Source organism: Engraulis encrasicolus, chromosome 17, assembly GCF_034702125.1.
Source record: "Engraulis encrasicolus isolate BLACKSEA-1 chromosome 17, IST_EnEncr_1.0, whole genome shotgun sequence".
Classification (NCBI taxonomy): Eukaryota; Metazoa; Chordata; class Actinopteri; order Clupeiformes; family Engraulidae; genus Engraulis; species Engraulis encrasicolus.
Window position 1 is genome coordinate 17,852,143 of NC_085873.1, and position 72,089 is coordinate 17,924,231.

The window sequence follows — 72,089 nt, forward strand, 5'->3', positions numbered from 1 at the left end:
ACTTTGACATAATAACCTTCATAAATGTCGCTCTTTCCCTTTAAGGCATCCCAACCGGCGCTCTATCAAGCTTGCCATGATTAATCAATTCCTACTGACCGAAAGCATTTGAACGCGTGTGGAGAATATGTCCGCGTAACAATAGTTCTTCTGTTAGGAAATGAAGCAGATGCTTCCCTCTGATAATACATGCTGCCAATCGCTACAAAAAATTGCAACATCGCACTGACAGTCCCAAATCTACGATTGCAAAGCCAGCATTACACTCGCCTCTTACTCTACACGACTATTTATTTAGTGTTTCAACTGCCCGCCGCAATATTGTATTAACTAGGCTACATCACGTACATCAACCGAGCAAACGGCGCTACGAGAGCGAGGGCTTTTGATCTATCTTGTCTTTCGTAATTTCCGCACAATTGTAGCCTACTTAACACAGACATAAAACAAGATAGACTAATGTGACAACTTCGCATTACCACATCCGTCACCAGCAATAGTCACACCATGTTCAAAGATATGATTACACAGAGCCCCACCAAACAAACAGCCGGCAAATTAATCAAAGGCGTGCTTAACAGCTCACATAACCAGCGAAGAATAAAACCACGTTATTCATTTCCTTATGCTCATATGATTGCATGTAAGAGGAACTATGACCAGTGGCTTAAATGATAGGAAATCATGCTACGTCCGAGCTGTATCGGACCAAACAGCGGACTGTTGAAAGCAACATATAGGTCATATTTCATCGATAGCAGTTTAATTGTGGATAAACGCGGCTGCAGTCAGGCGAAAACAGTACACAGCAGGGCAAACAATATGAACAAATACAAAATTAATCACCTCTCCGTGGCTGACAGTCCTTCCCTGGGGAGTATCTTCTGGTAGAAAATAAAGTTTGGAGCTGGATAAAAGTTGCTTGCTTGTTCTTTCTTCCCATAACAACTGGAGCTCCGCTATGCAAATCGGATCCCCTGGCTTACATCTTACGAAGAAAAAGTCGCCGAGAGATAATATTCTTGGTTTGCCTTCAAGGTGAAATCGAAATGCCTTGTAGAAAATGTAAGGTCCATGCAAGCCACAAGGTGAGCCGACCCACTGCGGAAACAGCAATAAGTAATTAATTTCATACATTACACGATCACAGTCAACAACCGCATAAACCAAAAGTAGACTAAATATGGTTCAAGTCAGCCACAACATCAGCGTAAACAACATATTGCGCCGCGAATCTACGTGGATAATGTAGACTCGGCTAAAAGCCATGATACATTACACAGCCTAACCTATGTAAATGATAAAATATCAAGTTTTGTTATCTCAAGTTTCCCATACAGATAGGAATATATGTCACGTTACGACGACATTTCCGCTTGTATAACCTTTGTCATTTAAATTACAGCCAAATGAAACATTAAGCAGAATAGCTTATAATACCATGAGTGAGTTGGGCTCCATCTCGACGTTCTGAATTGATTAAACTCAACATTCTCTCCAAACTTGTTGGCTTGAATGGATTGCAAACGGTCCTGGAAGGGTACAATATTTGAGCGCACAGTGTTATGCCAACCGTCAATATGAAATTGATATAGAAAGTAACATCCGAACAAAAAATGAATGGAAATGAGATGTAATATTTGTACAGCACCTCTACTTATATATTTCAACATTTATTATGCGTTAGTTGTTCATTAAAATCATATTAAATTCTAAATGGTAACGTGACCGAGACCGTCGCGGTGCCATACGCATGTTCGATGCGGTTTTAATAATTACGCACGGCAATTTTAAAGGATTTCTTGTTAAAATCATAATATATACCACAGTAGTATGTCGAAATTATATAAGTGAATTTTTAAGTGACGAAATGTGTACGTATTCACGGAATTTGCCTTCATAATGCTCTACTTACCAACAAGGACCTGCCTGCGAGGACGTTTGTATGTGTAATAGAAAGAACATTTCCTGCAGACCTGCAGAGATTCAGGGGCGCTCTTCCTCCTATTTCTAGAATGCATGTAGGCTACTGTAACTTCGCTCTGAAATTCACACAATATTTAACCTCTACTCATGTTGATGAAAAGGAGATATTTTGTCTGTAACCCGAAGATTTAGCTTGTGTGGTATTATGGCACACCTCGCTACAATGTTACAAATGCATGCTACGTATTGTTTCACTGAAAGGAAAGAGGGGCAGTCACGAGCAATGGAAACCGTATGCTTTGAATTGCTGCCATCATGTTTATGAATATGACTCGTGTAACGAGGGTGGATAACCATTTTAAGGAACTCGATCTCGCACAATCGCTTTATGTAATGAAGTATGTCTACATTGTTGTAGCGATTTTAATTATTTGCGCGGAAGGGATCGGACAATGAACTCGGGATCAGTCGCAAAAGCACGCGCTGCTCTTTTCACACAAGCGGACGTTAGATGAATGACTTAAGTATAACCTTTATTCATATTTCGATTAAAGCCATACAGTCCTAATCGCTCAGATTGTCAGTTCCTTCTCGTTTGAGATAATTTCATAACAATAATGGGTAGAATAGCATGACAGGTTTTTACCTAAGCTCAATAACATCTTTTTTTAAACGGATATCGTTTTTGAAGATAAGCGATTAAAGTAATTTCGCAAATGTAAGAGGAAGTTGCAGGGGACACATGCTCGTCAGTCACCTCAACCGAGACCAAGCCTACTGCGGTGACAGATAAAGTTGGATCACGTTGTGCCTATAGCCCAAATTACAGGATGCAACATTAACGTCCGCTATTTTTGTACCTTATGCAATGTTTTATCTCAAGTCACGAGGGGGGACGGGACTTGCTCGCAAATAGGTGCAGCACTAAACAGTAGACAATGTTCCCACTGCAACGCACACTGAAACGTGATAATGTACACCACCATGTCATCGTGTGATATGGAAAATGAACTTGCGCATTTGATTATATTAACATTATGGAAATAGAGTGCGCGGAGGGTGGGCGTAGAACGGGTGGGGGGGTGGGGGGGGGTAGACAAGCCGAGGCACGCTGAAAATAGACTCGAGTTGACAAGGGCTAAAAGCAAATCAATTCGCAAGTAATATGAACGAGCCACTGGCCCGATAATGCTACGCTGCGCATTTGACTACTTTAAAACGGTTTTATGCCATGCAGGGCTGCGCTCTCCGCACAGCAACGCACGGAAAAGTGGGCATCATGTCACCACAACAAGAGTCAAACAATTAGTGTGTGTAGGCCTATACTCTGTAGGCTATCTGGAAGTGAACTGAGTGTTCTAATATGAGAGCTTACTGGCAAAGTAGTGCACAAGCCCATGTGCAGCGCCAGTTGATCCAAACCACTAGTGATATTATAGGGCGACATTAAAAGTCAAAGTCATGTTTCAAATCGGCGCTGCTTTCAAGTTTGAATAATATGCCATCATTAATATCCGCCAGTGTAATTTGTCGGGAGAGCATTTGGGTCGTCAAGTCACGGCGTGATTAAGCTCTTTTATTTAAGACACTGAGCGGTAATAGCAAGTGCATTCAACGCCACCATCAATCATCCCTCGGGCGTGAGATATTATACTAACGCATTGACAAGGAGGGGAGGGGGCAGTATGCAGCCCCCGTGGTGCATTTCTCGCAGGACTATTAGATATTAGATAAATGTCTGCAGCAACAGGGCTATGGTAGTGTTTCTGACTATGAGGTATTGTGAACACGCGCTTCTAGAAATTAGCATAGGGATGACCAGTGGCGTTCACATGTTTTATTTACAGATTAAATATTAGGCTACAATTAGGCCTATGTCACTTTCATATTCAAAGACTCATGAGCAATCACTAATAGCCTAGTGTAGAGGGATAGGCCTGTGTATTTTGCGCACTAAATCTAAACTACACTATTATTGTCTCGTTACGTTCTGAAAAGTGAATATAGGATCCTCACAGGCTGTACTGATATATTAAGTTCCTTGCTGATTGCTGAAAAGTGTCAGCGCGCGGTAATAAATGACGATGATAACAGTGGCGGGAATAATTTGCCTTAGCCTACAGATTGTGTGTTTTAGTGTCTGCGCGAGCGCCGCCCCGATTCTCTCCTCACCAGTGACAATATGAGTGGAGCAGATTGATAGCCTAATCTTTCCCCTGAGCTGCAAGGAACATTTGCCGTTTGAGAGCTTGTGGGGTGGATTGAACAAGCCCCGCCACCTCCCGTTCTAGGCTATCTCCTCGCTCCTCGCGCTTTCTCTTTATGTGAGCATGTCTGGCCCCACAACCCCCGCCTGTCTCCCCATAACTCACCAGGCGTAGTCTACAAGTGGAGTTTGGCTGGTTGAGAGACTGTGGATTCCTGATTTTTTTAAAAGTTAATTGATCTAACAACTCATTTACAATATAAAAGCTAAATGCATTTTGCTGTGCTGTTAACTAGCAGCCAGGACACTCACTGCACGCAAATTACATTTCAGCGAGGTTATGATTTGCCTATTCGTTGCCCTGCAATAATTATAATTTGTAGCTATCCAGTTTCAGAACCTGTTTTTCAATGAGGAGCGGAGGTGTATGGTGGAGAGTCTGCTCCAGGGCATTCAAATGCTACGTGCTCACCTCACCTTACTCTCGGTAATTCGCTGGGCGGGTTCAAGAATAGAGATGATATAAAACCCGGAGGATCCGGTTGGAGAGCCGGGTAAAGACCTCATCCGAACAGACCGGATGGCTGTCGTGCATTGATCCGCCAAAGGCGGGTCAGACGGCATTTCATTAATATGTCAACAAAATGGCAGTTACAGCGCGATAAATTGTGAAACCGGAATATCCTCTTTAGTTGACTACAACAGCCATTCTCTAATCTCCCTAGTATGCTGTTCAGTCACGAAAACTCACTGAGTAAAACTGAACCAACTCCCGCCTCGTCATTCATCGAGCCTGTTTGATCCGTCCAGCCTGTTGTGGCCAATTGAGTCGCGGATCCCCGCTCCCTATGTGTGTGTGCTTCTGACTCTGTTGAGCTCTAGCCTACATTTCTAAATGTTAACAGTGCTCTGCCAACGCTTTAACATCTCACTCTGTAGGCTACTCTTAGGGAAATTATAGTCTACAGACGTGACTCTATCACTCACTGCGTTACAGTGTAGGCTACAGTCTTTAAAGCCATCTGTCACTCCCCTCGTCCGAGTCACTCAGCAGCGGCGCCCTCGGCGACTCGGTGAGACGAATCCTGACTGAGTTGTTGGTAGCAGCGAATCCCCTACGGATCGGATCAACGCTTAAGTTTCGTTTTTGCCACGAGTGTGCGAGTCGCAAGGTAACTCGGCAGCGGAAGCGAGTGGTCATCTGCTGCTCGCCTCCTGACTATCCCTGCTCAACTAGACTTCTGCTCCCAAATATTTGACTTTTAGTCTTCTTAAATACAAACACACACATTATTTATTGCAAAATCAGGAACATGCCGTTTCACTGCTGCCAAAGGCTGTTCGAGTTGTGGTCGCATGTTTAGTGAGGAGAGGTGGGTCGGATCGCAGCATGAGTTTAGGAACTGTGACATTCATAAAGTGAGTTTTGTTGATCAAACTGTCTTACTCTTTGATTTATCAACATGAATTGATAAATGGAACAACAAAGGCATAGCTATTTAACGGCAGAAACGTTTTAAAAAATACATTATTATTATTTATTTTTATTTAGGCCTATTTTAAATAAGTGATCCGTGTGATCCGAGTGATCCGTCTAATCCGGATACTCTCCTTGGAATGATCCAATCAATCCGGACGCCTCAAAGATTCGAGTTAAGCACCTCTATTCAAGAAACGGTCTGTCAGCAATTTCCTCCCTTTTCGGTCTCTTTAGAGATAACATGTGAATTAATGACAAATCATTATAGTGCTCTACACTGCCGCTGCTGGCTGGAAGAAAGCGTTACAGAGACATTCACAGGCAAAAATGCTATTGCAAGTAATTTTACAAGCCGACAGCAAGTTGACTGAATGCATTCCAGGACAAATAGGCTACACAGCACAGCTATTTGTCCTGTCGTGCCGAAAAGCGAGTGCCTGCCAGAATCTGAGTGCCCTCATTGAAACCAATGACCAATTTTTCAGATATTTTTTACCCATTTTTGCAGATAAATCTGACACAATTTAAGATGGAAAGCCTATCAATAAAGCATCTGCATTCCTTCTGGAAGTATTACAAAGAACTGGTTACAATTTCGGTATTATTTCCATAAAAGAATCGAAGAATTGTCATAACAAATGTTACAGTTTCATTCAAATAGCTCATATTAAGTGGAGGACGAGTAATGTTTCATAAGCATATTTTTAGTTCATAAATTATGTAATTCATTCTGCAAAAATGTGTATAATTTTCTCTCAAAAATTTTCATTGGTTTCAATGAGGGCACTCGTATTCTGGCAGGCACTCGCTTTTCGGCACGACAGTCCCAGGGTTGAGTCATTATTGCAATGCTTGCTGTTACAAACATGGCTGACGACGCCCTGTACATTTATTTCCCGGCAAATAGATATTTTATGGTAATTCTTCACCACTGCATTGAAGCACTGTGTCACTGTGCATAATATTGAGAAAATGGATAACGGCGAGGAACATTTCCATAACTTAATGATATTAGTATTGCACTGCTGATGGCTAGGCTATAGATCTGTCCTGGGGTCAACTAGGCCTAGCCTATATGGATGACTGTTGTGTAACTGCAAATGACAGTCATGTTGTACAAGAGAACATTACAAATTTTAGTGCTCTGTGGTCAGTTCATTCAAGTGGGTAGGCCATTATCTATAAAGGATAATAACAGTGTAGGCCTACTCTACCAAACAATCAGAAATTGTGTTCTTTAACGGTTCAATGAGTGGGCCTTCTACTGGTTACACCGAAGGTTGGCATGAAATGGCATTTAAAATTCCAGAAGACTTGAGGTATTTCTAAGCTAATTAGTGACATCAATAAATCATAACATGAATGTTGTTCAATTGTGCCCCTCCATTAGCCTGGTCCTGACCATCCCATAATACTACCATTTCATTTCGTATTTATGGTCTGGCATTTGTTTGCTCTGAAGCGATTGTAGGAAGCAGGAGGTTTGCACTCAGTTATGGTTTGAAATTATTGGACACCTCTCACCCAATCGCTGGCAGTTGCTCAACAACAACATAGCGCAGACCAATGGCTCTGGCGTCCACACCCCCTTTCGCCCCCACGTGGGGGGCGTATTCGATTATTGGCTGTTTTCTGGGGGGGCGTTGCGATCAAAATTTTACTGCTCCTGTGACGGAGGTCATCTTGCACCTGTTCACCCCCCTCGGGGATCGAACGTGCCACCTCGTCAACTACAACGGTTCGGCAATGGGAGACACAGTACGATACCGCTGGGCCAACGGCACGAGGCTATCGGAGGGAGGTTTACCAACGTTCCACGCCAACTCTGTGCTAGTTAGCCTCCGTTACACTCTCCCCCTTAAACCTCACTCCCATCCGGGTCACGGCACCACTGTGACGGAGGTCATCTTGCACCTGTTCACTCCCCTCGGGGATCGAACGTGCGACCTCGTCAACTACAACGGTTCGGCAATGGGAGACACAGTACGATACCGCTGGGCCAAGAGACTAGTCTCTCGGCCCAACGGCACGAGGCTATCGGAGGGAGGTTTTTCAACGTTCCACGCCAACTCTGTGCTAGTTAGCCTCCGTTACACTCCAGGCACTCCACAGAGAAGCACGGCCAGACTACAGTAGTGGAGCCAATCCTTTGGCGGAAGTACGTAGGATGGCTCGCGAGGCTACCCCTCCATAGACATGCCTGCCTATTTTGGACACCAGATGAAAATGACCCTTTGTGCTATAATCTGGCACATTTACATGTATAATATATATTATGTTCATTAATGTGCAATGTCCTGAAAAATAGTCAAGTCTATGAGCTTTTAAGGTTGGTTTCATATGTTACCCATACCAAAGAGGGACTGGAAGAGTCTCTCCCTTCTGCAGAGAAGAGTCTCTCCCTTCTGCAGACAGATCACATGAAAAGGACAATCAGGAATGTTTATCATTCCCTTTCATTGATGTCATTTGTTCTTGGGCTAAAACACGTAGTGAAACAATGAGGTTAAGAGTGGAACAAATGGGCAATGTTACACAAGTACTATAACAACTATAAGCCAAAGAACAAGTATGCAAAAAATGGGCTTGGTTTTTTACCTACTGTATCTGCAAGTCGCAACAGCAGAACAATGTAGTCTGGCGTTTCATTTTGCAATGCAAATAGGCCCACACATTCCACACAGGACTGCACCTACAGTTAAGAAATGACAATTCCAATCAGAAGTAGATTGAATGAAGGGGGTGACGTTAAGCCTTGCACATATGGGCTTGAATGCCTATGGGGACCCAGGTTTGAATCCGGCCTGGGTCTTCATGTCCCAGCCTTGCCCCATCTCTTTTTTTCCACTAGTTTCCTGCCTTTATATACTCACACTGCACTATCCAAATTAAGGCTAAACGTCCCCAAAACAATTGTTTCAATACAATAAGCAAATAGAATTTGAAATGTGATGGTTCCAATCAAAAGTAGATGAACTACGCTAATGCTTTGCGGCTAATTTGGTGGGTGTTCCACCTGATCACACTGAGGCTTTCACAGCGACATTCATTACATTCTTTAAATGCTGCCATGTACAAGACTTTTATGCTGCATAATCATAAAACGGTCCTGATAGGGATATCGGCAGAAGGAAACATGTTTAATTGAAATGCTCTTTCCACTGATAAGAATAGCTTTGCCAGGATATTGGCGCTTGGAAAATTAATTTACTGCTTTGAATGATACTGTGTTTCTGTTTCACTTCTGCGTTTTTGCGTCTTGCTTAAGGGAGGAGGGCCATTTAATTTCAGTATTTAACATTTGGTCGCAGACTAGTGCACCAGAATTCTACATATGGCTCCTTTAATGACCATTGAAGGACACCTCTGACCTACAGATGGGTGTAGGAGTGTTCTGTTGATCCCTGTTGGCTGCAGCTAAATGGTGCCAAGGAAAAGGGAAAAAAAGCGAAGGGGGAAATTTGTATGCGGACACACAGACGTGCACTCATGCAGAGAGACACTGGGCAAGCTGTGATGACTACTCAATATTTATGCCCTTATAGATGGTTGGTTTAGCAGCTCACAGTCGAGTGGCTTTTATTATTTTGTGTAAAAAGCTGGTGAAATAGCCTTGGCACGTCCATTTAACTAAATCTACCATAGGCAACATACCAGCATATGGCTTTGTCTCTATTAAACATGTTTAAGAGTCAGTAAACAACACGTGCCTCTGCACAGTTAAGTGCCTATTGATAGTAGCTATTAAAATTAAATGACAAAGGTTGTAATGGATATTATATGTCATTTTGACATTTTGCCTGAAAAAGAGGGAAATGTGTAAGAGGACACATAGACATGCACTAATGCAAAAAAAAAAAGTGCAACCTGTGAGTGACCACTCAATATTTACACTTTTGACAATGGTTGGCTTATAAACTTGAGGACAAGAAGCTGTTAAGGAGAACATTTGAGAGAGAGAGAGAGAGAGAGAGAGAGAGAGAGAGAGAGAGAGAGAGAGAGAGAGAGAGAGAGAGAGAGAGAGAGAGAGAGAGAGAGAGATTTGGGTTTTTGGCTTTTAGGGGTAATAGCCATTGTCAAAAGGGATGAAGGGAATTCAGCTGGCAAATTCTAGCCAGCCAGAGCAGTGCAATCCCATCACAATATATACACAGCCTAATGGAGTTCACTTTATCTGGGGGAGCGGTGGGAAAATCACAGTGACCAAGTCAAGTTGAAGAAAGGCTATCATTAACACATGAATGGATGGATTTAATTAGAGGTTAGATATGGAGAAGGGGATTTTTTTCAGCCAAGGACTTTTTTGAACAGGGCCAGGCTCTCTCATTTAGCTATTTACATCAAATATTCACATCATTTCCTGACGTTAATATCCTCAATGGTGTGTGTGTGTGTGTGTGTGTGTGTGTGTGTGTGTGTGTGTGTGTGTGTGTGTGTGTGTGTGTGTGTGTGTGTGTGTGTGTGTGTGTGTGTGTGTGTGTGTGTGTGTGTGTGTGTGTGTGTGTGCATGAATATTAAAGTATATTATTGCATTAGTGAGGGCTCTGTTGGGAGCAGCATGGTTAGGCCTCCAATACAGATTGGCAAAGATGTACGACTGTTCGCAAGTGATGTATTCATTATAGACTCTGAAATAGCCATTAGTGCTGGTTTCTATCAGCGGCCAGGCTAGCCTGAGGATGTGTTATTGCAAAGCAACAGTACAACGAGGAAATACAACAAGCTGTGTGCACCGTCAAGCAAACAAGGACAAATATTGGCCAACAAAAGCATTAAGTCATCACATTCACCGTGTGTATATAGACTCATCTGTTAAGGATGAATGGGCATTACTAGAACACATGATATGTTGCTAAGCTAGCGGGCAGCTTGTGATATCTGATGGGGTGGTATTATCTTAGTGCAGCTGAGGTGGTTACAAATGATTAATACCTTGACAACAGGGTAATCAACCAAGCTGAGAAGAATTATTCTTGACGTGAATGTAACAGCATACTCGGGTTGCATTTCAAGGCCCTAGGCCAGCACACACACACACACACACACACACACACACACACACACACACACACACACACACACACACACACACACACACACACACACACACACACACACACACACACACACACACCTTGTATTTCCTGAAAGCACTCAACTACCCCTCAACCTCCAAGAATATTCTTGTCAGCAAACGGTGTCGATATTTGATGTAAATTAATGTACATGAATGATCCAAGTACTTTCAGTTCCCAAAGTGAAATGTAATCTACCAAACCTAATTATAAGCCCCTGCAGGGAGGGGTGTGGAAAGTCGAAAAAGGGCTGTCAGCTGTCTGCCCATGCAACAGAAGGACCAACAAAGTTAATGTTTGGGATATTTGGTTAAGCAGAAGAGAAGTCAAGCTGGGCAATAAATACAGCATTTTAATTGCTTAATATTATGTATCTACCAGGCTTGTACGAAATTCCGAATGGAAAGAATTTCAATTGAAAATAATGCCATAATACGAACACTAGGTGGTGCCATTACCTTGAATTTCTTTGAATTTAAAGGGGCACTGTGCAGGAAATGGTCAAAAAAGGTACTGCAGCTATGCTGCTCATTGAAACTGGGTTGGCTATCGCCAAACTTGATATTTGCATGAAAGTTTACTAAGTAATAAACATATATTTTCTAGTATGGTCCAAGTAGAGTCATTTTTGCAGCTAAAAATGGCTATTTTTGGAAATTCAAAATGGCAGACCATGGAGAAGATCCCCCTTTTCATGTATGAAAAGTGCAATTTTTCCAGTCATAATGAATACTTAGAATTTGATGGTGGTGTTAAGTATTCATGAAAAAGGTAACATTAGTGAATGGGCAGCATGAATTCTGGAAATAAACAACTAAAAATCTCACACAGTGTCCCTTTAATCTACACCATCCATTGAAAGTACATAGAACACCACCACCTAGTGTTCGTATTATGGCATTATTTTGAATTGAAATTCTTTCCATTGGGAATTTCATATAAGCCTGGTATCTACTGTGGGTTACAGATGAGGACTTGCTACAAAAATAAGAAAAGCACACTGACACATGTCCACCGGCCAAAAATGGTTAAAACTTGGCCGTGGCTAGTAAAAATGTTAGTCTCACTAGCCGTTGGCAGGTAAATTATTCTTGGGCATGACATATCTCACTCTCAGTAGCATACATCCTGTTTTTGAACCTTGTGTTATATTTAGCCTCAAGTAAGAACATTCAGATTCTATTTGTCTTATATACTAGGTGGTTTCATTCAACACACATGTTCGTAGGGTCCTGTTTTATCACTTCATTTTCTGAGCTTAGGTGTATCATGGTCAAGAAAATATTTCTAAAAATACGGCCAACAAAACTGTGGTAGAAAGGCTGAATGTCTACTGATTCTGGAAAACCACTAGACACTGTGGCCGGTAAGCAAAAAGTTAATATCAAGCCCTGGTGCAGTGCTTCTCAAACTTTTCTGAATAAACACCCCCTTGACCTCATCATAAGGTGACCAATGTCCCCCTTAGTATTCAAAAATAAAATGGCCTAATGCCCACCCAGCTGTCTCGTTCTCAAGTCCACCCAAGGGCCCCCCGTTGAGAAACACTGGACTAGCTGTCGTGCTCCGACAAGTGATTTAAAAAAAAATCTAATTACAACCCTTTAGCGAAATGAAATAATACAAATGTTATATCAGTTGCTTCGTATTATGTATCTATTGTATAGTGTATTACAGTATTACAGTATAATATCGTATATCATCTGTAGTGCTCCCACTCATGTGAACCTGACTCCTGACATCCAGCGCATGAGGGCTTTGTCTTCTGACGAGGTCATCAGTCCAGCTCTACAGAGAGCATGACACCAGCTTGATAACAGCAGATCGATATTATCAGCCTGGGATTTTCTCCCCTCCCTCCCCAACATGTTTGCTCTCCTCACAATAGAAGGGCATGTTAGTTTATATAGCTTTTTTTTCTCTGGGTGTATTTTTCTATTGTACCAAGCTGCTGGAAATTGACTTTTTTTTTTCTTCTTCCTTTTTTCTTTTTTTTCTCCCAGAGACACACACACACAAATGCAGACAGAAGAGATGGGAGATGAGCATCTTAATTGGAAACATGCTCTGATAAAAATGGATTTGTGATTAGGTTCACGTCAGGGTCTGCGGATGGAAGGGAGTTGTGATGGCGGTGGTGGTGGTGGTGATGGTTGAGGGGTGGGTGGGTACACAAACCCCATTACTGGAGCCACTGTCAGCATCACGCCGCCACCCAATCTCCTGCATTATTCAAACCAACTCTGCATGTAATAATGCAATTCATTATTGCCTAACCCCTTTAGCTTTAAGGATTCATATTAAAAATGCATAATTCAGTGTTGTTACACAACACACGTCTCAGCTGTCACAAATGTTAAAAAGGGGGTGTGAGTGTAAGAGCAAGGCAGGGAAGGAAAGGGAAGGGAATGGAAGGAAGACTTGGTTGAAGAATTATATAATCATTAATATTTGGACATGAGGCGATATGGATTAAGAGGGACCATATGGGGATGCATGTGAGGAAAAAAAACATTAGCGGCTGGATATCTCTTACGTTTGAGGTCCAGCTGGGTATAAAAAGAGGGGGGTTTCAAACTCCTACCTTCAATTACATTGCAGTCACTCATCATGCTACTGGCCTTTTTTTCGCTGGAGCTACTGCTGTTGATGTGGCGGATGAAAGGAAACATTTCCCTCCAGCTGGAGTCCTAGTTTGTGATATGAACAAACAACCAGTCTCTCCTCTAAATCTTGCCCCCCTCTCTGACACGAACACACACACACACACACACACACACACACACACACACACACACACACACACACACACACACACACACACACACACACAGTCACACACACACACACAAACACAAACGCAACATGCAATCTTCAATAAAATATACACATAAATAAATTGTCTGACACTAATTCCATTTCTGTTCATGGGGAATGGTTTCAAAAGCTATGCAAAGGCGTGTGTGAGTCAGTTCCATGCACGAGCACAAACGAACATGAATAATGAATAACTAATGTGTGCGATAATACCATTTTCAAAGGCTCCAAGTATCCCTTCACAGTGTGCGTCTGTATGCGTCTGCGTAAATGTATTGAATCACATTCAGTGGTGCTACAAGGCCGTTACTGCCACCCAATACATCCTACCGACATATCTGGATTATAAAAAACAGCATCTGAATATAGGCCACAAACACTCGTTTTAAGGAGAGTAAATACATGTTCACATATAGGCCGCACCTCTGACACAATTAACAATACAACAACAAAAAAATGTCAACGGCAATACACACACATATATTACTTGGACTTTTTTCAGGGCCCAATTGGAATACCTTTGCGGCCCACAGTTTGAGGATCACTGATCTATACATTAGTCGCATCATGGTATAAGCTGCATGGTTTCAAAGCATGAGAAAAAAAGTAAGGGCTTACAGCCCGGAAATTACGGTACTACGATATCCTGTCTAGATGAACTGAAACTGGGGCAGAGGCAAATACTCAGTTCCACCTAAGATTGACCTTTTTTTTTCTTCTCTCGCTGAACCAGAGGCAATTAGAGTGGTGACATTAAAATGTCACATTCCAGTAAGTGCCTTCCCATTCATCTGATAACACTTAAAGGTATTAATGCTGGGCCTAACAATCAATTCTGTTATCAAGAATGACACACTAAATCAAAGCAAACGTCTTGCCAACAAGTTAAGGGCATCTCATCAGATCTTCGGGGAAGCAAACATAAGCCGACATAAACTCGGGAGAGGGAAACACAACACACACACACACACACACACACACACACACACACACACACACACACACACACACACACACACACACACACACACACACACACACACACACACACACACACACACACACACACACACACACACACACACACACACACACACACAGGCTAGATAGATTCAGGGAGAGAGAAAGCCGAGAGTGGGCATCGCTGTAACTTTCCCCCGGGGCTTGAGCCCATTGATACAGTGTTCATTGTATATTCTGCAGGCTAGACAGACCGCATTCTTTTGATATCGATGGGGACCGGCCAAGTGCCGGGACAAGGCAATAAAAAACCTGACCTTTGTGAGCCTCTTCCCCAACAGTTTTCGAACCAGGCAGAGGTAAACGAGCAAGTGTATCTTTTCCGAGATAAGATTAGCCCATAAAGCACTCGAGAGAGAACTACAAAATGATTCTTTTCTCGGTTGAGGTGGTGGTGGTGGGTGTGAATAGGTGGTTGAGGTGGGTGGTGGTGGGGTGTACGGGGAAATGAGAGCACAGGGCTGGAGTTGATTTACTGCAAGCTTGTAGCGAGAGGAATTAATGATTTATACAATGAGCCTAACAGACAGAATGAATTCCATTATGTAAGCAACATTAATGGTGCCTAACAGAACTTGAAATGAATATAAATTATGGGTGAGAGATAGATAATAAGTCTGTATTCTTTGGGTCTGTCTGTGTGTTTTTATTGAATCCTGTTGGAGAAAAAAAAAGAAAAAAAAAACGTGGGGGAAAACATATTGTTAGTGTTCAAGTGTCACGATTCTAAAGAGGAACTATTTTTATGGAAATGATGCCAGAGCAAGCGCGGCGGTCGAGATGGCAGGGAGGCTTAATGCAAACAAGGCAAAGTGATCTGCCGCATTTGCATGGATATGAGAAAGACAAAAACAATTCAAACTGAATGCCGAGAGGCCACCCCATGTCCTTCCCACTGTACTAGCTTTAGCTACACCAGTGCAAGAACAGACCCCTTTCTCTTCTTCTTCATCTTCCCCAACCTATTCTTTCCTCCTTTTCTTTTTCTCACTGTAAGCGCACAGTTGCCTCATTCAAGCTTGATCCCACAACGCAAACATTATTTTTGTGCTATATAACATGACTTCAACCGCCCGCTCGAATTGAATGCGGCTTTTTCCAGGCCCTTTGGCAATGAAAACAAAGTTTTAAATTACTTGGTAATGGAGGAATGCACAGAGGGCTCAGAGAATACCACGCAGGCCCGCTGGATAGATCTCACCCTCATCACCACCCCCTTCCCTCCACACCACTCACCGCCTCCAAATAACTCCTCAAGCACAAAAGGAGAGGAGGAACATCTGGCTTTGAGAGTCCTCTAGCCAAATGTTTACATCCTTAAATCATTTTGAACATAATTTATCCCCCCCCACCACCACCACCTCCCACCTCCTCCCTTTCATACAGGGCAGATTATTGTCTGGGCTGCGTTCAACTGAAGGCTGAGGGGGCTTATCTTACACCGCATCGGGTGAAAATATTTGATAGCGAGTGAGTGCGCCTGGTGAATTTAATGCATGCTCTCCACGGGTGATTCAAGACAGCAGTCGAGACTTGTCAGAGCGCTTGACTGGGGAGATTTTTTTTTTTTTCGAGCCAATATCAAATCTGTGGGGATTTGTCTGGCACGCTCATCACATGAATATGTTCAGTCAACAGAAGAGAAATACAATAATAACAACCTGTGCCACAAAGGAATTGATCGTATTTGCACTGGAAGTTTAAAAAAGTATATATATACATAAACTATCCGGGCCTCCGAAAGAGCAATATCCTATATGCCGGTATGAGTTGAGAGAGTGTGAATTGGACTTGTAGACAGTCCAAATTGCTGTTGTAGGCTACCAAAGGGCCCTGGTGTTGCTGCTGCTGCTACAGCAGATGCAGAGAGGTGTAGGCGTAGACAGGCCCTCCCTCCTCAGAGACCTGTGCAAGGACAGGGGGCCTGTGCTGCATAATATAGCCTAGCCTCACAGTTTCACAGCTGCCTCTGTTTGGTCACAGCAGATTTGTGTGTGTGTGTGTGTGTGTGTGTGTGTGTGTGTGTGTGTGTGTGTGTGTGTGTGTGTGTGTGTGTGTGTGTGTGTGTGTGTGTGTGTGTGTGTGTGTGTGTGTGTGTGTGTGTGTCTTGAACTCAAGTGCACCACCGCAGTTTAGGTCATTAAGAAATGTTTGCGGTCTAAAAATGTTGCCTCGACCGCACTGGCTTCTCCCCTACTGCCGTCTAATTTAAAAAGAAGAGGAAGAGGAAGAGAAAGAAAAAGAAGAAGAAGAAAAAACACCCTCTCCAAGGTCTCATTTTCTCAGCTGGCCGGCCAGTCAGCGAGTGAGAGAGTCAGCAAGAGAGAGCTGAGGGAGGGAAGTGGCCCGGCGGCCAGGCCGTCAGTCCGGCTGGTCATGGCTCAGCGCGTGAGAAACGGCCGCTATCACGTTTCACCGAGCACTGCAGGTATGCAGCTGCAAAGCTCCGCAGTCCCGTATCCTCAAGCAGCCCCACTTCCGGCTTGATGCCGGGCCAGATCTGGACTGTGTCCACGGTTGCCCCCCAGATGGAGGTCGTTTACCCCTGCCACCACCAGTGCTTGATATCAATTAATGGGCACACAGAAGTGGGAGACAGCAGTGAGGAGGGAGGAAGCTGTTTTCGGACACTCATGGGTGGGGTGGGGTTGTGAGCGCGTACAGGGGGTAGGCCGGGCCTTGGAGATGAGAAAAAAAAGTGCTAGGAGAGGAATGCCAAATATTTCGAGGCTAATGTTTTGCTGGGTAAACAGTTACGCGACGCACTTGACCTCATTAGTTCCTGACTGTCAGCCATTATAATGTTCCCGAAACCAAAGACGCGAGACTGAGGCTTGATGTGCCGGGACACGCTGTTGCCCTTTTAAAAATGTACGCTGCTATGCAAAAAAAAGAAAAAGATTTGACATGAAAATCATTGCCGGGGGGCGATCTAGCGATGGAGAGCTTTATCAGCAGGCCCTAACTGTTTCTCATTTGCTTGTGTCTGTCGATCTGTCCACAGCCTTGTGATGCAGAGTGAATTTCCCTTACCGATTCTAACAACATCCAATAAACGCTTTGTAATCGCAAGTTGCCGGCCAAGAAAGAATGAATAGGCTGAGCACTTAAATGCAACAAAGCTTTCCACGATAATCCAGATGTTCCCATGACTTTATTGTTACTGCTCAGGGAAGTCCAAAGCCAAAGTTGCACCCAGAAGAGGAAATGTGCACGTCAGTCACTTGCAAGCCAGTGTACAGAGCATGAGCATATCCACAGGGTTCCTCATGCGTTTTAAATTGTGCATGCAATACTTTCCCACCCACATACACATGTGCACATGCAAAAAAGTACAGCAAGGCTTGCATATTTTAAACCGCCAATTAATTGCCAATTTGCACTTGCCATCTCCCCCCACTCCTTTATTAAAAAAATGTTGAAGTCATCTGTTTTCCTGCTGGTGTTTGGCGGTTCACCAGCTGTACTGTATGAATCCTCCCCTACTGAGCGCTGCCACATAACAGTTGCATCACATCAGCGTTGCAGCATCATTGTGCAGCCAGCAGAGGGAGCCGGCAGCAGTTTCCCAGCCAGCAACGCAGCAATACAGGCAGGAGGCTATCCTCGGCCCCGACCAACCGGCCGGTGCATTAAAATGACAAAGGGGCCTAGACAGCTCCTGGCTCCCGACTCAGCCTCAATCTGTTCAGTGGCGGTGAGAAGTGGTGGTGGATAGTGAGTCTGGTGTTGATGGTGGTGGAGGCTGGTGGTTAGTTGGAAGTGGACACAGAGAGATAGCAGCTGACTGCACATTGGTTCTGACATTGCTGCCGGGCAGTCATGGGTGAGCGGTTAGGGCGTCAGACTTGCATCCCAGAGGTTGCCGGTTCGACTCCCGACCCGCCAGGTTGGTGGGGGGAGTAATTAACCAGTGCTCTCCCCCATCCTCCTCCATGACTGAGGTACCCTGAGCATGGTACCGTCCCACCGCACTGCTCCCCATGGGGCGCCACTGAGGGCTGCCCCCTTGCACGGGTGAGGCATAAATGCAATTTCGTTGTGTGCAGTGTGCAGTGTTCACTTGTGTGCTGTGGAGTGCTGCGTCACAATGACAATGGGAGTTGGAGTTTCCCAATGGGCTTTCACATATTGGGCCAGATCCGGGCCGAAGCTGCCAAAATTAGAGGCCAGCTGTGATGGTCTGTGGCTGATCTGCTCAGCTCTGTGAGCCAGTTGTGTTGCGCACACTTGTGAAGGAATTCAACCCAAGCTTCTAAACTTCATCCAAGTTGCTTAACACAAAGACAGTGACTGGAAGATAGAAATAGAACAAGTAGCAAAGAAGCAAGAACAGAAAAGAGACAGGCATGGATGGAGCGAAGGTAGTGTTTTTTGTTAATCTCCCTTTCTTCTACCGCAGTCACATTAAGAGAGGCACAATATAAAGCCGTTCCGAAACATCCCCGTCTTCCTTTTCTCTTTTGGATGAATGACTTGTTTTCAGATAATACCTTTTTGTCTTGGAGTCCCGCAATCATACAAGCCACTCAATTTGCCTGGGAGAGTGTAAGACAATAGCCGAAGCCATTTCAGAAAAACAAAGGCGAAGCAGAATGACAGGCCCCAAATCAGAAACAGTGCACGCAGGAAACAAAAGCAGAAGGAAGGCAAGGAAATAAGAAGAAGAAGGGAAAAAAATGAAATGATCAACATTCTCCGTGATTCACAGTAGCGTGCAGTTATATTTATAGTTTCCTCAAGCTCTTGCTAAGTGAGCTCGGCTTAAATGCCGGGGCAAAGCATCGCTTCGCCCCCCAACCCAACCCTCCCCTCCCCTCCCCTCCTCTAGCCTTCTCTGGCTTTAATAATGCATTGGTTTACATGGCAACTCTGCTATTTGGCCCACTTAGTTATGCTCGCTCGCTCCACAGCTCTGTGGTCCATCCGCTCTTGAGCCTAATGACTCCAGGAAAAGACGTCTGAGACCGAGAGAGAGAGAGAGAGAGAGAGAGAGAGAGAGAGAGAGAGAGAGAGAGAGAGAGAGAGAGAGGAAAAATGCCCCAAATAAACAGTCCAACCACTTAATTAGATACTTGGGCACATCAGACACTCGGATGTCTTTCTCTCGAGACATTTCACATACCGAGCGTGTAATCAGGCAAATAGTAGGATCTCCGAAACATTCCTGAAGGCCGGGATAGCAGGAAATGCGCAAATAAATGATAAACTTTTTCTTAATATTTAACATTTGCTTTCGACTGGCAACGCCATTAACAACCAATCAAGGCTTTCCATGCAGCAGCTGCTGGGTTAGTCTCCCTGCTAAGCTCGTCAAAGATCATAGAAGGGGTAGGGGAAGAAAATAAACACAGAGGGGTGATTATAAAATCTGGTACAGATTTATGGATTTATAGAAAGTTTGAGTTTCTGGATTTCGCCAGTGGGGCAGAGGCACCTTCCGAGGAATGCTTCCACCTTCAGACAGGAGTGCAGGGTGCATGCCATGACCCACAGCAGGGGAGAAAAATCAAATAAAAGGTCATTTCGATGAGCTGCTCTTCAGACGGTCTATCCTGGCCGAGTAGGTCTCCTCTTGGAGGCGAAGTTTCTCTGTGAACTCAGCCTGTCAGGAGGACAGAGAGAGAGAGAGAGAGAGAGAGAGAGAGAGAGAGAGAGAGAGAGAGAGAGAGAGAGAGAGAGAGAGAGCGAGAGACAATGGAGGATGAGGACAAAAAATAGAAAAAAAACCTGCTTCAGTCATCCCAAAAGAGCACTGAGTAGTTTCATAGTGCATAACAGTGAGGGTGGCTGTGCTGTGAGAATCATGTTTTTTGACTTCTCCAGCGCATTCAACACCATACAACCACTGCTGCTGAGAGAGAAATTGGTGCGGATTGGAGTGCAGCCTAGCCTGGTAACCTGGATCACTGATTACCTCACAGAGCGGCCCCAGTTTGTAAGGATGGGTGACATAACATCAGAGACAGTGATTAGCAGCACAGGAGCGCCACAAGGAACGGTTCTCTCCCCCGTGCTCTTCACCCTGTATACGACAGACTTCAGCTATAATTCTGGGACATGCCACATGCAGAAGTTCTCAGACGACACTGCAATTGTGGGGTGTATAAGAGACGGTCAGGAAGAGGAGTACAGGGGATTGGTAGATGACTTTGTAGGATGGTGCCAAAACAATCAGCTGCACCTGAACACCACCAAAACCAAGGAAATGGTGATCGATTTCAGGCGCTCCACCCCGCCCTTGGTGCCTGTTTCTATTGGGGGAGAGAATGTGGAGACTGTCTGTACTTAGGAGTGCACCTTGACAATAAGCTGGACTGGTCCACAAATTCTGATGCACTTTACAGGAAAGGCCAAAGCAGGCTCTATTTCCTCAGAAGGTTGAGGTCCTTCAATGTCTGCAGCCAACTTCTGCTTATGTTCTACCAGTCTGTCATGGCCAGTGTGCTCTTCTACGCTGTGACTTGCTGGGGTGGAAGCATTAGGAAGAGAGATGCTGGACGCCTTGACAGACTGGTGAGGAAGGCGGGGTCAGTGGTAGGCATGGAGCTGCAGTCACTCACCTCAACAGCTGAGAGCAGAACACTGAGCAGACTGGACTCTATTATGGATAATCATCATCACCCCCTTAACGCCACCTTCACTAACCAACTGAGTCTGTTCAGTCACAGACTCCGTGCTTTCACCTGCAGGACAGACAGGCTAAGGAGGTCCTTTGTCCCTTGGGCCATTCAACTGTTTAACAGTATACAGAAGGACACTAAGAAAGACATCATTATTGGGGATTGGACTGCCTGAGATGCCAGAGCTGGCCCAGATCTGGAACCTCTTGGCATGTGTGTGTGTCTGTGTCTGTGTGTGTCTGTGTCTGTGTCTGTGTGTGTCTGTGTCTGTGTTTGTTTTTATGTAGCTACTTGACACCTGAATTTCCCCCTGGGGATCAATAAAGTTTCTCTACTACTCTACTACTACTACTAACAGTGTGTCAATATGGCGGGGTCAGCTATTGACTTCTATAATGGAGTCTGGGAAGCCTTTAGATGACTGTGGGAAGAAGAGGCAGGTCTCGTCTCATCCCCTTGGCTGAACTGCTTTCAAGCTTTATGACGTTACATGGGAATATACCTCAGGGATGTGGAGAGCACGCCAGATCAAATATTTAATTATGAGACCCCATCTCTCTTTTCTCGTTTCAGGACCTGATCCATTTCCCCCTCCTCTCTCTTTCTCTCTCTCTCTCTCTCTCCCTCTTCTCTCTCACTGGCTCTCTTTTGCACACACTCGCTCTCCGTTCCCCCCCACTGCCTGTGCTTTCTTCTAAAAACTGCATATTGGTTTCAAATGAAAGGATACCAGTCCACATCTGGAGTGGGAAGTCTATTTGGTTAGAAAGTAAACCCACACTGCCTCTACAGTAACTATTGGCCTGTTTATAGTGGAGTTTATACCATATAAGGGCCTGATGAGATACACTCCAGTTATGACACTCCTGGGAACACTTGCAACTAAAATATCTATTTGAAGGGGAGAGAGAGCGCGAGAGCGAGAGCGAGAGCGAGAGAGAGAGAGAGAGAGAGAGAGAGAGAGAGAGAGAGAGAGAGAGAGAGAGAGAGAGAGAGAGAAGGCAAGGGAAAAACTTAAACAAATACAATTATCTCGGAAAAATAAAACGGATGTTATTTTATATCGTTGAGCAGACCGGGAAGGAATTGAAGTGCCAGAGCTGATTCGCGCTGATCCAAACATTTATAAACGTCCCTGTCATAACACAGCAGGAGCATGAAAGGCAAGATTGCAGCAAACGTTTACACAATAACGAGAGGGGGGAAAAAAGCTTCGGATTTGCTTAACACAGCCACGGTATGTTCCTTCGTAACTGCGTAAAATTGTGCCTTCATAAAATCAAGGGAGGGAAAAAAATGAAAAGAGAACGAGAAACACACACACCCACACACACCCACACACACACACATACAGCTCTTTGCCTACTTACAGACGGGCTTGAGCGATACCAGCCATGCCAATCGCTTTCGGAACAGGGCAAACTAAATTTAGCCCGGGTAAAATATGTAATTGACCTTGCCCGCGTATTAAAGGCTGGGTGTGCCCGGGGAGGATTGATGGAAATAGCAGCCGTTCTGCCACAGATCATTGGGAGGCGCGATGCTGCACACACACACACACACACACACACACACACACACACACACACACACACACACACACACACACACACACACACACACACACACACACACACACACACACACACACACACACACACACACACACACACACACACACAATGCCTGTGCAAATGGGAGATCTTAAATTACACAGAGGGCCAGGAAATAAAAGCAGGGCCGTGTCACTGTGACTGCTAAGCTCTTTATCAGACAGAAAGGGAAGGGAGAGTACAGGGACTCGGACGACTCTAGCATGATTCATTTCCATCGGCTAAAAAAAAAAAAACACAGGGAAAGAGAGAATAAAAAAAAATCTGTTTGATTTTTTTGTATGTGTTTTATGAATTGTTTTCCGTTCACAGACAACATGACATTTCCGGAGCAGTCCTTGACACCAGCTGGGGTTGGTGTGTGTGAGAAAACATTCAAAATATGCGACTTGTGAAAACTCGCTACTGAGGTGACAAGGACAAAAGCAACAATCTGCTCTGCTGTTTTTTTCTCTCTCCTCTCTCTATCTCTCTCTCTCTCTCCCTCTCCCAGTCTCCGACCGTACCGCACAACCATAATTCAATTCAGGCATAAAGCCGCTTGCCAAAAAGCAGCCTGGTGTGTGCTCTCCTTAATGCTACGTGTTGAATACCAACTAGACTAGACGCACTTCACAGCAGTGTGTAGTGTAATAATATGGCTGGCACATAAAATCAGAGGCTGGATGACAAAGATGTGAGAGGAATAGCTAAGATAATTCCATTCCAAGAAGAGGGTGCTATCTTTCAATGATTGCATTTTCTGACAACAATAGACTAAAAATCATTGTTGGAACATTCTGTTCTGAGAGGAGATTTTAATGTCAGTGTGTGAATCTGTCGGTGATGTGTGTGTCAAGCACCATCTCTGAGTTATGTCTTGGTGTTTCATGAGATGCTTAGTGAATATTAATGTTGTTTTGAGGAACCCGAGCGTGCAATTTCATGAAGAGTGAAACAAAATATTCATATTCAAGTTTTAAGTGAATCGTATCCAAGAATATAATATCACAAAGTATATATTATCACTAACAAAGAAACCCCTAAAAAAACAGAGGTACAAAGAAAAGTGGAGGAGCTAGCTAAAATAACCATTTTTGAACAGAATTTGCCAAAAAAAATCTACATGGCTTGTCCTTTGCATCTCATAATAACAAACAGATGCACATGAAATTAAAAATGTCTCCTGATTCGTATTGTTTTCCCTCCTGTCAGGTAACAAATGAATCTTTTCATGGCATCACCCTGGCAGCCTTTTGTCGGGGCCATTTGTTAGCATAATCAAAGCCTTCCCGCAGATCTCCTCCTCCAGCGTGGCTGATGGAAAGGACAGGGCCTCTCCTGTTTCACCAGTTGTTTTATTGAGCTGGCTTGATAATGCTCTCTGGACAGCCTCCATGAGCTGTTAGTGTCAACAGCCACTTTAAGGAGGCCCCTTGTGGTGCGTTCAGGTTAACGGAGAACCGTGCCGGTGCCTGTTCCCATACCCGCACCTAATCTTGAACCAACTGATGTTCACAAAGAAAATCTGAAAAGTTGTTTCGCGATGTAAATCGATTTTTTTTTTCTGAGAACCCTGACAACAACGCAGACGTCAACAGGTTCATCCAGGTAACACATGGTCACGTGTGGTAAAATACACAATCCAGTGTGAACACGGGTGGTGTGCAGATAAGGATTTAGGTTCAGAACGTAAGTGGCGCGAGAATGGTAAACAGTACAGTTCTGGCCAGGCTGAAAACAGTTTTGGTGGAGTTCCTACTTTGGAAGACAGCGGGTGACCATCCATTACATTCTGATGGCCCTGATGTTAAAAATGTAGGAGTAACTAAACTTCTTCTAATCTTTTAAGATGTGATATTTCCAGAGAATGAATGATCTATGTAGTTCTTTGGTATTACTTTATCCTATGGCATGTAAAAATAGTATCTCTCTCAAGTTCACACAAATGCCAAAAAGTTGGTCTGTGATCGTTTTTGGAAAACATGGGAGGAATTCAAGAGGGGATGTTTTTCTTACAGACCACAGACTTTCTGTAACAATTTACGGGCTACAGTTTGCCATTTTGAGATCAAATCATGTACTCGTACTCTATAAAAAAGGATCTTTTTAAAGTGAAAACCATAACACGCGTTCCCATCACAGTGGGCAGCGTGGAATGCAGTTCCTCAAGGGATGATTTGTTTCTAGAAAACTCCTTACCAAGTTTGACTGACTGTATGTTCCGTCAAGTAAAAAAAAAAAATCACAACACACAGGCGAACACTGCTGGACACCTCTCCTTAAGTATTAATGTAGAAACCTCTTCGACATTAACTATTAGCGACTCAAAAAGTATTAGATTTAGGTGGGTTCACCATAAGGTTTCTGCAAGACCTTCTCAATCATCCCATAAAGAAGCAGTGCACTAAGTGACCTTGTGGTTTAGTGAGCATTAACCTTGATTTGAGGTCCTGGTCAAAGGCCTCAGTATGAAACATTGAAGAGTGGGTACGTGCGGAGGTGAGGTGAATAAGGAGGAGAGAGAGGGGGTAGATATGAGTGCACAAGTAGATTCAGTAGAGAAAAGCTACACTATAAATCAACCCCTTTGCGCAGAGCCTATGTTACAACTTTACTGTCACCACAATTGTAATAACCAAACCTTAATCTGTTACGTAGCCTATTATGCAGATGGGGTCGCCGTAGGGCCTATTTAAGCTTACCTTTTGCTGAAAATACTCAACTACATCATAACAACAGTGCTATGACATTACCAAGAGCCATAAGTAGCAAATGAAGACATGGTCATTACAATTTTGTTGTTAGTATTGTTATAACACAGGCACTGCGCTAAGGGGTTAAGGCTCACTGTAATGCCATATCAATGTTGTTATGATGTAGTTGAGTCTTTTCAGCAGTGACTGAACGGGTCGGCTGGCGGGCTCATCTGCGCAAAGAGGCTACGAAAGATAAGCTACACTAAATATTATGAATATACCACAAATCTTTTTGGGTTTTATCAGGTAGCATGACAAATAAGATTTACAGTATTCAAGGGCAGCTTTTGTCTACTAAATGTATTAACCTAGTTCCGACTTCGACTTTCAACTTCATTGTCCCAGAAGGGCAATTGTTTGTGCAGCAAGACATTAAATACACAGACGACAGAGATAGCAAGAGCGGACAGACCATAAAGTGCAGTGTTCACATAACACACCCAAAGGCTTTGTTTGGTTATCTGGAGCTGAGTGCAACTTCCTCTGAAAGGTGAATTCCAGCCAATTTCAACACGCCTTACTCTACCCTATTATATGGCTCGGAGATATGCTTGCTGCAGGACACACGGGCACATTTCATGCACAAGCGCGACACCTCACACAAAGTACGTTTTTGTTGTTCGCATTATTTCAAACAATACATGAACAAACACATTACATTATATTACATTACATTGGTTACAGCTGCTCCACATGTGCCCCCATTAGCTGCCAATGATCTCAGAAAGGACTAAAGAAAAAAAGACGCATGACAGTTTCCTGGCAAGTTGCAATTGGGAATTCCCCATCATCTTTTTGGGCAGGGACTGCAAGAAGTACCTTGTACCTTGTGCCGACAGGGGGGGGCAAAGGGGACAGTTGTCCCGGGGCCCAGGGAGAGAGTGAGCCCATTACATAGGGGCCCTTTCAGATGAATTTGTCCTGGACCAGGCCAAAGCTGTCAGCAGGAACCACACAATGCCCTGAGTCACTCTGAATAAAAGCATCCACTAAGTGTAATGTAATGTAATGTAACACTGTAGTGAAATGTAGTGTGGCGTACCTGCAAAGTCCCCATCATTTCCTTGGCCAACTCCCCCAGTGCCTCCTGCACCTCCTGCATGGTGTACTCCTCCTGCTCCTCCTTGTCCTTCTCCTCATTGTCCCCGTGTCCCCCAGTCTCCTCCACTCCACCCGCCTCCTCCTCCTCTGGCCTTGCCTGTTCAATTCAAAGGCAAATCTCACATCTCACATCAGGACTCCTGGACGGCTGCCCCGGGGGTGAACAGCAGGTAACACTGTCAGTAGGGCTGCACAGTTAATGGAAAATAATCGAAAATTGCGATTTAATCGTGATATCGAAATCGTGATTTCAATTAGGATTTAATCGTGGCAATAGTGGCCTGCCTTCGACCGTCTTTGAAGGCAGAACATACTGACAGTCTGTTTTTTTCTGGCCAGACAACTGTCCACCTAAGTTTCATGCTGTTGCGTTTTACATTATTACAATTCAGTTTTATTTTGTTCATCCTGTATATAATTCATTCTTGGTTACGTTTCATTTTGTCATAATTATACCATTCTGCAAAAACCCCCCAAAAAAAACCAATAAATCGTGATTCCGATTTTGACCTAAATAATCGTGATTATCATTTTTTCCATAATCGTGCAGCCCTAACAAATAAACATCTCTGGAAAAGTGACAACCTTTTATGAAGCTTACAAGTGAATACTGTTACTATTCAACTCCTGGAATGGTTATACACGCACTATGAATAAATAGAGTATATCCGAGGTTTTATGCATCAGTCCTTTCTCCGCTGGACTCACCTGTAGTCTCCAGTCTCCACCCCTATCTTGGGAACCCCTGAACTGCATTTCAATACAGAGCGCACACTTGCACCACAACAACCCCTTGTCTGTCTGGCTGGGTAACCTAACGCCCCAGCCCGGCGAGTGGCACCACAGAGCAGCAGCAATCGACTGTCCCACTGTAAAATGTATGGTGTTAAATCAACACTTGAGGAGTCCAATTCAACACTCATGGTGTTGGTTCTGCACTCCAAGTGTGGACTTAGCGCCACAAAATTGCACTGTGCAGAGGTCGTAAATCGTTTAACAAGCTGTCAAAGCCGGGGCCAGAGGGCCGTGTCCGGCTGATGCATTCATTGTTTGTCACTTTATGAGCGTCGTGTCATACATCACAGCTGAGGTGAGGTGAGCTGGCAGGCTGGCAGGAGAGCATGCCATCAGGGGGTGTGACGGCATGGATGCCTGACTGCACTTGTGCACCAAAAGCGAACAATGCGACCAGAGCGACTGAAGTCATTACTGTAGTTCTCTATAAGGAGGGTCGGCGAATTGAGCAACCAAAGCAAATTCGCTGGGAGCGCAGCAACCTGGGCGACCAGAACAAATCTCAGCGATTAAAAGTCTACTATTATAGTAATGACCTATGACGCAGTTTGGTGAAAACCAATTGGAATGTTAATAGCTTCGAATGTCCCAGGCTGACAAGCTAGAGCCGAATACAGCGAATTCATGGTGAAACGTCTTCAACAACTTCAGCTACTCAGTAGCTTCGGTTGTTTCCAGTTTACACATACAATTAGGGTACATTGTAGGTGACATCACAACAGATAGTCCAAATACATACTATAACACACTAAGGATTACTGCAAGTAGGGGTGTGCAACAAACAATGCATCACGAACGATATACTACACCGATTCATGGCAATGTATCACAATACTTATTTTCAAAATATACTGCATGCTTTCATGATAATCGATTATCTAATAATAATATAAAATTGAATTTGACACTGGTTCATTATTTTCAGTAGAGAATAGATAATATTTCTGTTGTAATGGAAGCCCTCTCCCAGATGCTAAAATGCGTAAATAAAATAAATTGACTTATATGCTACACAGCAACTGACAAATAAGCCCCCCTCTATATCAGCTGGTTATATTAAGTTCAAGAAAGCCCATACTCAGAGTCTGTATTTATCTTCATAAGTTCATTAATCTTCTTTAGCACTTCGTCTTCAGAGCTCGACATATCATGGTAAAGAAAGAACACTGGCAACAAAAGTGTGGCTAGTAGAAAGGCTGGACATGTATTAAAATATCAGATAAAGGGGTGATATATAATACAAAGGTATAGATAAGGTATAGTATAGATAGACTAAGTAATACTGTGCATGCAAATAAGCATGCATGTGGGAAATACATTACATTCTACTTCCTTCTTCAACACATCTCAGCCATAGTATAAATTATTTTCAGGTGACATCGCAATGGATGGGTATTTGGCCAGATGTGTGCTGTAATGTAATGCACCATGAGCTGGTGAGTCATCCTTGGCTGTGTTTAAAAGGGGATGTACTGTAATGTAATGGGGGGTGGAGTGGCAGAGGGCCCTGCAGGAGGTGCACCTCTGGTTCTTTGGTGCTCTTTTGGAGAAGGAGGCTTGCTGCCTGCCTGTGGCTGCATGGTTGAACTGCATTCTGGCCTCAAAACATTTCCATTTTTTCCCCTCTTCTCTCCCTCCTTCATCTTTTCTGTTTTTTTCTGTGCTTTCTTTTCTCTTCTGGTCTCCTGAGGTGCCGTGTAGCGCTGCCTCACGTGTCTTTTCAGGTCAAGCCGAGAAGCTTCATCTCAGCGGGAAAGAGAGGAGAGGGGCATGCGCCGTAATACTCTCTCAAACTCCTAAAAGTGTCTCTTTCCGTTTGCTTTGAGCGCACACATTAGATTCTTCGTTTATTTCCTCAAAAAAAAAAAAAAACACAATAAAAGCTGTTTGTATGAAAGGAGGAAAAGGGCTTCTGGTATAGCCCTTGCTTTGAACAAATTTCCTTACAGACGTATCCTGTTCTAAAAGGCAATTGATGGCAATGCATTTGTTTGTTTTGTTCTAATTGTGCTTGCTTTGAAGAGAAAGCAAGACATTTAGCTTAAGTGCGCAGTCTTCATTAACGCAATGCCTTTCTTCCTGCACCATCTAGTACTGAGGTAAAGTCCATATGAGGAAAAAAAAAGAGAAATTTTGCTTCATTCATTTTACTAAGACACAACACCACAACCATCATCACCATCACCACCAGCACCACCACCAACCAATACCTCACCTTTACCCTGAACCCAATCTAGCTATCGTAATCATCGCATAATCTGAGAAGGCTGTGGAGCCATTACTGCTAATTTGCAGTGGAGACAGTGAGGGCCAAGGCTCGGGTTATGTAATTCCTGCTACGCCAGCTTCTTTACCCTGCCGCTGGTGCAATGGACTAGACAGTGCCAACGCCTGTGTGCCTGAGCGCCCGCTCTCTTACCTTTTGGGGCGACTCCATTTGGCGGGGTGCCAAGTAGCGTTGGTGGACGTCCATGGGCATGCCTTCATCCAGAGGGGCAAAGAACTCCGCCGCGTCAATCACTTCCACACTCCTCTGTTGGAGACAGGAGCCATTTGATCCATCACCTCCAAAACCTCATTCAAGTTGTGACCACACAGAGTAACACACACACACACACACACACACACACACACACACACACACACACACACACACACACACACACACACACACACACACACACACACACACACACACACACACACACACACACACACACACAGAACATACTCTTCCTCTGCATATAATCTCCCCTGTGCTAATGATAACACATTCTAGACTAATGGGTAGTTTAAACAGTTGCCTCAAGACCAGCAAACATGACCCCCGCACTGTAAATCCAAAGGGTGGAGAGAGAGAGAGAGAGAGAGAGAGAGAGAGAGAGAGAGAGAGAGAGAGAGAGAGAGAGAGAGAGAGAGAGTGAGAGAGAGAGAGAGAGGCCCTGCATGGGCGACTGACTTAAATTTCCTCATTTCATTTCATCTGGAAAGTCTTACAAGAGGGATTTCTGGCAGTGAAAAACCCCAACTGCTAAGCCCCCCTGGACCCTGGTTTAAAAAAAAAACCAGCACATAATAACAAGAGAATCCAGTGTTTATGGAAGGAAAATTAGCATGTCAAACTTATGAAGGGGACGGAGAACAATTGTCTTTCTTAGGCCTTGTCTCCTTGGCCTGAAGTCTTTTAGAACATGGATCAGGATTCTCTTGAGTGAATTCATTTCTGTGTTAACAGTATCATATGTTTGCAATATCCAGCCACATGTAAAAAAAGGACACAACACAAACTACAAGGCTGTAATCCATTGTCTTGCTTTTTCCCTCACATCTCTTTCCACCACCCCACCCTGTCCTGCCCTGTCCTTTTTTCATGTCCTCATATAATTGACAACACATTTTCCCTCTTCTCGTCCTAAAATGTTTCCTAAAAATATTCCACCGAGCCGGAGGCATTAAAAATGCAGACATGGCCGGCTTTGAACTGCTCATCAAAAACAAACAGAAAAATTGTCTGACATTTTTTTAAAGACATTCCGAATCCATTATATCTGCAGTAGCAGCAGCCAAGCCTGACCCAGATTTGGTTTTGTGATCCGCGCTACACGGCAGGATACTCAAAAGGCAAATATCATTATCGAGCTGCTTATAACCCGCCTCTAGTCCCCCCCACACACAGACACACACACACACACACACACACACACACACATTCCCTCCCTCTTTTTCAGTCGGGGAACAAATCTGCCGCTTGTCTTTCCGACAGCATTTTGGGTGTAATCAGTTTTACAAATGATGTGATTCCGGGCTTTATCTTGCACACAGACCAAAAAAAACCCGGTAAGCTCGCTTGTGAGCAATACAGTCTCAAATATTAATGCAGCCTCGATATTATTTTTTCCCTCCTGTCCTCCCTCTCCTCTCCTCTCCTCTCCTCTCCTCTCCTCTCCTCTCCTCTCCTCTCCATTTGACTAGAGTATCAGAGCAACATAATTATGATGTGTAAATAATGGATGAGGCTGTGAAGCTTGAGCTGATCCTCCCGATGATCTGTCTTATGCTGCTTCTTGTGTTTTATTGGCGGTTTGGTATTCAGTCATGCTCCCCCCACCCCCCACCCCCCTACCCCACCCTCGCCCTCAGCCGCACTCCAGACAATACTGAAAAGGCAGCAGTGCTTATTTATGTCATTCAGCTCAACTCTAAGCGAGAGATGTGTCTACCGCAGCGGCACAAGGACAGCTGTTTTCCCACAGAGTGGGCTGCTGCCAGGACGGGGGTAGCATACAAAACGAGGGCCAGAACCAGCATCTCAGTACTGTCAATCCTCAAAGCTGCCCTCGGCATTATACTAGATGTGCAGGGTATATAAAAGCACAATGATGGAATACATTTGACATGCTTGTGCCTTGTATGGAAACATATACATGTACATCACATTTAGGGCTGTAACGACAAGCTCAACTCATTATTCGGTTTGTATCACGATTTTTGACCTACGGTTCGATACACCCCACAGTTTTTTAAATGTAAAAACCCAAAGGGTAACAGAACTTTGAAAGAGCTTATCACGATACTGTATTGTGGCTCTGTGTATCCCGATTTCTCGGTTCAATACACTATCATTACAGCCCTAATTACATTACATTACACAATTATTTTAAGTACAGGGTATTGGTAACAGTCCCTGAAGCAGTGTGGGGACTGGTGCCTTGCTCAAGGGCACCTCAGCCATGGAATGCGATAGGGTAGAGACGGGTGTGCCAGGGTGGGATTTGAACCTGTAACCCTCTGGTCTAAAGCCTATCTCCTTAACCACTGAGCCACAGCAGCCCACACTAAGCCACGACACACAAGCCACATGGGTGAAATATATAAATAATGGTTATATGAAACCTGTCTGGGGCTACACCTGCAGCCGAACCAATCAGGATCACAGGATTTTCAGAGATGTAACGTAGACAAAGTTTAAAAGAAGTGGAGAAGGGGGGAGTGAAACACAATACTTGTTACAGACACCAATGGCTACTTGCATTGGACTCACTCGTTGACATTGAGTCTGTAATTTCCAATTGTATTTTCGAATCTGTGAGTAGTTTAAGTAGCACCTCACTAAATATGTCAAACAAGTGGTTTCCCCAATCACATGATGCAAGGATTTTGTTGTTGTTGCTAAAACCACGCCATCACAGACCTATGCATATGGCGTAGTTCCATATGAATGTTTGTAGAGCAAGGCCTAACAACAGCCAGGTAACTACATTGGATGCCTGAGGTCACATTTCCTCAAGGTCACATTACCACAATATGCTTCGCTGCTGTGACTGGTGGAGCTAGTTCGACTGATTCACAGGAAGCTAATTGTTACAGGAGTTAAAGCTTTGATTTTGCTGCCCATTCACAAATGGTACCTTTTTCATGAATACTTACCAACACCATTACATTTCAAATATTCATTATGACTGGGAAAATTGCACTTTTCATACATCAAAAGGGGGAGATTCTCCATTGTCCATTGTGCCATTTTGAATTTCCAGACATAGACATTTTTGGCTGCAAAACTTACTCTACTTTGGTCATACTGGTAATATTAGTTCATTATTTAGTAAATATTCATGAAAAGATCAAATTTGGCAGTAGACAGCACCGTTTCAATGAGCAGCGTAGCTTTAATACCTACTCTGGCCTGCAAAGTGCACTTTTAACACATCCAGTACAGCTCCAGCACACGGCCTTTAGGTAGTAAGCCTGTTATTTCTTGCAGGCACTCCAAAAGGAATCATTTATGAGTATATAGAATATTATGTTAGTGAAAGTTGGTCCAAATAAATGGTAACTGCTGCCAAGACCACGAGTGGCTACAGTATGTATCAGATACTGCCTGCAGTCCTGATTCAGTCAGCCTGCCTACATACATTTATTCAAGCAGTGGAATATGAGGAATGCAGTCAGTTGGGTTCAGCCATGATCAAAGGGACTTTTAAAGAAAACACTTCAAATGTACTACAAGCTGGTACAGATCACATAAGTGAGGGCTCGGGGGCGGGCCAAGGCCATGAAGGGGAGTGCAGGAGTGGAGGAGTGACTGAGCAGGAGGGGTGTTTGGTGCAGCCTGGTCCAGAGGCATTACATTTCCCAGTGCTAATTCAACACTTACGAGAGGAGGACCAGCATCACAAGTGTTAAATTCAACTCTCAAAGTGATACATTCACACTACATGTTTTGCTGTGTAGTCAGTCAGAGCCTAAACTACAAAGCTGGTTCAGGAGTAAACCAGGTTAAGTTAAGAGGTAAATCATCTAATAGAAGAGCCTATACTCCTCATTTTCCAGGCTCTCCTATTAGGTGATTTAGCTCTTAAAGGCACAGTTTGGTCAATTTCAACATGCCGTTGTATTGCTCACGCTACCCTTGACTTGTCAGTACCTGGTGATGCCACATTTTTCGGCTCAGCCCTTTCCGAGATATGAGCAATTCTAATGGGGGCAGTGTTTGTTTACATTTTTATAAAATGAAACACAGGCCAACTACAAATATTTTCCCAAAAGGTACTGCTGTTTGCTAGTTGTCTGCTGATGTTTTATAACCTTTTGGATGTTTTTGGGAATAAATAAAAATGTTTTTTTGAAATGTAAACAAAGAGCTGCCCCCATTACAATGACCAGGATCTCGGAAACGGCTGAAGAAGAAGAAAAAAAAATCTCAGGCACTGACAAGTCCAGGGTAGTGTGAGCATTACAACTGCATGTTGAAATTGACCAAACTGTCCCTTTAACTCAACCAGCTTTATAGTATAGGCCCCTGGAGCTGAAGACCAAATGCAAAACCAGACAAAGTTTTTGTTTGAGCGGCTGATGACAGATCAGAACAAACGCAGGAAAGATAGGCCCTACCCTGAGTGAAAGGTCAATGGCCTCCGCGTTGCAAACTATATTGTGCTTCCTCTCTCCCACCGAAAGGGAACATTTCCTTGTGTTATTTAATACCCCAACAATAACAAACGAGAAATGTGTCAATGTTTGTCAATGTGACTTGGCATAGAGACCATTATACCATTATTTCCAAAATAGAGAACTCGAACAATACAAAAACATATTCACAGAGCGAGTGAGTGAACGAGAGAGAGAGAGAGAGAGAGAGAGAGAGAGAGAGAGAGAGAGAGAGAGAGAGAGAGACTGGGAGAAAGAGAGACAGACTATGAGAAAAGTCAGTCATAAAATGCAAATACCCTTTTTTACATATCTGCAAAGAAAATATCCTGCAGTGCTTCACCTCACATGATTCGGACAAGTCGAGAAAACAATATGCACAGAAATTTTACAACAGTCTAACTACTCTAAATCCAAACGTTTTTTAAAACTCTACTTTGATCTCTGAGAGGCATTGTATCTGTCACTTCCCGTGAACTCACTCACTCTCATTCTCTCTCTCTCTCTCTCTCTCTCTCTCTCTCTCTCTCTCTCTCTCTCTCTCTCTCTCTCTCTCTCTCTTTCTCTCTCTCTCTCTCTCTCAACGTGTCCTCAAAGCACATGTCATTCAATATTTAAGATCCTCACTTACCTCCAGTCCCAGGAGCTTCTTGTCTCGTGATTGGCTGAACAGGAACTCGTACATGCTGTAATGCTGGAACAGGCTGCAAAGGAGGGATCACACACAGCAAATTTCCCAGCGTTAATGCAAGCAGAAGGATCACACACAGCAAAGTTCACAGTGTCAATTCAACACTTGGCGTGTACAGTAGGCCCAACACTGTGAGTGCTAAATTCAACTCTCTACCTTGTTGAATTAACACTGTGAAATGCACTGTGTAGCTCTAGTTAATTGCCAGGCTAAAGAGGCAATAAATACACAACCCCTTTGGATAGTGGTGGAAGCTGCTGAGTGGTCAGTAATTATTGTTTGGGGGAGAAGGATATCAGTTCCACCAACCAAAGTGCCTACACTGCCCACCGAATTAAAGGTGCACTGTGCAGGAAATGGTCAAAACAAGTACTGCAACTATGCTGCTCACTGAAACTGGGTTGCCTATTGCCAAATTTGATCTTTTCATGAAAGATTACTAAGTAATAAACTAATATTCTCTAGAATGGCCCAAGTACAGTCATTTTTGCAGCTAAAAATGTCTATTTCTGGAGAAGATCCCCCTTTTCGTGTATGAAAAGTGCTATTGTCATAATGAATACTTAGAATTTGATGGTGGTGCTAAGTATTCATGAAAAAGGTAACATTAGTGAATGGGTAGCATGAATTCTGGAAATAAACAACAAAAAATCTTACACAGTGCACCTTTAAATATAAAAACGTTGTTGCCTACTGTACATTCTATCACATTGGCCTCGCTTACATTTAATTCAGAATCAACTCAATTTAATTCCCGATAAAACTTAATTCCACTTTCAAAACATCATGTAAAAACTTCACAATTTGGAATAAAATGAAAGGACAATGTAAACTGGATGGAACTGTTTAATTCTGAAATATTAATTCAGAATTAAAAACATCATGTACACGGGGTCCTTGCACATTAAACATTGTTGCAATGTGAGGAAAAGGGTTTTGTACACTGCACAACTTTTGCACACTGCTGATCTTCAGGCAAAAAGAAGCTAAACAGAATTTGTCTGAAAAACAGCCTTTTAAACTCAGTATTTTGACCATTCCATCCACATTTCCTCCCCTAGAATATATTCAGCATGCATTGGACAGTAGTCAGCGGCAATTGGGCAATTTATTGGCCCAATGACTCCTTATATCTGAGATATAATTATAATAATATATGGATTCATGTAGAGACTGCCCGCCAAGATCTGACAGTGGAATCTGCCTTTGTGTGGAGAAATAAAATCCCCCATCAAATGCACTCCTTTGCTCTCTGAATGCCACCACAAGGCGAAATGACTCATCTCTGGTACAGTGCGCTTACAACAAGCGCCTGTTTTGGTTTGTCCAGTCCACTGTGCATCCCAATGAATGCAAAGCAGACCATCTGGATCGTTTAGAGTGCGCATCCCTGGAGTGCTGCCGGAGCTGTTTAGCATTTGAAGGCCTCTCTCTCTCTCTCTCTCTCTCCCTCTCTCTCTCTCTCTCTCTCTCTCTCTCTCTCTCTCTCTCTCTCTCTCTCTCTCTCTCTCTCTCTCTCTCTAGCTCACACTCTCTCTCTGGGTTCGATGTGACAGCCCCGTGGTTAACACATCAGAGGGAGAAGGGTTGATTTGATTGGGAGGACTACAGGAGGTTTTCATTTGTGCACACAGACTGAGAGGCCCCTCAGCCTGGGAAAGAATTCCCCCCAGTGGCGGATCTGGTTAAATATGGGGTTGTGTTAATACCGGTCAATGCTGCGGGTGTAACAGCAGAGGGCAGCAAACAGTTATAATGGTACAATGCTCCATGTTTATCCCTTCAGCTCTGTGATTCTCTCTCTCTCTCTCTCTTGTTTGACTCATTCTGCCATCCAGTTAACATACATTAATACAAATAATCACGTATCACCGCACTAATAGGACAGCAATGCATTTAATGTGCGCGAGACATTGCCAATTCATTCCAAACACACTGGCTTTGAAAAGGTATAAAGTATTAATCTCTCCTGCATGGTAATTAGTTCCCAAATGTAAAATCCATAATAATGTAATGTAAAACAAAAAACATGTTTTGTCTTTTGTAGAGAGAGTCTCATTTTATTAACACACACACACACACAAACACACACACACACACACACACACACACACACACACACACACACACACACACACACACACACACACACACACACACACACACACACACACACACACACACACACACACACTGGAATCAAAACTGACAGAATGGATGCAATTGATACATGACAAGCCATTGCATCATGGACCGTTACTGAACTTTCCAGTAACAAGACAAGACTGGGCGAGACAGCACAAGGGCATGGTGTGATAAAGAGACCAGATAAAATAAAATTAAACAAACAAAAAAACTACACCGTGAGAACAAAGCAGTCTCTGCATTCCAGCACATCCCAAAAGGAAACAAAACAAAGGATAAGATCGCGGCAGGCAGCTGCCAACACGGCCAACTCCGAAATAAATACATAAATAAGCAATAGATAAATAGTTCACTCCTTGCTACTGACAGCAGAGAGACTCTGTTCTTTTTCGCTCATTGGTACCAAATTATGGATGGTGTTTTCTAGCCTTGCTAAAGGACAGCACTTTCTTTTCCCTCTGTGCCGTTAAGGCAAGGCAAGCGTGATACAAATGTAGCCTAGATCTGCTTAATTCGCCGATTCATGCATTATGCATGCCATTAATTATGACAGCAATAAAAAAAGAAGATCCAATTTGCTGGGCTGCCGTCTGGCAGGGGATAAATCACTGATTGTATTCCCTCCCGCTGACTTTACCACCAGGCACCTTGAGCGCCAGCGAGCGAGAGTGAGCGCGGATATCTCAAGACAGACACATGAATAATATTGGCTCAGCCGGGGACAAACACACCGCATTGTACAGTGCACTAATATGCATGTGTTAGATAGGGAATACATCCTTGGAAGACTTGAAACCAAAAATTAAATCTTTAAAGTGCATTGGTTATTGACAACTCCATGTCATGCTTTGTCGTCGGGAGAATGAAATAAACATCACAGGATCGCAAATGACATGAGTCCCAACTCAGAGAGGTGCATACGTCCCACTGAGATCAATCTGCACATGACAGTAGCAGTGACACTCTACAATATATCACAGCAACCATCCTGCAGTCGATGCTGAAACGCAATAAATGATAAGACATAAAAATATACACCAACATTATGGCAGCATGCCATTACAAATATACTATGGATGTTATTATACTGCTGAAAGCTGAAAATGATATTAAACCAAAATATTGATTGCAGTGCTTCGAAATGTACACTAATATTATAGCAACGTGGCATATTTTTTGACTAAATTACTGAAAAATATGAGAAATGGGTTTACCTTTGCTAAATGTGCGTACTTGCTTTTATACAGTGAGACCAAAGAAAAATCCCACACTGATATGACAAAATCTCAAATTTATTCTAAATCCAAAATACTGATTGCACAGTATTGTTGCAGTTTTGCCTCTTGCCTGCAGAGGGGGAACATTGCTTCATTTTGAAGCCGACTGCAGTTGCAGTTTTAGCCACAATTCACCATATAAATCACCCTCATTAACACACAGCATATCACAGGGCCTATTTGTTACAACGTAAATAGTAAAAATCAGAGTCCATGTGTCAATTTGCGTTGGCAGTACAAAATGACTAAGTGATTTCCATGCATGGAACAATTGCACTCATTCAACATGCGGCCTTATTTGCAAGGAAGGGAGGAGTCTTTTGATTGGATGTTGGCCTACATCATCAGTCGCCTCTAACTAGGGTCTGGGGTCTGAGAATTTAAAGCAACACTAGGGAGTTTTTGTCTTTAGGCCCCTGGCAGTAAGTGAAAGTGAGAGAAAGTGAAAGCCCATTGGGAAACTCCAACTCCCATTGTCATTGTGACACAGCACTCCACAGCACACTGCACACAACGAAATTGAATTTATGCCTCACCCGTGCAAGGGGGCAGCCCTCAGTGGCGCCCCATGGGGAGCAGTGCGGTGGTACGGTACCATGCTCAGGGTACCTCAGTCATGGAGGAGGATGGGGAGAGCACTGGTTGATTACTCCCCCCACCAACCTGGCGGGTCGGGAGTCGAACCGGCAACCTCTGGGATGCAAGTCTGACGCCCTAACCGCTCACCCATGACTGCCCTAAATGGCAATCTGTAATCTCTCATTCATGGCGCGGCATGTTCCACCTAACTTAGAATTACTTGTCCCTCACATGCAAGGGGGCAGCCCGAAACAGTGCCCCAAGGGAGCAGGGTGGCGGGAGGGTACCATGCTCAGGGAGGAGGATAGGGGATAGCACTGGTTAATGACTACATTTCTGATAGATCATTTCGACAAAGCAGCCCATTTCAACATGAACTACCGTCCTGTAATAAGATGGGTTGGTACAGTAGGAGAGGTCAAAGGAAAGTCCTTAAAAGGCACAGTATGTAGGACTGTGACCTGAGTGGGCATTGCAACTACAGTATGCTGCCTATTTATAAATTTGATCTTATCATGAATATCTACAAAAGAAATAAGGTAATATTTACTGGTCTGATCAAGTGTGTGTGTGTGTGTGTGGGGGGGGGGGTAGGTGGGTGGGTATGTGTCAGATTTTAAGCATTATCAATGGAGTTACATACAGCCACTATTAAAAGCATGTAGGAAAAGTGGAACTATCAAAACCAGAAGAGGGGACAATCCCCCCCATCCCCCCCTACAAATCGCACCCTGGGTATACATATACAGGGGAAAAGGAAGGTATAAATGTGAGTCATTACTCTAAATGCACGGTGGATAAAATGTAAATGTAGACCATTTGCCATAATTGCTTGATCACTTATGACTTGGAGCGAAGCAGCTGTGCTTCATGACTCACATGCCCTGGCAGCTAACCATGAAATCAGACATTTGAATGCCACCAACAATGTTCTTTAACTAAATTAGCATGACATGGTTATAAATGAATCTTAGAGGAGAAATCCTTCTCAGAAATCCTTTATAGACTGCACTGTTGTAAATGGAGGGGACACACAGATTACATGATGACGAACATAAAACACTACATGCAGTGTGTTTTTGAGATTAGCATCAAATCTGCTTCCATAAAACAGTGACATAAAATACTAGATACACCACTCCCCCAAACCAATCCATCACGGTCCCTCAGAGGTTGACATGATTGTAGGATTTCTAACATCTAATACATTTCAGGATATTTCACATCTAATGGTGATCAAGGTTGACTTTCCCTGAGGAAATGTAATGCAGTTTTGATAACTTATAGTTGAGAATGGCCAATTCTTTTCACAACCAAATCAGAATTTAACAAAGCTCTCATTTTATTTTCATTTTGGACCTGGTGACGGGCCCCTGGGGCTCACGGGCCACGGTGCGACTGCACCTGCTGAACTTGCTGTAGTTACGCCCATGCTGCCCATTTTCTCCCTTACCTGCAGGCAAAGTAATCTGTGATGGCCTTGGCTTGCTCCGTGGCAAGCAAAGGTGGATACCCATCTGGAGAGGTGGTCCTTCGCAGGCCAATCAAGGCTTTCCCAAATTCTGTGAAGTTATCCACAAATGACATCTGTTGTTCTGCGAGTGAAAAATGAGAGTCATGATGAAGCATGCCAATGCAAAATGGAAAATGCTATCTACATTATTGTTTCCCCACAAACTTCAGAACACTAACATCAGAAGGACTTTTGGAATCAAGTATGTTGTGGTGCATTAAAAAAACAGTTTTACTGTAGTATTAGGCCGACGGCAGTTTCAAGATGCAAGATTAGTTTTATTATAACACAATGCTAGCCTAAATCTCTGGCCTTTACAGCAAATCCACTACCGCTGATATTGTCGATGGATGACTGCAACAGCGCCATGATAAAGGATGTCTGCTCATTTGAAAATTTCATTTCTTTGGTCCACCAGAAAGTAGAGACGTAGTAGTCCAAAACGGCACCCTCCTTCAGACATGTCGATTGGTTCGTTAACTGCAGGATGTCCTCAAAATGTCTGGAAATGAATGAGGTGGAAAGAGTGCAGAAAATACTCAAGTAAAAGTATATTTATTTTGCCTAAATCCTAGTAAAAGTAAAAGTAACCTGTCTAAAAATCTACAAAGTAAAAGTAAAAAGTACTTCACTTAAAATTTAATTTGAGTAAAAGTACTTAGTTACTTTTAAGTAGCTTTCCTCTTTCTCTGTCTTTATCTTGAATATCGTCCTCCATAACCTCTTGCTTGGCACCAGCCATCATCAAATACATTGATCCAAGATAGTAGAAGAAATGTTGTGTGCCACTGCCATCCTGCATAATCTTTCATTTCCGGCAGATTGTGGCATTATTTTGCATGGCATTTTGTCTCTGTCAATTTTTTTTATTTTTTTTACTCAGGCCTACTTGGGTCAATGTAAGCCTACTCAAGTAGCCTAAGTAAAAGTATTAATTTCAAAAACTACTTAAAATGTTAAACTACTCATAAAAGCTACTGAAGTATAATAGTTGAGTAAATGTAATTACCGGTAGTTACAATTTCCACCCCATGGGATTGTGTCAAAGGAAGTCACTAAAACAGGAGGGCAGAAGTAACCTGCTGTTGGCTTGACTTACTCTTGTACTTCTTCAACAGTCAACTCTCGAAGAAAGCTGATCTTTTCCAGTGTTAGAAGTGTCGATTGAAGCACTGGGGTAATCTGTCTCTCATATTCCTACAGGAGGAATATTCGTTAGGTCAATCAGGACATGGACATCTATGAAATAGTATATCAATTACGAGTCAGTAAGCTGCAGTAAGAGCCAGCCGAACACTGTAACGTTTGGCACCTGTTCAGTCGCATGTGAAACAAGAATTGAAGGCTCTAAGATAACAAGTAAAACATTATTTAGCCTATAACAAGTCAGGTGATTAACAGCTATGTGCGGGAGCTGACTAAATTACATTAATAGTTGGTTTCACTCATACCACTTCTTCCTCCACTTCTTTTTTCTTGCCGTCTGCCGACTTGTTTCGCTCCCTGGCAGCCATATTGTTGATGTTTCCTTGGTAACGCACATGGAGAGAGTGAAGGAAGAGCGAGAAGTGTGTGTAGCCTACTGTAGCCTAAATAATGTCAAAGACGACGTGCTGTCAATCTTGAGACTGTAGCCAAGTTGTGATGCAAATGCGTGATGTAGCACCGCCGACCATGGAAATTCCCTCTTGAACCTGTAGAAACATGAAATAGACGTTTGCGAAGAAGTGTGTTTTTAGGATCATTGACTGTCAATGGTTAGGATAGAATGTTTCTTAGAATAAAGAGTGCCCCCTGCTGAATTTAGAACGTCATCGATCATTCGAAAATGATAACTTTGTTGCTCATGATGACTGCTACAAGTGTTCATTCATAACAATTGTCTATGGTTAGGCTACACCGAAGATAATATCTTGCGCAAGAGTGAGAAGACGCCATGCAAACCCCATGCCCCCACCCCTGTCATGAGCAGCAATCGAAGGCGGTTCTCGAGTGGCGAAGCCGGTTTCTATTTTGTTCATGGGTAGACTTGTCGCAGTTTGACTAGGGAACTCATGTTGTCAGACAACTGTCTGACACTGAATTCTAAGGCGAGAACGCGGTAAAATATTGACAAAATGATTATCAAGTTTTTGTGTGCGGTGATCACAAGGTCACTTTTTATTTTGGTATCTCTAATCGGAGTTTGGAGAGTGACTTATGTGAAAGAGAACAACAACTATTGGCTTCTCACTATTTTATATCTCCCACTTGTTGCTGAAATGATTATGACTTTAAAAAGAAGAAAAGGCAGTGACTACAAATGGTAAGTCGGCTGCATGCCATAACGTTTCCTGATGATGACTTTGAATGATGGGCTAAATTCACCAATTAATGTCGTTTCTGCCGCAGGTTTTCTCCAGCTATTTTGCTGTTTCTTATCAGCATCATCCCAACTATTTGGATTTTAGAGTTACATCACCAAAACACCAAATCAGATGAAGCGTCGGTAGGTTAATTAAAAAGGCCTATCTGTCATCTGTCATCTGGATTAGAACATGGGAAAGGAAATCCACACATGAGAAAATAAAAACAACAAAAATCAACAGCAAAAAAAACCCGCTTTAAGGGTGGGTTGCACCAACATGTCTTAACTTAAACTTAGTTTAGGCCTAAACTGAATTAAGTAAATCCATGCTTAAACAGGGTTTAAATTAATCCGAGATGTGTTGCACATCTTAAATTTAAACCTGGATTACCTAAACTGGTTTAATCAAGGATTAAAGTAAGTTTAAATATGTTCATCAATCCACCATTGACGTATGGTGAAATGAATGCCCAAATAGACAAATCATAGGCTAAAACTATTGTTGTCTACAAAATAAAATAAAAACCGATGAAGTACATGCCTAACAACAGTCGTTCAGTGCTCTGCAATGGCTTGTTTGATATATTTGTAAACACTGCACGCGTACCGGCCGTTACATTGTATCAACTGGCACTGACAGAAAGAGCGAAACCAACATGGCACGTCAGCGGGCATCAAACTTTTCATCATTTGAGAAAAACTTATTACTAGTATTAATGGAAGAATTTGGAAAAATTATAGAGGACAAAAAAACAGACAGTGTGACTTCTGAGAAAAAGGAACAGGCGTGGGCAGCATTGGCCGAGAAGTTTAATGGGGCAACTGGGATAAAGGAGGCCAGGGACAAGGGTCAGCTGAAAGGCTGCTGGAAAAACCTTAAGGCGAAAGCTAAAACCGATAAGGCAGAAGAGAGGAGGCAAATGTTCATGACTGGCGGGGGGGAATACAGAGATAATATTGACCCGCTGACGGAAAAAGTGTCATCATTAATCCCGCAGCAGATCTCCCCCCTCTCCAACCCATATGACGATGACGGAGCTCTGGATAGGAAAGACCTCGGTAAATATTGTTAACTGTGCTGCTTTGCTAACGTCAACACTCCACCAATATCATGTATGTGTCCATTAATGACGTTTTTCAGTACCATACGTCAGGTGCTAGCACCACAGCTAATGCCCAAAAAATGAAAAACTAATTGATCATTTATGCTTCGTAGTAGACGATAGTCCAGTCAACATTGTAGGCTAGCCTACGAAACATCAAGCCATGTCCGGCACCAATAACCTTCTTATTCTTCATATTAACTACTTAGCACTGATTTTAAACGAAATGGCAATGCATTATTCATGTCATGAATTTCTAACCGTTGTAACAGCATGGCAAAACATTTATTTAATACCCATTTCGTTAAGAAAGCTGCAGCTAGGCTTCAGTTAAGTGAACGAAGTGGGTTGGTCTCTTCGTTACTAAGGAAAGGACTACTTACTGAAAATGGCATACAGAACACACATTCCACAGAATCCAATGGCAATGCTGTTTTGTTTATGGGTATTTATTTACACAGCATCATTAGAAATGAACAGCTATGGTAGTGGTGGTAGCACTACCTACTGACTCCACCGTCATCTGGCATAGTCTAGAAACGAAGTTTGTTTACCGGCGTGAGTGACGTCCTACAGTTCCGGCCAGAGAGAGTTTACTAGAATATTTCTGTTCCGGCCATGAATTTAAAGAAACAGGCGCCGGACACAACAGGCTAAAACACAAGGGCATTGACACACCGTTTATTAGAACCATCCTTAGGCTACACTTATTTCTGCTGTTTTGTTTGGTGAATGGAATTATTTGTTATGGGCCTGGCTCATTAAGGTATGTGTTTCGGCAGATAACTCCATTGTTGTCTTGGACCTGGAGCCTATTGTGGATGCTGGGCCAACATCCACATCTCTGGGCCTACCGCCACCCAAAAGACCAAAAGTCCAGACCACCACACAAGAGCTCGTTGAGCTGGAGAGGGAAAGATGCCTATTGGACATTGAAAATGCAAAACTTTTCAATGAAGTTCTTCAGCTGAAGAAACAAGTGTTGGAAATGCAGAAGGAAAGGCTGGAGCGCAATCGAGCACTTGACAACCCTCTAGAGGAACTTTTAAATGATATGATATGATATGATGTAATGACTAATTAATAAATTAAATTGCTGTTTTTTTAAAGTAGGCCTATTATATTGTCACAACCACTGTCTCGTAAGTGGAAGCAACACTGAGGGAGACCACACCGATTTGTACGTTTTAAACAAAGACTTTATTTACAACATATGATATCAGCAATGTGAATTAACCAAATAATGTAGGCTATCAGTGAATGAGTGTTGTCAAAGGGGTGCAAGTGTGGTGCAAATCCGGGCTGTCACTGGCAATTTCCATTCTCCAGTGTCCTTGATGCATCAGCCACGGTTCCTTCCTGTAGGCCTAGGGATGACAAATTAAAACATTTCAATTATTTATGCTTTTCTGGCAAACAAACATAATATATAGGCTACATTATCATATACAGAAACATATAGTACTGACCTTAATTAGTCTGTGAAGTAGTTTTCAATCAGTGTTCTCCTCACAGCATATCCATGGGCATTTCCAGCATTTTGTGGGCCTGCTGGTAGGTCATCCTCATCTTCATCTTCATCCTCAATAAGGTCGTCGTTCCCTGGTAGCTCGTCCCCTATTCTTTTGCCCAAGTTGTACAAAACAGCCACAGCAACTATGATTGTTAGGGTGGTGTCAAGTTTGGTGCGGAGTCCCAGTTTTAAACAGGGAAATCTCCGCTTCCATACTCCAAACAGTCTCTCAACAACGACTCTTGTTCTTATGAGCTCTGTTGTAGTTCCTTTCAGCCTGCGTTTGGGGATTCAAAACTGCTATCATCAGGTAGGGGTGACAGGCATAGTCACTGTCACCCACTAGATAGCTACCTATTTCCCCCCCTACCAGCACTGCACAGATATGGCTGTTGTCGAAAATCCGACTGTCATGTGGATCCAGGCCATCTAGCTACAATGTTCGTGATCTGGGCCTGGTCATCACACACGACTTGGACATTGATGGTAAATCTCCCCTTCCGGTTCCATAAAAGTTCTGCAGTTTCTCCTCCAGGGTTGGATATTACATTGTCCGTACAGTCAATAGCCCCAATCACTCCAGGAAATCCTGCTTTTCTGTAAAATCCAGCTGTTGCCTGTCTATTTACCCCAAAACTAATAAATTGACCTCTCAGATTTGCAATGGCCTTTGACACCCTGCTCACAATTCTGCAGACTGTTGACTTGTGGACACCAAATAGATCCCCGTCCACCATCTGGAAACAGCCTGTGGCATAAAAGCGTAAAGCCACAAGGATCTGCAGAAATGGTGCCACAGCAGCATTCCTCTCACTTCTGTGCTTGATGGCTGGTCCAAGTTGTCCATTCAGGTAGAGCACAGTCTCTTTGGTGAATCTGTACCGCTGCAGAAACTCACTATTGCTGTAGAATTCAACAGGGTTTAACCTGTCTCGAATATTTCTCCGTGGAACTCTCTCTTGTAGCTCTTGCAGACGAATTACAGCAGCCATCTTGTCCAAATGATAAATTTAAACCTCCTCCAGGGGTGGTTTATATTAAACAGGCAATCCAGGTTTATCCTTGGATTAAAATCACTGGTGCAACAGACTCAGAATTAATCTAGGTTTAAGTGGGGAATTAAATCTGAGTTTAGCCATGGATTAGATTTAAGCAGAGATTAATGGAAACTAAGTTTAAACTGGGTTTAAATTTGGTGCAACACAACTAAAAATTAAACTTGGATTAAATGTAGATTAAAATTTAAACCACGTTGGTGCAACCCACCCGCTTTAACTCTATAGAAGATGTAAAGTCATACATTTTTATGCCGTGCATGCTTGTGGATTATACATTGAATATTATGTGGATGTTGTAGCTTTTAAGCTTCCTTAATTACTCAGTTATTAACTTTTTAAGTGTGTAGGATTGCCTGTCTTGCCCAGGGCTCACTTGTAAAAGAGACAATCCTCTCATTGCGCCCACACTGTAAAAACAAATATGAAACATATTTTTAATCCGTGATTGTAGTGCACCAGCCTGGATTCTGCAGAGAGCTTCAACAAAGCGTTAAACTTGACCTTGGTCCAACCGGCCAATGAGACTGCAGTGGACCCACTCCAGGTAAAACCACGCACTTCTCACCCCAGTCCCACACAGTCTCACTGAGGAGCCTATTGTGAGTCCTCTCACCACACACATATTTATTTTTCCTCTGGCTCTTATGTCAAAATGACTTTTCCAGTCTTGGTTAGCCATTAAAATGAAAAGGCCCAAGCACCCGCCCCTCAATAAAAACAATTACGAAGTCCTCAGCACAGTGGCCTGTTTGTGAGAGCCAGTTGGCCAAAGGCGTCACTGGTGGACTGTGGTGGTCAGTCGTTTTCTCAAAAGGCTGTTTCATTTGGCCTTCAAAAGATGTTTTTTTTTTTTTTTTTCAAGAAACATGGACCACTGACCTGCCTTTCCCCTCTCTGGGGGTGTACTGGTGATTACAATTTTTCCATTTATGTCAAGAAAAATCTCAAGTGATTTGAGTTTGGTAATTTTTTATTTGGTGTAGTTATTTCAGATGGTATGCGGTGTAATTTCAAGAATGTCTTTGGTTGTTCTAAAGGCAACTTCTGATAGTTCCAGGGCATGCATTTAATCTCTTCAAATAACCCTTCCAGTGAAATCGTCTCAAGTGATGCCATGCTGCTCCGATAGCCTTCAGTGATGCTATCAGACATGTCCTCAGAGGGGAAGTTTGGGGAAAGTGTCGCACATCCTCTTCTTCACAATCAGCCCACTGACCAAGTGCCCTCTCAGTTTGTGTATATCTACTCCAAGAAATTGATGGTCCTAAAGCTTTTTCAAGCCTTCTGAAACATTAGAAGGATATCAATTATTTATATTCATATTGATTACTAATTTAAGGATGACACTAAGGGTCTAGCACCTACAGTGGTTTCTTTAATGATTACCGTCAGCAGTAGGGGTAGCTGAGGGGCCCAACATTATGTAATTTTTTTCTTTGTTTTGTTGCACAATATGATAAAACTATAAGTGCAAAACATTTCTTTATGGACACGTTAGGTTTGGGGATTATTTTGGTCTGGGCACAGTTACGTATTCTTAAGTTTTGTTACTGTGTGTGTGTGTGTGTGTGTGTGTGTGTGTGTGTGTGTGTGTGTGTGTGTGTGTGTGTGTGTGTGTGTGTGTGTGTGTGTGTGTGTGTGTTTGTCACTGCCACTGTCCCAGCATACAATGCAGTCTGCATGTTCCAATGTTCCAATGTCTGAACCCTGTATTTCAATTCAATTTGTTTTGTATTTCTCCCCAATGCCTGTCTTTTTGTCTGTGTGTGTGTGTGTGTGTGTGTGTGTGTGTGTGTGTGTGTGTGTGTGTGTGTGTGTGTGTGTGTGTGTGTGTGTGTGTGTCTGTGTGTCTGTGTGTCTGTGTGTGCGTTTGTATGTGCATGGCGCCAGAGTACATTGCAGTTCATGGCCCAGGTGTGCTTCAATGACTGGACCCTGTATCAATTCTTCCGACCATATTTGTATTTGTATTGTCTATATCTCTGTGTGTGTGTGTGTGTGTGTGTGTGTGTGTGTGTGTGTGTGTGTGTGTGTGTGTGTGTGTGTGTGTGTGTGTGTGTGTGTGCACATGACACCTCCAGAGTACGTTGCAGTTTGCGGCCCAGGTGTGCTCCAACGACTGGATCCTGGCGCTGCACCAGATCCTGCTGATCCTGCTGATCGTGGGGAAGTGGCTGATGCCCATCGGGGGCGGCTTCACCCGGGACCAGCTCTCCCAGCTGCTGCTGGTCTTTGTGGGCACCGCCGCAGACATCCTGGAGTTCACCAGCGAGACGCTGTCAGACATCAAGTGAGTCACACACATTAGTCAGAGAACTTATATATTGAATCGTTCAGAGGTGTCCATTCCGAGGTCCAGAAAGTTAGAACCCTGCCACTGTTTCCTTCCAACACAGGTGACAATAAGTAGCTGGTCTACCTTAGCCTGGTTCACACCAGACGTTGTGTGTGTAGCTTCGGCGCACCCTGGCGGAGCAGAGCTACACACACTACCGTCTGGTACACGGCCATAGAGCACGCTCCGTCTCCAACCAGAAAATAGGCTGAGAATTTATTGCTTCAAAATCAACGGTAACTCACATTGAGGAGTCACAAGACAGATTAGAGACTATATTGAGTCTTTAAAGATTAACAGGAAGGTTTTTGAAGGAATTTGTTGTTGAGGAGGCCGTGCCGAAGCAATAAATTCTCAGCCCAGTGAACCAGGCTAGGTGTACCTGTCTTGAGTGCTCAATATTTAGGTGATTGGATCAAATTTGTGGCAGGGTTTTTAACTTTCTGAACCCGGGATTGACACCTCTGATCATGTTGTGCATACTGTATATGAATCATGCAAGTACCCTGTTACTGCCACAGACATCTTGAAGTTCACAAGGGATTCCCTGGACTTTTGGGAGACAGCTATCAAACACTTTTAGTCAGGGACTAGACTGTCAAGACCCAAAACCTGTACTTCTGTCTGACTGTGACTGACTTCCTCATTACTTAAATAATCGGTAGTATCCCATCATCACAAGCCCCCTTAGAGTTTTGATGCTTTTTCAAACTGCTAAAACAATATCATTTAAAATGCACATTAGGAACAGGTTACTACATTCAGTGTTAGGAATAGTTATTGAAGCGTATTACATGTAATAGTAGTAGTCTATTATAAACAATATTTACGGTCCAACATCTTTAACTGTGCCCCTGGTAGTTATATGTGGTAGTTAGCTACACTGAAGATTATCAAAGCAGTGTGGCAATGTGAGTCTGCAACGGTTTCACCACCTGCTGTGTGTTCCATACTAAACATGCAGGCCTGTCACGACAAACTGAGCAAACTTGCCAGTTGCCTAGGTGCAAGCTGAAAGGGGCCACCCTGGTAATGATTGGTCATTCTACTGTACTGTATTCACCTGATGGCAATGACAACTCTGTGAACGTGGGAGCACGCTCTAAATTGAATGACCGAAAAGTGCAATGATACTGCTATCGAAATCTCTCTTGACAGGGGCTCTCGCCAATAATTTGAAGGGGGGGGGGGGGGGACTAGGTCCCTCTTTGCTAGGGCCCCCAAATACCTTGAAACAACCCTGTGTACATGTTATCTGGTGTTTAGTGATGTAAGATATGTGTGGAGTCTGTGCGTGTGTCTGTCTGTCTGTGCGTGCGTGTGCATGAAAAGGGAAATGCTGTAATACAAAAGGGAAGAGGTCAGCAGGCAGGAAACCGCATCATGTGGGTCAGGATGGTGTGGAGATGTCTTGGGGAGATGTCTTTGACCACTGTGGCTAAAGACAGCCTCTTCCAAAGTACCATGCGAGCAACGGAGAAGCTTTTACGGGCTACTGACTATTTATGTTGTGGAGGTTTTACAAAAAATATAGAATAAGATAATATTGTCGGTCAAGACAGAGTAGGTTGCCTATAAAACCTTTATAATGAGAGAGCTAGAGAGTGAGAAAGAGAGAGAGAGAGAGAGAGAGAGAGAGAGAGAGAGAGAGAGAGAGAGAGAGAGAGAGAGAGAGAGAGAGAGAGAGAGAGAGAGAGAGAGAGAGCAAGGTCATCCCTGAGGCCTCAAAAAGTAAGCACGTAAGTAAATGAAATTTGGACATTTTAGATGCATATCTTTTCAGATATATGCACTTTAGGTCAAACATTTGGACACACCTTCTCATTCAATTAATTCTCTTTATTGCTGTGGCAGTACCTGAGCACTCCATTTAAGAGGCCTCTTAAATGTACTCTACGTCTCTACTTATTATCTCTTTCACAAATGAAGAGAGAATCAGGTCCTTCTCATGCCAAGTACAGTACAGCATTCATTCCCATACCCTTACAAGAGCCCTCAAAATGCATACAATGCAGATGTCTAGAAGCCATTAACAACCAGTGTGGAAATAAATACATTAAAGATCTCAGCACGTCAGACTATTTTTGTTAAAATATGACCAGTGTGCTTTTTTTTGCTAAAGTAAGCAATATGAGCCAGGACAGTTTTTTTTAAATTCTGGACTGCTTTTCCTGTCTCGGACCGACCACAATACCAAAGAGCTCATATTCTGATAATATCCAGGGGGGTGCGCTCTCAGAATGACCACTAATGCAAAATCCAGAGGAGCCCAGTCAGTCCGCCTTTTGTGGTTTCTGTTATGTGCGTGTAACATGTGTTATCCACATGTACTGTACTTCAGAGGATGCAGTATTAGATTTCACAAAGCGCGTTGTTTGGATTGTATGGTAATGGCCATAGTCTTGGTTGTGTTTGAACAAACGTTATGCTTCAATCTTGAAACAGCTTGAAACAGCTACAATAGCTGTTAGGATCACCAAATACAATTATATTAAGGATTTGTTTAACAATTATTCTGTGGTGATTAAAAAAAGTAATAATTATGTATATAATGCATTATAAGTATTCTTTGTCAACACAACACACAGTATATATGAAGACCTGGAAGACCTCTCCCCCACTGCACTCTGATGGTTATGTGGTCATTGTTTCCATAGCTGGACATTTTAATAGGTATGTATTCCTTACTTTATTTTTCTCTTGCCCTCCCTCCCTCTCTGTTTCTTTCTCTCTCTCTCTCTCTCTCTCTCTCTCTCTCTCTCTCTCTCTCTCTCTCTCTCTCTCTCTCTCTCTCTCTCTCTCTCTCTCTCTCTCTCTCTAGGAATAATAACTTCGCTCTGGTTTACATCATCTTGGCTGTGTGGACCTGGACTATGCTGCAGTTCCCCCTCCATCTATCAGGTCAGTAGTCAAATTGAGGTTTTCGAGCTGTCTCTCTCCATGTCAGCAACCTTAGCTGAAGTTTTAGGCTTCATAATTTTCAGCATAGAAAACCAATGCTTGCTTTTGTGTAGGAGTCCACAGTATGGTGCCCAGTCTGCACAAACAGAAATTTATTTGGGAGTATTTGGTCATTCATTTTTGATTGCGCAGAAAGATGCCAGTCATAAGAATGCCAGATATTGGTTACAGATCAAGGAACAGTGAACACATATGGCTGTAACAGGAAGTAAGAACAGTGTTAGTACTGAATATGGCCTCTCCTGTATGCTCTTCCATGGCTGAAGTGCCCTTGAGCAATGCACCTAACTTCACATTGCTCCAGGGACTGAAATATTAATATCCTGAAAAACGAAATAAATGTAAGTCTTTTTTTTTTTTTTTTTGGAAGTGTCAGTTAAGTGTAATGTGACGTAAGGCACCTAACCTCACATTGCTGCAGGGATTGTAACCAATGAGCTGCGCCTAAATAAATATGAATTGTTTTGGATAAACAGGACAGCTAGGGGGCACTACACATCAGTTCCAACAAAGTGCAGAGCAGTGCTCTGACAACATTTCATTCCATTGTTTTCAATACAACGGACGTCGGTCGTTGATTACAGTACAATCGAGTTCTATTTTTGCCGGAGACGCTGATTAAAACCCATTGTTGAACGCACCAGCTGCTATGATTGTTTGATGCATAGAGTGTGCCGCCAGCATATATTGGCAACCGAAATGGTCAGAACTGATAGGCCTATTGCTCCACAATGCTTTCTTAAATGATGTGCATTGCCTTCAGTGTAATGTAATGTAATGTGAAGTAAAAGTGAAAGTCCATCTGGGAAACTCAAACTCCCACTGTCATTATGACACAGCACTCCACAGCACACAAGGAAATTGCATTTATGCCTCACCCGAACAAGGTGGGCAGCCCCCAATGGCTCCCCAAGGGAGCAGTGCGGTGGGACAGTACCCAGTCATGGAGGAGGATGGGGTAGAACACTGGTTAATGAGAACCCATAAAAGTACACATTTCTTTGTGAAGCAACTTAAAGGGACACTGTGTGAGATTTTTAGTTGTTTATTTCCAGAATTCATGCTACCCATTCAATAATGTTACCTTTTTCATGAATACTTATCACCACCATCAAAATCTAAGTATTCATTATGACTGGGAAAAAATACATTTTTCATACATGAAAAGGGGGATCTTCTCCATGGTCCGCCATTTTGAATTTCCAGAAATAGCCATTTTTAGCTGCAAAAATGACTGTATATGGGCCATACTACAAAATATTGATTTATTACTTAGTAAACTTTCATGAAAAGATCAAATCTGGCAATAGACAACACATTTTCAATGAGCAGCATAGTTGCAGTACCTTTTTTGACCATTTCCTGCACAGTGTCCCTTTAAGGAATTACATTCACAATAAAAAATCTTAATCTTTTCATGGGACAAGATGGTAGGTGTTTGTTGTCATGTCATGTCAACACTATGGCTATGGTTACATGATATTTTTAAATCCGAAGTAATCAATCAAATTAAAATAGATCGGATTTAAAGTTATTTTGCGACGTGTATACATGGCACTTTCACTTAAATCTGAATAGACGTCTGGGGAAAAGAAAGCATTGCGATTGTACTGAGGACATACGTGCTGAGTTAGCCAAATAGGGCACGGGGGCGTGGTCGCCAAACTCAGATACCACCGGGATGCAGGTCATCTTCAGCCCGAAAATGTTTGCCTCAGCCCGGTTGAAATGTTAACATATGGGATCTTGAGCGGAATTTTGACAGTGGTGGCTAACTGTGTCGAAACGAATGGCAAGGGGGGGGTGTTGAACAGGTCTGGCCGCGCACGCAGACACGGTCAGTGTGAAAGGCAGAGTAGAACACACCGGAACACATCCGTCTTCTCGCTGCCGCCACGCCACGCTCTGATGTTAAACTGGCCTAATGTAATTTGTTGTGTGTACCACTCAGTGATGTCGTCGGACGCGGACGACCTGGAGGGCCAGGGTGGGGGCTCCTCTTTCCTGTCAAAGCACCAGGCGGACATCTGGCAGATCGTGGAGACACTCTTCATCCAGGACGGGCCCTTCCTGCTGGTGCGCCTGGTGGTCATGTTCCACTTCCGCATCGTGCACCAGATGCTCATCTTCTTCGCCATCAAGAACTTCCTGGTGGTGGTGCTCAACATCTACCGCCTGATGGTGCTCGTCCAGGACTTCAAGTCAGGGCTCTAAATTATTCAATTTAATTTAAAGCAGGGCTCTAAATTAACACCAGCCAAGTGACCAAATGCCTGTAAAATTTCAGTTTGGCTGGTAGAAAAGACCAACTTATCTGGTCACTTTGATCCATTAGTGAATGTGTGTTTGGCTAGTGAGATTAATATCTGCTAGCCATGTTGGCTGGGGATGGAAAGGGTTAATTTGGAGCCCTGCGTGTGAACGTGGGTAGTCTCTTGCATACAGCACCTACTGTATATGCACATGCATTACATCACATGTAGCAGACGAACTGTGGCCCTTGAAGGTATTCCAAATGTGCCTTGAAATCATTTCAAAATAGTGTGTGTGTGTGTGTGTGTGTGTGTGTGTGTGTGTGTGTGTGTGTGTGTGTGTGTGTGTGTGTGTGTGTGTGTATGTGTGTGTGTGTGTGTGTGAGTGTGTGTGTGTGTGTGTGTGTGTGTGTGTGTGTGTGTGTGTGTGTGTGCGTGCGTGCGTCTTTGTGTGTCTTTGTGTGTGTGTGTGTGTCTTTGTGTGTGTGTGTGTGTGTGTGTGTCTTTGTGTGTGTGTTTCTGTGGACTATTTGAGTTGTACTATTTGTTGGGTCAGAGGTTGGCCCCGAACATCTTTGAAAATTTCAATTGGGCCCAGTTGGGAAAGGTTGGAAACCCCTGACAGAAAAAAATAGGCCTATATAAGTTCCACATTGACCATTTCGCTTTAACGTTACTCACAATCTTTTTGGCTTAGAAGGTGCAAAATGGTCAGTGTACCGGAGTTCTACATTTTTTTCTAATAAAGCAACCTATGGCTCATCATCAACACGCCTGCCAGCTGAGGTGTACTAAAAAATCACAAGATGTCCATAACGACTAAGAAAAGAGGATATCAACAGCTTCCCAGACATAACCATCATACTATCACACACATCCATCATGATGCATCCAGGACTTCAAGCTGACCAAGTGTCTCTCACATACATACTCGCCCATATTACATTACTTTACATTATATTTGACAGATGCCTTTATCCAAAATGACTTACAAACTAGGACATGAATAGCATACAGGACATAAGAGTCATACAAACACACAGATTCAACATGACACACGCAGGACTTATAATCAACCTGGTCAGAGTCTCTTTCTATTTTGCATCTCCCCCTCACACGCACACATACACTTCCACTAAATCTGGACCCGCTCCTTATTTCTGTGACGCTGCACAGAATTCTGTGACTAAGTGTGCCTGGTCATCTCATGCAATTCAAATTACATTGTGTTTCAGAGTCATGAAACATTTCCGATGGCTCAATGGGGCAGGCTTCAGGCTAAAACACACTAGTTCTGCCATTATTCAGACCAATGCTCACAGAGCTTAGTAGTCGTGATAGCCAGACTATCTTTCACCTGATCTTTCACACGCACACACACCCCCACACAGATCTGCACTTCCATTGGCTGTGACACATGCAGGAAGTCTGCGGCAGCGTAGTCGGTTAGCACGCGTCCAGGAACGCAAACTGTGTGATAAGGTCTGTCGCGTGCATTTTTGGAGACTTCGCAGGAATAAACACTTGGTTTCACTGAGCTTTAGAGTTGTAAATATTTGTAGATGACCTGGGTCAGTTAAGGGCAATAGGGTTAATTAGGGGAAGATGGCATCGGATTAAAGTGTCTTTGAACCACAAATGCGCCCTACCTAAGGCTGTTGACAGCCTCCAGGATGCAAATATGCTGGATTTAATGTTAAATATTCTACTAGTGCATTGTAGATATGCTTTATTCTACTGTTATTGTATAAAATCCACAACTTCTATTAGAAATGTGAAATTTGATAAGCAGTTTCACAGGAGTACGGAATTTAATTTTTGTATGTATCTGAATGCCTCAGATTTATTTGCACTTGTCATGACAGAAGTTGTAAAGGCAAAGAAGTTGGCGACACCACATATACTGTAATAGTAGTATGGCAATTATACTGTAATCACTAATGGTGCTATAAGTACTTTATAAATGTAGTATTTTTTCTTTTTGTATGTGAATAATAATACTGCTTTGCTTTGCCAAATCACAGCAAAGACTGCTTTTCCATGCTTGTCACATGAAAAAATAAAAACATTTTTCTAACCATTTCGGCAGGAATGCTGTGAAATGTGAAAGCGGGTGTTCCATTTTGAAATGTGAAAGCAGCGTTCCTTTTGCTTGTGTGTGTCTGTGTGTGTGTGTGTGTGTGAGTGTGAGTGTGAGTGTATGTGTGTGAATGTGTTCATTTTTATAAACTATGCTCAGTGCAGCCACACAGCTGTTGTGAAAAGTACAAACCGCCTGCAGCCTTTAACATGATGAGTCTTGTGTTTCCTGGTTAAAAGAGCTTGGCATCGATCCACTTGAGCTCTTGGTGGAACGTCAGACCAGATTAGGTTGAACACTTTTTTTTTGTTTTCTGGTGTGTCAAGATAAACACCACAGAGTGTCTTGCTTGTGTTTGAGGGTGAGAGCATACTGATGGCCATATAATGCAGTTGGGGAAGCAGGCACATCTCATTGGCAATCAGAATCTAGTGGAACAGTAATTGATTTTTTATTTTTGAAGGTACACTGTTTAGGATATTGGCCAGAGTAGATATTGCAACTATGCTGCTCATTGAAACTGTGCTGCCTATAGCCAAATTTGATCCTTTCACGAATATTTACTAAATAAAGAACTAATATTTACTAGTATGGTCAAATTACAGTAAGTTTTGCTGCTAAAAGTGCAGTCATAAGTGCAGTTTTCCCAGTCATAATGAATTGCATGGTGTTGGTAAGTATTCGTGGGAAAAAAACAATTTGAATGGGCAGCATGAATACTAAACAATATTACACAGTGCACCTTTAGACGTTTCATTTTAAAATATTTAATTAGACTTTTCTCACTCTCCTTTTTATGTTGACAGCTTAATGTCTATGCAGCATGTAACATTCGAGTTCATCATGAACATTTGAGTTGCCATATCACAAACTTCATCCTTTCTCTTTTTTGCCATGGACATTTAACACAACGATCAACTTCAAGCTGTCTTTTGGCTTTAACACTTACAAACATCATACTGAATGTTCATAAAGGACCAGGGATGTCACATGTCCATATTCATCTGCCATCTTGAATGAACCAAAGAGTATGCAACCTAGTTTCGAATCTCTTGTATTTCCACCTTATGCCATGGTAAACTCACAATAGCTATGGATGCTGTCAGTTGAAGGCAAAAAGTCCCAATTATTAATATCAAGCATGGTAGAAAGTATATTCAGAAGAATTACTGCATGTACTCAGCGCTAGATTGGGCCTTGTTTTGCATTTCACATTGTAATGAAATCAATAAACTTTTTACAATGCTCAATTTCTTTGGCATAGCGGTTTATGACTCTTTAATGTCAGTCAACAGCATGAACAAGTCCCTTGAAAAAACAATTCAGACTTAATCAAGCACCAGAAACTTCTATAGGGAGTGTTTAAAAGTGTCCTCTACCACTTGCTACTGTGCTACTACGAGGTACGTCTGCGGTCTGGAATTGGGACAAAAACACGCCTTTTTCATTGCTGAAAAAAGGTCTGAAAAAGTCTAGGAAAAGGTTTCGCTGGTGTTTATTCATCTCTATGTAGGATGAGCTTATAGTTAGCCTATACATTTGTATGACAGGGCTAACCCCAGGGCCTACTACAAGTACTATGGGTGACTCAGTCACCAGTTCAGCCATGGCAGTGTGTACTGTATGTCTTGGTGCAAGCTGTCAAAATCCCCTCGCCCCCACCCCTTCATGTTTATCACTGTGCCAGACACCCCTTATCAGAGAGAGGAGTAGGGCCTCGCTAGACCAAACAGAGAGCTGTACTTAAAAAGCATGCCACTACTTGTGTGTTACATTCTGGGTTTGTTTGGGAGATGATGATGATGATGATGCATCTGCAATTATTTGTTGCCTTCCACAGAACTTGTCCGGACATCCAAGTTATCTCATCCTAAAAATCAGTGATTATTGCTGATGAGGGGGACACTGGGTTAGTTTCATTTTCCCAATAGGCAACTATTGCTGGGGATTTTATGGGAACTCCATAGTGGGTCGATGAATACCGGTGAACTGACGCACTGTAATGCATGATTTGTTCCAGCCTGCCCAGGGTCACACTGAAACCATGAGCAACAAGTCTCTCCACAGCTTGTCAGAACAACTCCCACAAACTTTTTGCAGTCTTTCAGTTTAAAAAAAAAAACATTGTTCATTTTTAACACTGATGGGAAATAAACATCAAATGAGTCACCAACAGGAAACTGTGCAAACTGTTCAGTCATTCAAATGGAAAAACGCCTTCTTCTGTGACACAAAAGCAGTAGCAACTTATGACCAGCAGATGGCCCCATGTTCCAGGCAGACAAAGAGTCCTGGATTGAAATTGCTCAACATCAACGCCTGACTTAATATTTAAACACAGAAGATAAGAAACATTGTGCAGTCTTTTTTTCATGTCTTCGAGCTGAGAATTGGAGACTTGTCTCAGTTGAGAATTCATTTTCCTCCGGAATGTGTTCTTGCTCACAAATCACTGGATCATTCATTGAAGTATTTCCTTTCCTCACGTCAAGACGTATTTCATCGACAATGCCAGAAAATATAGAAGTGGAATTAAATTCCGGCATATCAATGTTCATCTCTGTGACTGATATGATATAAAAACAAACCACTTCCGATTCAACATGCCACAGCGGTGCGCATAGGCTAAAGCACACACAGCATTGTCCTGTGTAAATCTGGCTTCTTCTCTTATGCAATACCCAAACTAGAGAGAAAAAAATGATGGGGGGAAAATCCATACTTATGCAATGGTTCAAACCTATCAGTGACAAGGCCACAACAATGAGATTATTTCACTCTATCACCCCTTCAGTGAAAACTATTACGGAAAGGGCATGAAGGGTCTCACAGTAGGGGTCACTTGTGTCAATGGCAATTTTGTGTTTGGGTCTGCAAATCAGACCACTGTGATTTCACAGTCTGCCCTGTTATTCACTAGGACTTAGGCAATAAGTCAACCTTGTGCACATTTATTTCCTGAAATTTTGCCGTGGCTATTTGGATGGATACATGGTGACAAATGGCAAATAAGAAAATAAGAGAACAACTAGGCATTCTGATTGCGGACTGTCACAGATTTTGCTTAGCAGTGACATAAACGGCAAGTTGAGAATTTCATCCTTACATGGAAGTATGATGTCACTGGCTTATAAAAGGTGTCCTTGGGCTTCTCAGGTTTATGGCTTTTCAGCTCTTCTGTTTTTTTTTCTATGAAGGTCAGTTTTGTACAACTGCATGAAACTCAAGCCATCGGGGTAATACGATGGCAAGACCTATTTGTAGGCCCTATCTGAAATCACATTTGATAGTGATGAAGACCATGAAGATGGTGGTGATGATGATGGTGCTGCTGTTGATGATGATGGTGGTGCTTCTTATGGTGGTGATGATTGCCATTATACATGTTGTATTGCAAATATGAATAATAATAATAATAATAATAATAATAATAATAATAATAATAATAATAATAATAATAAAATAGCTCAGTCTCTGAGCTGTGGACATTTCAGTACCAAGGGTTGTTCAAAGACAGCAGTGGTTCCCAAACCTGTTGGAACCCCATAGCACCCCATACACCATAGAACCATAGAATAGAGACTGTTGTTACCAACCAATTCTTGGAATGATTGTATTATATGCAAGTGTATTTAAGGTTTTTTGCAGTCCGCAACCTCCTCGTCTCCACATTCCCTTTGGAAACTGAAGCCTAGCTGTAGGTCTATAGCATAGAGCAAATTGTGGCTGACGGCAGCATGTTATATTAAGGGATGTACCAAATCCTGATTTTTAAAGTTCTGCTGGATATCAAATCCACTGCTTAAGATTTGTTCGAATCTAAAACCGAATACCAAATCTGGCCACAATCACTGAACTCAACATACAATGATTACATTTTCATAATTCAATCTTTCTATGTAATAAAGAAGTAACACGTCCCTCAACATTTTTGCTTCTGAGCGTCACAGCCTCTTTGTGACAGTCTTCAGTATAGTTCCTTTAAAAATGTTCTTCCTTGTGTTTTTTTCTTTGAATTATCAAACTATTACAACAGTTTTGGCCCTGCCCCAACTTTTTTGAGATTTGTTTCCCTTAAAACAGTATTTTTTCCCTCTTTAACAGTTGACATGTTCACTTTGCACAATTCTCCATCTTATTAACTGATTGCATGTTTTGAAAATAACAGCCTTTTGTTTTTGTTTACATAATACCAAGTGTCTCAACTTTTTGCAATCTGATTTGTATAAATGCATAGCCTTTCCTGCACTAAAAATTTCGACATATGGGCAAACCATACAAAAAAACAACAACCATGAAACCAATGAATAACCATGATCCATGGTTAGTTTTCATAGTAAAAAGTCATGGTTACCCAAAGAATCATGGATAAGCCATAGTAATACTTATGGTTGGTTCAGAGTACTTAGCGTAACCATGACATACCATGGTTACTACAAAGAAACCATGGTCGGTTTTCGTAAGAGTCTCCCTCTCTCTTCCAGTCATGACCTGCACGATGAAATATGCAATAAAATCACACAAATTCTTAAAACAAAAACCATTTCGAGATATGACTGCCCATGTAAGTTGTCCTCTCTACTATCCCTCTCTTCAGCATCCCCCTCTGTACTCTGTTGATGGTGTGTAATGGGCCATAATTGTGCCCAGTGCCCACATACTGAGATGTGGAGGTAATGAGATGGCACTGGAGTATTTATGGAAGCTCACGGTGCACATCACATGCTACAGCGCTCAGTACCTGCTGCATGCTCGCTAGCCAGCCTGTCAACACTACAGAGCTACCGCTGGAACTTTATATAGCTCAGTGTTACTGATGCACTTGGCTGGGGAGCTACTTGTGTACCGCGGGGCAGACTTCAGTAAAGCCAGCAGAACAAAATGGAACAGTGTTTGGTTTTTTGTGTGTGAACAGGGCTGGACTGGCCATCTGGCATACCGGGCATTTCTGGTGGGCCCTGCACCCTCGTGGGCCCCTATTTTCAGAAATGTTATTAAAAAAATGTGCCCGGGCACTATTTCTCCACCAGCACGCACGTACACACGCAGGCACGCAGGCACGCACGCACACACACACACACACACACACACACACACACACACACACACACACACACACACACACACACACACACACACACACACACACACACACACACACCTGTCCAACCACTGACTACAGAAAACCCCATCTCATCCTAACCCAGGTCATCAGAAAAAATACTTTTACATACTCCATTTACAAGAACTGAACTAGGAAAATAGCATTTTTATGGTTTTAATTAGTGGTTTTATTGTAATGTAACTTTTTAAGCCGCCTTCTTGGCCAGGACTCCCTGGAAGAAGAATTAGTCTAACTCAATCAGTCTTTACTGGTTAAATAAAGGTTATATATTTAAACGCTAGCTGATATGTTCCGCCTTCATTTTCACAATACCATCTGGGAACCCCCCACAACCGACACGTTTTCGAATGATGCTCCTTATCCAAAATCCTTGCATGTGATTGGATAAACAATCTGTACATCATCTTTACTGATGTGCCACTTCAGCCACTCACATTGAACTCGACCAGTGGTGCAGCTGAGAACTACGGGTGGAAGAACAGCCATAACTCCGCCCAAAATAGATTAGATTACCCCGTAATCCTGATTGGTTCATTTGTTCAGAAATTATTCTGATTTTCAAGGTCCTCAGATTGTGTGAGGAACCCAGAACGCCCTTGCGTGTAGTTTGGCGAAATGCAGCCAGATGGCACAAGTCATTTTCATCTCATCCGCCCTCACCACACCTTACTTAACTCATTCCTACCCTCTATCACCTACACCCCCTGTCCTTCATAAAGTTTATTCCTATGGACCATATATGCTAGCTGAAGTAGGCTAATCTTGAGCAGATCAGTTCCAGAGTTTTAAAAATGCTGTGCTTGGCAAATTTGAATGTTGCATTTTCAATGTATTTTACAAACACAAGTAGTTAATAACAATCCGTTACTTGTGTGACTGAAAATCAAAACACTCAGAGTAAAGTAAGCATGCTGGTGAGAATCAGTGGATTAACTTGTGTTAACCCTCGAGCGACTAAACCCAAGAAAGCATCAAACATCTGCCGCTTTTACTTCACTGACTAAAGGATTAGAAGATAATGACTTTTGACTCTTCAGACATTTCAATCATTTGCCATGTTATGCTCTCTATTTTGATATTCTATATTAGCCTACATTTGTAGTATTGTATTGCACATAGGCCTACTATTCATGAAAGAGAGCCCATGAAAGCCCACCTGGAAAACTCTAACTCCCATTGTCATTGTGACACAGCACCCCACAGCACACAAGTGTTCACTGCATACTGCACAGAACGAAATTGAATTTTATGCCTCACCCGTGCTATAAGTCTGACGCCCTAACCACTTACCCATGACTGCCCAATACTATCACAGGTATGCAAGTCATTTCTTCTACATTACATTACATTGCATTTGGTAGACATTTTTTACCATCAAGGACATAATCATAGCCATCATCACTAGCAGATATAAAGTGCACAGGAAATATACAGAACAACAAGTACAGATGCAAAGTAGGGCTAGATTTTTTTTAAAGTAAAGTTAAGTTAAAAAATATATATATATCTAGGTAAAAGCCATTCAATGACAATCAGAAACAAAATCAATTCGGATCAGCGGATAATTCCAGGTTCAAAGAGCTGTCAGATGTTGCCTAATCCGACTTCAGAAGTTCCATTCCCATACTAGCTATGCTCCAGTCATCCACCCTTTGCCGAGTGAAATCAGTTTGTAGCCTACATATATGAACATGTGGCAGATAAAATACAAATACAGTATTGCAGTGAAAATGCGTATTATCACCAACATATACTGTACTTGGTACTGGATGGTAACTTTGGAAGCATTAGTGCACTCTAAAAAAAAGGTCAAAAGGAAATGCTTTGAAGAAAAGCCTTAACATCAGTGTGGGCGTGTGGGTATCCTGTACTTTAGTCTGCATTCCTGGGATCTAAGAATGGCTATCCAGACGCCTGAGTCATGAAAACTCGAAAATGTCGTCTTTGTGGACCCTTTATTAGTAGGCCCTGACTGCTCACTGGCATCTTTGTCCTAGCCTGACACTGTCCTCGCCTGACACTAATATGTGAGAACACCAACTACCCAAGTGTTTTAACCCCTTAAGGCGTGGCTTTATAAATTCATTGTTACCAGTATGGTAATGACTATTACTAAAGGGCCTGTGTTGTGTCATAGTATTGTAGTGCAATGGTAGTTACATTTCAATGTCTATTACAGCGTGCCACTGGAGGTACAGCGCGCATTAAGGGGCTACGTATCTCTCTTGCCTTCCGTCTTTGTAACTGTTGTTTGCTTTGTCATTTATGCAAATCTCTATTATACCCACCATCTCTCTCTCCTCTCTCTTTCTTCTTTTTTTCATACTGTTTTTAAACATCTAATGTACATGAATCTTCTGGACGAGATCTCTTTCTGTTATAGTCATCTGGGCCCTTCCTCTTTTTTCAATCTCCAACAGACTTCTGCATGCCCTTCTTTATATGTGTCCTTTTTTCATTTTTAGGACACTTTACCCTTTGTTTTACTCTCTAAATAGAACTTTATAATCCACAAGACCTATTAAATGTCTCAGAATAACTCTGGTGGACAGTTTTTTTTGTGGCTTTCTTGCCTTTATTTCTTATTACAGGACAGGAGGAGAGACAGGAAATGAATGGGGAGAAAGAGACGGGGAAGGACTGGCAAATGACCCGGGCCGGAATCGAACCCGGGTCGCCAGTAACCCAGTGCCCTGTCGTTATGCCACGGTGGACAGCATGAGGAAAAACAGAAAGTCACTCTTCAAATGGAATTATTTTCAAGAGTGGTGACTTCTTTTGAAATGACCACTTTTTGTAAGTTGGACACCAATAAAACACATTTTTGTAATTAGTGCCTCTACTGCCATCTACCCTCTGGTTGTGGCACGCATGGCATGTCTGAGCAATGTGTAGTCGGACATCATAACAATATAGGCTTGACATGAACTGGTTGTACATTGTTTAGTAAATAAACACACAGATAGACTACCCAGTCAATGCAGTCTGTTATTCTCCATAATGTGAGCCTTCCTTTCCTACCTATTGGGCGTTTCAGTGCAAACTTGCTCAAAGCACCTAACACATCACAATTGCATAACCACTAACTGTAACCCCATCTGTGCGTGTTTTCCAAACAAAATCCAACAACCTTGGTGGGCACGCTGTTCGGTAATGTGTCCGGTGCCCAGATGGGAGGTGGGGGCGTGACTGACAGGCCAAGGAGATAAACCGCTGGGGATTGTACACACACACACACACACACACACACACACACACACACACACACACACACACACACACACACACACACACACACACACACACACACACACACACACACACACACACACACACACACACACACACACACACTTCCTCTCCATCAGTGATGACTGCTGAAAGTGCATCCTCATTATTCAGCATTGGACCTTATGTAACGTGGTTATCTGGACAGACTCTTCAGCAGCTGATTACACACAGCAAGGACTGGTGCCATCTGTTTGCTTAAGCCTACTTAGAGTAGGTGTGTGAAGGGAAGCCTGCAGGGGGGGGGGTATGTGAAGGGGTCTGTTGTCCCGGGCCCAGGGAGAGAGGGGGCCTAGCGTTGGGTCCTCATTACATTGTATGCATTTGATGGGGAGGGGCGTTCAGATGACTTTGTCCTGTGCCCGGAAACAGCTGTCAGTGGCCCTGAGTGAGTGAGTGAGTGAGTGAGAGAGAGAGAGGGGGGTGGGGTTTGATTAAGAGAGATCAAGGGAGAGAATGTAAGGAAAAGACAGACTAAGAGACCAAAACGTGAGATCTTGGAGTGTAAATAATGGTAAGAGGAAGAGACCAAAATAGACAGAAATAGACAGAAGAACAGAAATACACTTAGATATGTAGATTTGGGGGATTTCGAATTGTGTCTGGAAATGTTTCGTTATTGTTTCGTGATGTTATGAACATTGGAAATGTTTCGTTATGTTATAAATATTTCCTTGTTGCCTTGTAAGCTTGGTGACTTTTCTCAGCGAAAGTGATATGAGAGTGGTTGATCAATTCCATCTATTTGGCGAGTTGTGTCTGTCAGTGTATCAGTTTGCACAGATCACTATGCTAGAATAAGACTTGCACGCCGTGGCATCATCCGTTCCAGATACACTCCAACTATGGATGATGTAAAAGGTTTAAAAAGAAGATTTTTCAAAGTGCAAAATGCCTTGACATCTTTTATTGAAGACATATTGCAGCAGCACGTCTCACCAGCTCTAGACTTCTTCAGCATGTATGAAGAGATTAGAAATACATTAGAATTTAAAATATGCATTAAAATGCCTTGACAGACCTCTAACTAGCTCGGCACTAGAATATACCCTCCATTAATATCCTGTCTGACATAACGTCATTTAGAGTTTTGACAACGATGTTAAATGGAAATCAGTGAATTGACTAATACTATATGGTATCTGATGCAATACAATATATTTCATCCAACATCCTCCTTGACTACTTAACACTATGTATTGACCTCTTTATTACTTCCAGGTTGCATGATTCATGGGAAAGAGATACAGTATCTGCTCTTAGCAGTTGTGCTGCAGCTCTTTTAAAAATATATATTTTAAGGAATAACTCTGGTGGACAGTTTTTTTATGGATTCCTTGCCTTTGTTTTTGACAAGACAGTGGAGGAGAGAGGAAATGAGTTGGGAGAGAAAGAGATGGGGAAGGATCGGCAAATGATCCGGGCCAGAACTGAACCCCGGTCGCCGGCATACTAACCCAGTGCCCTACTGTTAGGCCATGGCAGGACCATGCTGCAGCTCTATGATGGAACCCATTAACGTTTGTTTGAGCCACTTTCGGCCACACACACACACACACACACACACACACACACACACACACACACACACACACACACAGACACACACACACACACACACACACACACACACACACACACACACACACACACACACACACACACACACACACACACACACACACACACCACAAAGAAAATGCAAACTAGCATACATGAGTACAAACACACACATGCATGCTCACACATGTAAGACACAAGCACATGTAGGCATACACACATACATGCACGCATGCACGTGCGCATGCAGACATTTAAGACACAGACATGCACACACACACACACGCACACACACACACACACACACACACACACACACACACACACACACACACACACACACACACACACACACACACACACACACACACACACACACACACACACAGTTTGAGAGTTTCACTGGTTGCCAAAACAGAGGAAAAGGTGCGGTGTTAGCAGCAGTGGGGGGTTTTGTGCTTCACTAAACGTGTGATAAGTGGGCTAGAACTAACGACCTCTGTAAATCTCTGGGAGGCATATTCTGCTCCTCCATCCAGCAAAGTGCTTCAAGTGGAAAAGCGAGGAAGCACGGCGTACAGCATTGAGAGAGACATGACCAAAATTGTACATGTGGATTAATGCACAGGCTAGATATGAAGTGAAAAATTGCAGAATTGACAAAATGTGATATTGAGAAAATTAATCTGTCTGTTGAGTAGAGTTAGTAGACATGTTTTTAATTCCTGTCTTGTAATTATATGACACTCTCTATGTAAATGTGTTGCGAAATATGCTTTCCGGGGGGCCCCAATGCGCACTGTAGCCTAGGGGCCCCAGTTCATCTTAATCCGGCCCTGCGCATGTACTGTAGGTAGACTTGCCATTCTTCTACTATTGCTTCCTCTTGAACAGGCCTTTTTCATAATCCCCTGTCTCCAGCAATAAAAGACAAAATATGTTGCCGTCTCAAACTGTCCATTTCTATCAGTGTTGCTGTGTGGTAGGCTACAATGTAAAGTAGTAGCCTACCGGTAACTAGTCATCAACATTCTGCCACCATTGAAAGCAGTTACGCAACATAAACAGAAAACAGATGCCAGGCCCATGGTGAGACACTTTTTTTTTGTTAAACAACCAAACAAAAACAAAAACTAACAAAAAACATGGTCTCTGGGGGGAAAAGGACAGGCCATTCAACACATGCAAAAAGCTATATAAGGCATGGCATTCAAGTATATCTTTATTCCACAAGTAAGCACTAAATCTTAACTTCTAACTAAAGCTTAAATCTCTTTTTGTTTTGTAGTAATTTTGTTATATTTAATTAATATGTTTTGTGTGAGATAAGGTTAGAACTTAGATGTGTGTGTGATTTTGTACCTATCTTTAATTTAACTTGCATAGGCTAAGGAGAGCATGTGTTCCTGTCTGTTTACTGACTAACTGACCAGGTCAAGAGGTCAAAACCTGTTTTAAGAATAGCTGTTCTGGAGAGTGCTAGAAACTTCTGTGACAACCCCTATCCTTGTAGGGAAGATGGGGGTTGGATTTTATGGTTGTTTAGGGTTATAAAGTTAAGCTAGAAAGTTAGGAAGTTCTCTCTATCCCTGATGGCTGAAGCTCTGGACTGCATTCGAATAAACGCGCTGACTTGACTGAAGACTTCTTGTCCTGTGATTCCCTCTCCATGGTTGCTGATTGCGTTATCCTACAATAACAAGGTGCAGTGATAATCTTTATATACATAATTGAATTTTATCATGGTTAAAATCCACAACAGTTTCTGTCATCTTGATAGCAGGCATGGCATCACCAGTTTCTCTCCTCTCAGGGCCAGAAGGCCCACATAAGAATTGGTGGACTGGAGACATGCTCACGCTATTGCTTAATGATTCTCACAGTTTTTGACTGAGTGCTGAATCCCACCTAAACCATAAATGGATGAAGGAAGCAAGCAGGACAGCACTCGTTTCGGTAGGTCAAGAGAGGTCTTAGGTGACTACCCTATTTACGGCGCACCTACCACCTGGTGCAATCGCCATTACATGCTGAAGAAGGGCTGTGCCTGAAACATTTGTGGGTGAATAAACTAAGACAAAATCTGAAGAGTGCTGTCCTTCGCTTCCTTCATTTCTGGCGGCCAACAGACATCCCAGAGCCCTCATGCCCCTTGAGTGCCCGTTTGGGGTTGCCATGGTGTCCATATTACATCAGTGACTACACAACCTCCATATTCAAAAGCCCTTTTTTTCTTTTTTTTCCCTCTGCCTTTTTTGGAGGAGGACAAGCTGTCATCTTTCATACCGTGGATTCCCATCTTTTTCCTCTTTCAAGGCGCTCTCTCTTGCTCTCTTCTGACAGGGGCCTCTGAGGAGGGCAGAAACAACACAGCTTGACTGACCAGTAGGAGCAGGCAGCTTACATCTCCAGAGAGAGAGAGAGAGAGAGAGAGATAGGTGAAAGTGGGACTAACTGACATACTGATCATAATCACAAAGAATCCCTTCTGCAAAAAAAGAGAGAAACATAATGCTGAAACCACCAGCTTGGGTAATGCAATGGAATGAGAGTGACCCAATGGGGGGCGGTACATTACATTATTACATTACATTTCACTTAGCTGGCGCTTTCATTTGTTCAAAGCGACTTACAACTATTATTTTTCAGGGTATTGGTTACAGTCCCTGGAGCAATGTGGGGTTAGGTGCCTTGCTCAAGGGCACTTCAGCCATAGATGGAGATGTAGGGAGAGGTCAGGGGGGGTTTGAACCGGCAACCCCTAGATTGAAAGACCAACTCTCTAACCACTAGGCCACTGCTGCCCCCTAAGAACTTTTCTGATTCTACATCAGTCTAATTAGATATGTAGCTCTTGTTTATTCCACTCAGGTACATTGGGTCAATGACGTACGTAGTTAAGGTGAAGGTCTGAACTACTGATGCAGTTGTAATATGAAAGAAAAGCAATGATCAAAGATTCTGAATAGAGGAAGGAGGTGTGAGGGTGGCAATGCAGACCATCCAACATGGTGGACCAACCATAGAGATAGAACATTAGACTAGAGGTGACACAGCAATTTACGGCAGCACTGGAAAACGGCAAGTGCAGCCTCCATCTTGTGTAGGTAGTGTAGCCATGCTCTTCAGTCAATACAAGTCAATGGAGAACACGCCCACCTCTGTCAAAAAATGGACTAAAACTGTGTGGATATGAAGTGACCCAATCAAGGACCAGATTTGAAATGTCAGGCTGAATATAATAAATTATATGACTCGATAAAATACATGTTAAAATCTGTTAATATTAATTGTGTAGATATTTAGCAACAGTTCACTATTGTCCTTGTATTGTGTGTTGATGGAAATGTTAACATTATTAAGTCTTTTTGTACAGAGTTGAGCCCCCTTCTCCATTTATTCACATTGCTCAGGTATACCTCCAAATAAGGGCTGCCAGGATTGCCTTGAAAAAAGGGGGCGGGTCACCTCTAGTTTAACGTTCTACGTCTATGTCGGCAACATTAATGTTTCAGGACATTTCCTGCTGACTCTAATGTTTTCTCCTAATGAACCACTGGGGCACAGGAAGGGGAAAGCACAGGCCTGCCTCACACACACTCGAAAGTGTTTCTAATACTCCACAGAAATCAACAGACAGCGTCACACACCCACACATTTGTACTGTTAAGTTTATATGAAAGGAGACTTCTGTGCAATATGCCTCTGTTGGAAGTTGGAAGGCATTCAACTTTGAGTGTTCAGTCAGAGATTAGATAACACCATGTCAAAACACTTCTCAGCACCAAAGAAGTGGAAACAGTGAATGAACAGAGAACCCAACTGCTCGTCATATTTCACTCTCACCATTCACTCTCACCATTCCCCTGCGGCTGCCTGACCTGTATGTGTGTCCTAAGGCTGCATTCTGTGCCATGGGCTAATTGGGTATTAGCACAATCACCTGTCAAGCATGTCTGGACATCAAGGGCTGTGGGGATTAGGGATCCGCTGCTTTGCTCTACTCTGCCTAGCTGCAGGCAGTGAAGTGAAGTGAAAGCCCGAAAGCCCAACTGGGAAACTTCAACTCCCATTGTCATTGTGACATAGCACCCCACAGCACACAAGTGAACACTGCATACTGCACACAACGAAATTGCATTTATGCCTCACCCTTGCAAGGGGGCAGCCCCCAATGGCGCCCCAAGGGAGCAGTGTGACGGGACGGTACCATGCTCAGAGTGCCTCAGTCATGGAGGAGGATGGGGGAGAGCACTGGTTAATTACTCCCCACCTGGCGGGTTGAGAGTCGAACCGGTCAACCTTTGGGCTACAAGTCTGACACCCTAAGCACTTACCCATGACTGCCATAGCAGGCCCAACTAATGGATCTCACACAGACAGTCAAACCCTGAACTGGATGTTAGTGGTGAGAGACCCGAGGTGTATATGTTCATATTCTTTTGTTCACAGGGCATGTTGTGTGCTCAGCCATGCGTGTTTTGTTTATTTTCTCTCTGTGTGCGTGTGTGTGCGCGCGCGCGCGCGTGTGTGTGTGTGTGTTTGTCTGTCTGTCTGTCTGTCTGTCTACAGTTTGGGATGCAAAAAGTCTTTCAAATACAGTATGTGTGTGTGTGTGTGTGTGTGTGTGTGTGTGTGTGTGTGTGTGTGTGTGTGTGTGTGTGTGTGTGTGTGTGATTATTCCCATTAGGCTACTCACTCAAAAATGAGTCAAGCACTGGCAGGAAATGGCTCGTTACATCACTACGATCACTTTTATTACACCCTGCAAACAAACAAACAAACAAACAAACAAACAAACAAACAAACAAACAAAGCATTCCATCATTTCTAATCCCTGCTGCAGCCACTTGCACTCTCACTCTCACCTTCGGCTAGGCTGCCTAAGGTCAGACCTGCTCCCTGACATGCACACACCCACACCCACACACGCACGCAAAGCAATCTTCTTTAAGACTTGTCAGCGCACTGCAATGAGAAGCTCAATAATCTTGTTGACGTGTACGACTGCGACTTCATATTCATTCGGCGGCCTCAGCCTGACTGACAAACAAAAGGATCAACAACTCAGCCTGCTCGCGGTGATAAATATATCTCCCGCCTTGATTCAGAGTTGGCGCGCGCTGGGTACCGCACGGCGCGTCTTTGCATCTCTCCCTCGGGACGCACATAAGCTGTACCGGGGCTTAAGAAACCGGGGAGACCTTGTACATTTGAGTGTCGTCTGTCACGTTTCTAGTCAAGCATAGCTCTCCCTCCTCCATCAAACACACACACACACACACACACACACACACACACACACACACACACACACACACACACACACACACACACACACACACACACACACACACACACAACTACTTCCACCAAAGAGATAGGGAGCGAGAAAGAGAGAGACGCACGTACACCTCTCTATCCATTCATAATTCCAACGGCGTCTCTCCAGTGAGAGTGCCTGCATGCCTCCTCTGAAGTCTCCCGCCTTCACCAGTGACAGCTGCCTTCCCTCCGGATGAGTGCAGCTCGAGCGCCCCGCCGCCGCCTTGCCCTGGATTTTATACACCGACATCAACCGCGCGCACCTAGGATTTGGTGTAGAGCCCGCCAAATACCACTCGGTAATTACTTGGGGTGAGTTGTTGTTTCCCAACGCCAAGTTCATGTGACCAAAGTTGATAACTATAAAAATGTGATCTGTACATCTAATGTTTATTTTTATTTTCCCTTGAAGACCACGCACACACACACACACACACACACACACACACACACACACACACACACACAATTTGTGATGAGCTCTATAATGGCAGCTAAGTACTAGAGGTAAACTCTTGCACTCATGCAGGTAGGGTGTCTTATTTAATCAAGGCCACTTAATTATTACTGCCACCGGCATAAGGACTTGCACTTGACTTCTGTCCCTGTGCCGACT

At 43.1% G+C, this 72,089-nt stretch overlaps 3 protein-coding genes across 4 annotated transcripts in view; 1 reads left to right on the forward strand and 2 right to left on the reverse strand.

The window, feature by feature from the left end:
- The window catches only part of arid5b (AT-rich interaction domain 5B), a 143,695-nt gene extending 142,121 nt beyond the window's left edge, over positions 1-1,574 (reverse strand). Inside the window, exons 1-2 of the mRNA XM_063221915.1 lie at positions 1,441-1,574; positions 847-1,101 (exon numbers count right to left, since the gene is read on the reverse strand). Coding sequence (XP_063077985.1) covers positions 847-1,101; positions 1,441-1,461 — 276 coding nt within the window. The 5' untranslated portion in view covers positions 1,462-1,574. The remainder of the gene's footprint in view (positions 1-846; positions 1,102-1,440) is intronic.
- An 18,311-nt stretch (positions 1,575-19,885) lies between these two features.
- cabcoco1 (ciliary associated calcium binding coiled-coil 1) lies at positions 19,886-42,298 on the reverse strand. 2 transcript variants are annotated; one of them, XM_063221917.1, is made up of 8 exons: positions 41,978-42,298; positions 41,626-41,723; positions 40,859-41,028; positions 40,467-40,575; positions 34,953-35,025; positions 29,814-29,927; positions 26,541-26,696; positions 19,886-20,129 (listed from the first exon to the last, which is right to left on the reverse strand). In XM_063221917.1, exons 1-8 carry the CDS (start codon positions 42,038-42,040, stop codon positions 20,046-20,048), a joined length of 867 nt encoding a protein of 288 aa, XP_063077987.1. In that variant the 5' UTR covers positions 42,041-42,298; the 3' UTR covers positions 19,886-20,045. The 2 variants fall into 2 exon arrangements, with proteins under 2 accessions (XP_063077987.1, XP_063077986.1); XM_063221916.1 differs by having other exon boundaries at positions 40,467-40,608.
- Positions 42,299-42,396: 98 nt separating this feature from the next.
- Positions 42,397-57,351, forward strand: LOC134467643 (transmembrane protein 26-like). Its single transcript, XM_063221481.1, has 6 exons — positions 42,397-42,831; positions 42,918-43,014; positions 46,999-47,091; positions 48,629-48,837; positions 51,704-51,783; positions 53,795-57,351. Exons 1-6 carry the CDS (start codon positions 42,644-42,646, stop codon positions 54,055-54,057), a joined length of 930 nt encoding a protein of 309 aa, XP_063077551.1. The 5' UTR covers positions 42,397-42,643; the 3' UTR covers positions 54,058-57,351.
- Positions 57,352-72,089: the final 14,738 nt, after the last annotated feature.

Coding starts and splice junctions, on each gene's coding strand:
- cabcoco1 (XM_063221916.1), bottom strand. CDS start 42,040: ATGGCTGCCAGGGAGCGAAACAAGTCGGCAGACGGCAAGAAAAAAGAA. Junction 41,029..41,625: donor ACTGTTGAAGAAGTACAAGA/GTAAGTCAAGCC, acceptor ATTCATTTCCAG/ACATTTTGAGGACATCCTGC. Junction 26,697..29,813: donor AAATGGAGTCGCCCCAAAAG/GTAAGAGAGCGG, acceptor TGAATTGAACAG/GCAAGGCCAGAGGAGGAGGA.
- LOC134467643 (XM_063221481.1), top strand. CDS start 42,644: ATGATTATCAAGTTTTTGTGTGCGGTGATCACAAGGTCACTTTTTATT. Junction 42,832..42,917: donor AAAGGCAGTGACTACAAATG/GTAAGTCGGCTG, acceptor TTTCTGCCGCAG/GTTTTCTCCAGCTATTTTGC. Junction 51,784..53,794: donor GTTCCCCCTCCATCTATCAG/GTCAGTAGTCAA, acceptor TGTACCACTCAG/TGATGTCGTCGGACGCGGAC.